The sequence below is a fragment of the Eptatretus burgeri genome, chromosome 5 (assembly GCF_056783735.1).
Source record: "Eptatretus burgeri isolate ZD-2024b chromosome 5, Ebu_testis_v1, whole genome shotgun sequence".
Lineage (NCBI taxonomy): Eukaryota > Metazoa > Chordata > Myxini > Myxiniformes > Myxinidae > Eptatretus > Eptatretus burgeri.
Window position 1 is genome coordinate 68,218,948 of NC_140965.1, and position 72,089 is coordinate 68,291,036.

At 43.3% G+C, this 72,089-nt stretch overlaps 2 protein-coding genes across 5 annotated transcripts in view; one reads left to right on the forward strand and one right to left on the reverse strand.

Annotated features, from left to right (window-relative positions):
- The first annotated feature begins 8,779 nt into the window (after positions 1-8,779).
- Positions 8,780-42,463, forward strand: LOC147026635 (protein myomaker-like). 3 transcript variants are annotated; one of them, XM_085882274.1, is made up of 8 exons: positions 8,780-8,904; positions 11,691-11,832; positions 16,483-16,659; positions 16,786-16,881; positions 28,174-28,288; positions 28,797-28,945; positions 31,833-31,949; positions 41,596-42,463. In XM_085882274.1, the coding sequence occupies exons 2-8, from the start codon at positions 11,797-11,799 to the stop codon at positions 42,193-42,195; spliced, it is 1,290 nt and encodes a 429-aa protein (XP_085738400.1). In that variant the 5' UTR covers positions 8,780-8,904; positions 11,691-11,796; the 3' UTR covers positions 42,196-42,463. The 3 variants fall into 3 exon arrangements, with proteins under 3 accessions (XP_085738400.1, XP_085738401.1, XP_085738402.1); XM_085882275.1 differs by lacking the exon at positions 8,780-8,904 and adding an exon at positions 12,108-12,248 and having other exon boundaries at positions 11,694-11,832; XM_085882276.1 differs by lacking the exons at positions 8,780-8,904; positions 11,691-11,832; positions 16,483-16,659; positions 16,786-16,881 and adding an exon at positions 24,319-24,613.
- Positions 42,464-66,593: 24,130 nt separating this feature from the next.
- The window catches only part of SERPINC1 (serpin family C member 1), a 46,547-nt gene continuing 41,051 nt past the window's right edge, over positions 66,594-72,089 (reverse strand). For both annotated transcript variants that reach the window (XM_085882280.1, XM_085882279.1), the window contains exons 2-6: positions 69,190-69,405; positions 68,890-69,027; positions 68,081-68,474; positions 67,912-67,982; positions 66,594-67,715 (exon numbers count right to left, since the gene is read on the reverse strand). In XM_085882280.1, coding sequence (XP_085738406.1) covers positions 67,542-67,715; positions 67,912-67,982; positions 68,081-68,474; positions 68,890-69,027; positions 69,190-69,405 — 993 coding nt within the window. In that variant the 3' untranslated portion in view covers positions 66,594-67,541. The remainder of the gene's footprint in view (positions 67,716-67,911; positions 67,983-68,080; positions 68,475-68,889; positions 69,028-69,189; positions 69,406-72,089) is intronic.

Below are 72,089 nucleotides of genomic sequence, written 5' to 3' on the forward strand. Positions count from 1 at the left end.
TCCTTGAGTTCCCACCGTAGCCGCGTTCATTAGCAGCATCGGTGTCCCAAATGACTCAGATTGCTGCTGAGCCGTATCCATCGCTCGAGCCTGATCGACTACCTTTTCAAGAGTGGGTTGCGCTTTCTCTAGTAAGCGTTGCCGTATGTGGGCTGATCTAAGTCCTTGGATTAATGCCTCCCGGGTCGCTTCCTTTCGGTGTACCTCGGCGCTTACGGCCCGGAAGCTGCAGTCTTTTGCCAGCTGATTCAGTTTGCAGGAACTGATCGATTGTCTCCCCGGCTGCTTGCCTGCGTGTGTTGAGAAGATGTCGTATGTATACCTCGTTCTTGCGCTTCATGTAGAGCGCCTGCAGCACGTCGATCGCTGCTTCGTAAGTGTCGCACTCCGAGAAGAGCCTGTATACGCTGAGCGAGACATGATTCACAAGGGCGGCCAATTTGTCGGCTCCCTCTTCGATGATGGTCAGATAGTGTGAGAAGGAACGGAACCAATGCGACCACTTCATTTCTGAGTCAGTCGCGTTTGGGTCTGCGTCGAACCTCTCTGGTTTGTAGATCTTGTCCATCGTTGGTTGAGAGAGCCGAGAAAACCAAATGGAATAAATTGAAATGAGGACGAGAGAAGAACCTTCAGAGTATAGGCTTTATTCCATTTGATTGAAGCCGCTTCTACGGGCACACCAGGAAATACAGACGCAGCATGGAGTACATAAGCAGTAAGGTACACACGCGCAACTAATCACCGCAAAATAAATCAGTATTATATATAAATCAGTATTCTCACCATTCAATGAGCACCAAGTGAGCCGCCGACATAAAACGACAATGCCCTAGGGACAATCCCCGCGGCCGAGCCGAACCTCAGCTTTATCTCTTCTGTGCTCGAGCCGGGCAACATGTGATCTCACGTCACGACCTTCAATTCACCACAGAAGCAGCAAGCAATTAAAAAAAAAGACTTCGGAGGTAAAAACTGTCGTGTGTAAATCGATAGGCTAAACAGATGCAGAACTGTACACCACTTCCACAGTGACGTCATTCGCCCAAAGATGAGCCGAGGGTGGTGCTGCACGTCGTGTTTATCAACAGGGCCGTGTTAAACTCCTGCGAGATGGCAGGATAGATAAAACAGCTCTCGATTACAGGTTCGATTCCCGAAAGGATCTTTCCAACTTTAATCTGTTGCTGTTAAATGTTGTACGTCAAAGTGCCAGCAGGAGGCGCAGCATCTCGGAGCAAGCTGCTATAAGAGGTGGTTCGTGTTAAGCCGGCCGTCTTACTCGCAGTCGTGGAAAAGGCAATTTCACGCTGATGCAGGTTCCTACCGAGGGGTCATTGATTTATTTTTGTATGCAAGTATGGCAGAATTTTTCTCCCCTTTCCCACATGTGCAACGTCTTTTCCTTTACATTTCCTCTCATTATACAAATAGTCGAGTCAAAATATGATCCGTATCACCTAACCCCCAAAAAATCGCAACAAAACGTTTTATTGTTTTACATGTTATAATACGTCATGCTGCGTGCCAGAAAAAAAGTCTCGGGTAATTTGACCCCGGTAAAGGGGTTAATTTGCATATTTTCAAGATGGCCGCCAACGAAAATTTCAATGTACTACAAACTTTTTTATAGTTGATTTTAGACCCTATAAACGTATTAGCAACATATAGGAACATGGGGTTTCTGAATCAAATGAACATAGTTTCTCCCGCCTATGACGGACTATGACGTAACTATGACGTTTATGACGTCATAGCAAAAACCGAAAGCCAACCCCCTTTCTTAGAATGAAAGAGCACAGACAAAAAGCCCCACCAAGAAGATCACAAGGTGATTATGAATAACTGCTGTTTAGGCTTCCCATATGCACTTGTGCTGCCATCTGTGACTTTCAACTAAAACAATAGAATTTCTGGAACTGCTGATATTCACCTTTTCAATGTCCTTCAAAAGCATTGTCATGATGATAATGAATTAGAACCTAGTAAGACCACAAACCAGGTAGGGATTAACACAGAACATGTATAATTTCAACATGTAGATCATGTGGAAGTAATTGGAAACCACATGTGGCCACGCCCTTGAGCAGAAGTATATATGGGCAGCCAATTGTAGAAAAATTCACCACATGTTTTTAAAATGAGTGCACCATGGGCGGGGGGGTGGGGGGGGGAGGTCATCCATTTGGAGACAAGCAATCCGGCAGTATATAGCAAGTACCAGGAAGGCTACCATGTGGTTCGCCGGAGTGATCAGTTCTGGGCTGGACTTGGGTCCGATCTTGTTATCGAACAGAAACTTATGCGATCACTCAAGTCGACTGGTGGATTGACCAGGGGCAGTGGCATGACGGAGGAGCAATGTGCCCTGTGGACACTGTCGCCCCCCGTATGTTCGGAATATAATGTAGCCACGCAAGAATTCAATGATTGCACTTACACGTCGAGTGAACAGCACAAGGAGGCCACCAAGTCCAGGATGGAAAGGGACCAGTCAGATCTAGCAAAAATCCAAGAAAAACTTCAGTCATGCAATCCGTTCTCTGATGATCCAGCCTTGAGAAATGTTGTCACTGGTGTTGTAGCCAAGGATGAAGTGAATGTCATCAACTTGCAGGTAGTGGGGAAAGAAGTTGCTGAAAAGCTGACTGGACAACCAGTTTTCACCTACACATGCAAAAGGAAGGACAAAGCGAAAACTCTGGGAGATTCATCTGCTGTCCAGGTTACTGGCGACCGAACTATAGACCCTGCTCTTCTGTTTCAGAGGCTACTTGTCATTTCTCGGGCAGGGAACCTCTCATTGGAGGACGTTCTTGAATATGAATTGTCTCCATTTCCTCAGCTCTCTTTGAGGCGAAGCACATATTCAGGAAAGCGGACAGGCCACAGCTTGCGAGAGCAATAGATGAATATGCAAAAGGTTTGTCTACCGAGGATGAGTCAGACGATGTACCCAAGACGGACCACTATGTGTTGGATGGTGGCTCACTGATGCATCGCGTTAAGATCTATAGCTAACAGCTATGCTGACTTCGTACTCCGCAATTACGGGAAAGCTACTGTTGTCTTCGACGGTTATTCGGATGAACCATCTATCAAGGACAGCACACACCAGCGTCGTCAAAAGAAACATCATCCCAAAGTCAACTTCACAGAAGACACTGTGTTCATGGGGAAAAAAGATGAGTTCTTATCGCATGGTTCCAACAAGCAGGAACTGATAAACATCATTAGCTAAAGGAAAAGGGGTGCACTGTGATAAATGCAACAGGCGATGCAGACTACGACGTCGTGCAAGCAGCAGTACGAGCTTCCCAGCTACAGTGAACAACACTGATAGGTGAAGATACGGACTTACTTATTCTTCTTCTTCACCGTTTTGCTGAAGGTGGCAACCGGGACTTGTACTTCTGATCTGACAAGATGCAGGACCAAAGCAGAGTGTATAACATAAACAGACTGAAGAGCCCCTTAGGATCCCAGGCATCTACCATGATGCTTTTCGTACATGCCTTTACTGGATGTGATACGACTTCGTGCATATTTGGGGTTGGCAAGAAATCTCTCTTCCAGAAAGTCATGAAAGGTTATGCTGGTTTGAGGTCATGTGCCCAAGCATTTGCTACACTCGGTCAAAGCACAGATGCAGTTGTAGATATTGGATACAAGGCAACGGTCCAGGTGTTTGGTGGAAAGGGAACAGATACTCTCACTTCATTTCACCACAGCATCTTGACAAAGAAAGTGGTATCGGCTGTGTCGTTTGTTACCCCAGAGCGTCTGCCGCCAACTGAAGCGGCTACTAAGCACCATTCACTCCACACGTATTTCCAGATCATGACATGGATGGGAGAAGAGGCAGATTTGGAAGCAACAGACTGGGGGTGGAAAACAGAGGAGAATCAGTTCATCCCAGCAATGAATGAAATGAATGCCACACCAGACTCTTTGCTTAAGGTAGTTCACTGCAACTGCACTACTGGGTGCAGTACTCAACGTTGCACATGCAGAACCTACGGTCTACCATGCACATCAGCTTGCGGACAGTGCCAAGTGCAGTCATGTAGCAACCCTTTCAATCAAATGTTGGGGGATGAGAATGATGACAATGACAATGCTGAGATGATCGAGGGCGCCAATGAGCGTGACTTATGGTAAGGCTGTGTGGCATACATACAGATTTCTTTTGAATTGATGATGTCCCATCTATGTAATTACAGGAAAGTGACAGCTTAACTAGTTCAAGGAGTTAAATGATAGCATCACATGTCATTACATATTATAAAACAACAGATTTTCTATGGCATACTCATTTATCTTTTAACAATGACGTCATATACGATTATACATCATAGTTACGTCATAGTACGTCATATGCGGATGGAACTATGTTTATTTCATTCAGAAACCCCATGTTCCTATCTATTGCCAATACATTTATAGTCTAAAATCAACCATAAAAAACTTTGTAGTACATTGAAATTTTCATTGGCGGCCATCTTGAAAATATGCAAATTAACACCTTTCCCAGGGTCAGATTACCCGAGACTTTTTTCTGGCATGTTGCATGACCTATTAAAACATTTAAAACAATAAAACGTTTTGTTGTAATTTTTTTGGGGTTCAACCTTATATTGACTCTACTAAAAAGGTATTTTGGTTTTTCCCTACTCTGTACTCTCACACTGCCACGACCTTCCTTCTCTTCTTTTTGGTGTCTCATTTTTTTTAGCAGCATCTTGCGTAGCTCGGCGTTGTTCTTCTTCTTCTTCTTCTTCTTCTTCTTCTTCTTCTTCTTCTTCTTCTTCTTCTTCTTCTTCAGACAAAACCTTTATATTAGGACTCGGCTCTTTTATAGACACGATCCGAATCTCCTTAAATACTAAACACTTGTACACATCCTCACATAGACGGTGCCTTTTGAGAGCGTCTATCATGAACTTTTAAATATATTCGGACATTTGCTTAAAAGTTTCGAAAAGTTCACGTTACTATTTAAAGATTATTCCATTTAATGTATTGTAATTTCGTAAATACATTATTTATTTCGTAAATACACTATATTTCATAAATACGTAAATACACTATGACGGGTCTCGCTATTGGCTTAATCAAGGCACGTGACGAAATATCAGAAGTTGTTTTTTTGTTGTTTGTTTTTAGCCAACAAAGCCTTTAGGACGGTGCTCTTGGACACATTTGTCCTTGTTTTTCTTCACTCTACCTCCTTCACTCTACCTCCCCCACCTGCTCTTCTGCATCAATGTGTGTGTGTGTGTGTGTGTGTGTGTGTGTGTGTGTGTGTGTGTGTGTGTGTGTGTGTGTGTGTGTGTGTGTGTGTGTGTGTGTGTGTGTGTGTGTGTGTCCGTCCTCCATAACTCCAAAACCATAAAACCTAGCAGCCTGAAACTTTGTATGCATACAAAGGGAACTCCAAGGAAGTGCATGAATGAGAATTGGATGTTTTGGATTAATTAATACACCCCTTTTGAAGATAATTAACGGCCTTATTTAAGTATATCCTTTATCAGATGCATCCTCGGCCACCTCGCTATCTGAGGTCTTAAGATGTATCCCAAATAACCTCGCTGGGGTCTGAAGCTGCCATGTGTTTTTTTTTGGCCTGCTCAATCATGCCTTGACTTCTTGGAACAGGCCGCAATGATTTCTTAACGATAAAGTTTTTTCTTCCAGACAACCCCACTCTAGCCATGGAGAACTGTAAAGGATTTCCATATCAGCTTACTGAATTCAACCACCAATTATTTTTGAGGTCAACCTCGGCCAAAAGGTCAACAACTTAGGTGAGATTTATAAAATCCTCAATTTTCATCCGATTGACTTGAAATTTGAAGATAATTTATATTTCAGGTCACTGAATTCAACTAACCAATGATTTTTGAGGTCAACATAGACCAAAGGGTCAACATAGGTCAAAGATCAACAACTTCATTAGCTGTACAACTTCTTAGCACACCTGAGCTTCTGACCATATACAAAGCCTTCATCCGCAGCCTAATGGAGTACTGCTCACCCTGCTGGGCTGGTGCTCCCGCCGCTCACCTTTCTCGGCTTCACACTGTGGAAACCAAGGAATTTAGGATCATTGGTGTCTCCCACGATGAGGCTGAGTCTTTGGGTCTCTCTCTCTCCTCTCTCTCTCTTCTCTCTCTCTTCTTTCTCTCTCTCTCTTCTCTCTCTCTCTCTCTTGTCTCTCTCTCTCTCTCTCTCTCTCTCTCTCTCTCTCTCTCTCTCTCTCTCTCTCTCTCTCTCTCTCTCTCTCTCTCTCTCTCTCTCGCCCTCTCTCTCTCTCTCTCTCTCTCTCTCTCTCTCTCTCTCCCTCTCTCTCTCTCTCTCGCTCTCTCTCTCTCTCTCGCTCTCTCTCTCTCTCGCTCTCTCTCTCTCTCTCTCCCTATCTCTCTATCTCTCTATCTCTCTATCTCTCTATCTCTCTATCTCTCTATCTCTCTCCCCAACCACAGGCAGCTCAATGGTCTTTCTGTCTTCTACCATCTCCTCTCCAGCCTTGACCCCCTGCTCTGTCTGCTATCTGTCTTGCCCATATTTCAGCAGGGCGCTCAAGGTCTCCTAGCAACCCTCTTCTGGTAAAACTAACAAAATCAAGAATCACTGCTCACCTTCACTCTTTTATTCCTCTTTATCCCCGCCTTTGGAACAAACTCCTGCACTCTCTTCAATCCCACTCTTCCTTCCAGGTCTTTAAAACAGCTATTCACCACCATCTCTTATCTTCCCCCATCCTAAACTATGATCTTTTCTACCCCCACTAATCCACGTTAAACCCACCTCCTTCAAATTCCCTGCTTTCCTTCCTGAAAGTCCCTGTAGTGTCCATCTTGTTTACCCTGTTTATCCCACCCCATCCCTCTCCCTTCCACAGATCTCATGTCTCTGTTCCACCCTTTTTTTCCTTCCCTCTCCCACCCCACTTGTCTCCTGCTCCCCTTCGTTGTACGTTCTGTGTGTTAGCTCTCATACGAGCCTCGACGGTGCATACAAAAAAAATCAAAATAATAAACAAGTGAGACTTCCAAAATTCTCAATTTTCATTCGATTGACTTGAAATTTGAAGAGGTTTTATACTTCAGGTCAATGAATTCAACCAGCCAATTATTTTTGAGGTCAACATGGACCAAAATGTCAACAGGCCAACGGTCAACAACTTAGCTGAAGTTTATAAAATCCTCAATTTTCAGCCCATTGACTTGAAATTTGAAGAGGAGTTGCATATTTGGTCATTGAATTCAACCACCAATTATTTTTGGGTCCAAATTTGTTTGATTGATTTTGCAAGTATTGTGCTATGCATAACATCTTTATTGTTTGTCTGTCTGTTTGTGTGCAGGATATCTCAAAAAGTTGTGGACAGATTCAGAAAAAACTTGGTGGACAGGATGGGTGTGTGACAAGGACAAATTGATTAGAATTTGGTGAAGATCCAAGTCTGGATTTGGATACTACGATTATTTAATTTCTAAAGTGATTCTTCACCATTGAGAGATTGGGCCAAAAACGATATATAGCAAGATATTTCAAAAATGTATTTGGCTTGATACGTTCTTGTGGATCAGGCCTTGTGGGGCGAATGTATGCGCTCTTTCGAGTGTCCTAGTTTCCCTCACCGAAGGAGAAGGTATTACATTTGGGGTCCGTTTGTTTGTCTGTTTGTCTACACAGAACTTTCGTGTTTTTCTCTGCAACTGCTTGTCGGATTGAGACGAAATTTTCACCATTGGTGCGACTCCTCATGTAGAATGTTTTAATGATAATTATGGCATCATAGGTCACGTGATGTGGCAGCCATAATGGAAAATTGGAAAAACAGAAAAACTTTGGATCTCTGAAACCGCACCAAGTTAAAAATTGAAACTTGGCACATAGCAAGTACTCCTCACGTAGAATGAGTGTGATTTTTTTTTTAATAACGTCATAGGTGCCTTCATTATATTATGACATCATAATTGCATATGTATAACGCCACATCTGGTCAGTATGAAAAATTTTGAGGGTCATCTCAGGATAAAGTGGTCCACAATTTTTTTTTTTATGTCATTGGTCACGTGATTTGGCAGCCATATTGTTTTGAAAAAATAACCTTCAAAAATCTTCTTTTCTGAAATGGCTGAACCAGTCATCACTGCTAGCATTTATAAAGTGGCAGTTCTAATTTTGTCTCATTAATTACATAACACACCATTGCACAAATGCCACACAAAACTACACAAACACCACACAATGCACCACACAAAACAAGTCCTGGTGAGGGTCTGCAATCTCTGATTGCTCTTTTTCTTGTTATCATTATTTTTTGCTCTAACAATGGTCACCTTCAGCAGCTGAGATTTAAGCAAGGAACCATTTATTGTTCATCTCAGAACCATATATTGAACACCCGCATGGCTGTTCCTAACTATATAGCATTCCCAAAGAGAGAAGATTTCTAACACAGAAGCAATCATATGCCCCTGATCGTACATAGATTGTGCCCCTTAGTTTCCCCAGTTAATTTCTACCACAATTGAGTGGTCAGAACAAGAGAGAATTGCTCATAAAGTTACGTTTGTGCACCGTGTTGTCTTATATATGGTGTGACCGAATGTTCGCTTATTTGAAGTAGTTTTCTGTATATGTTGGTTGTGTTTGTTATCATGTGCTCTTACACACTGAGAGCCTGTTGGGCTGTCGTTCTTGTTATAACAATCATTATTATTACTGATTTAATCGTGACAGTAAATATGATTATCATAGTTGCTACATGTAATGGATGGTGTGCACAGGAGGCCTCAGTATCGGCGTGAACTGGTCAGGCTGTGCCATCTGCTGGAGGATGGCCTCCTACGTTTGGCGCCTGGGCAAAGGGAGCTGAAAGGGCTAACACAAGTATGCTGTCACTGATTCAACATGTCTCAGTCGCTACCTTCATCTCATTCTCTCTTCCTGATTGGATTGATTACCTTTGGACAAAACTAAAGTTGTGGACCTGCTGTTTGAAGAGTGCTGTAATTGAAGGGGTTAAAACCTCAATGATGGATAGTACCCATTTGATATCCAGTTGGACATTCTATGAGGCACTCAACAAGCTGGAGGCTTTTCTGTAAGCAAAGTCAAGACTCATTTAACATAGACAAAAAAAGCACAACAAGCCGGTAGGCGACATGGCTGCTCGCTCTAGATGGAAAGCTGGCCGACGCGACTAGCCGATATTCATGTTCATGCTATCTATCAATTTAGCACAATAAATATGATTATCACAGCCCTCTTAATTTGCACCCAGAAATCCGCCTTGTGAAATTTCAGGCATGTTTCAAAGAGACTCTAACAAATGGCAGCCCTGGTAATTCCATTTATCTATTCGCTAAAGATTTTATTTTTTTATATGATGCTGTAAGACATTCTCCTTGGGCACAAAAAAAGAAACAGGTCCCTCGGAGGTCCAGTTTCGGAGATATTGATTTTTTTGTACGGTCCACAATAAGTGTACGATGTACGATAAAATATTTTAGCTGTTGCTAAGCAACAGAGGTGTGCATAGCAACCATTCATTTTTGTGTACATGCTCGCCACATTGTACACATTTCACCCAAGTTTCATCAAAATCAGACTCTTTCTCTTAGAGATATTCACAATTAACCGTTTCTGAAATGTTCGACATGTACTCGCCCAAAACCTATCTCCTCCTACAATTTTTTTTTTGTTAGGGCTGCAAATTGGCATGGAGGGAGCTAGATAGATAGCGCACAGAACTCTACGCTTTGATTTTTCAATTTTTGTTTTATTTTTTTCGATTTTTTGACCACTTTAAAGGGCTGTTGCTATGCCGTTGCTAGGGCCCGGGGTCCCATATTAGAAATCACACGATTCCCAGAAATATTGGTCCTACCCACCAAATTTCATTGGAATCGGTTGAGTGGTTTAGCCTCTAGGCTTGACCAAAGTTTCGCGGACAGACAGACAGATGGAAATGTCCAGAACAGAATAAGGGTGCTCTAAGAGCAGCCAAAAATGGATTACTCATGCTCGGTGGCAGATTACTAATCAGCTCAGAGTACAATTCCCATCAATATAACATGCTCTATGCCTGGTGTTGGCTTAATGGTTAAGGTAGTGGGCTTGGGATCCTAGGGTCCTGAGTTCAAATCCCGCTCAGCTGTTGAATTAACACCAGGTGGGGTTGACTCTGCCTGTCATCCTTCCGAGGTCGGCAAAATGAGTGCCAGCATGCTGGTATACTGTGTCGGAGTGGCGACCCGTCCAGGATTGTTCCCAATAGCCAAGGAGACTGCTTCGGCGGCACCAACGCTCTGCACAGAGTATGGTCCTAATGGATGGATGGATAACATGCTCTCAAACCTCCCTTCAGTCTACCTGGGATGTGTTCCATTAGCAAGCAGCATGCAATTGCTCGCCAAGCAAGCACTCCAACGGAACGGAGTGCTCGGCACTACTTTACGACATGGAAGTCTCAGTGCAAACAATGCTATCGTGGTACTCGAGCAAATGCTGTCCGGGACGTCGTTTTCAATTTTACTCGATTCTCTTGTGACATCAATTTCCCCAAACAAATTTATTGTGTTAGTAGCAGCTACAGAGTACGAGGAAGAGGGAAAGAAATTTAAAGAAATTGGGAGTCAGGAGGAGGAGCCCCCTGCCAAGCTTATCCATGGACCTACCACTGTGCATTTTGGGGAGGGGTTTTGCATGTTTGTAGATCTTGAAGAATTAGGATGAAAAGTAGAAGTAACAATAGAAGTATGAAATGCACGTTTCAATAATATTATAAGTATACATAACAGCAGTATGCTTCTGAACATATAATTGGCCATAAGCCTGTTGTTAGCTTAATGCTTAAGATGGCTGGCTTAAATATTAGGGTCTTGAGATTGAGTTCCTGTTATATGCTGTTGCAATAACAGCAGGTGGGTTGACTCAGCCTGTCATCCTCCCAAGGTTGGCAAAATGTGTACCAGCTTCCTAGCAGGGCAACTGCATCAGTGGCGTAGCTGTACCTCCAGAAAATGATGCAGCTCGAGGATGCATATGAAACAACAACAACATTGGTTGTAGTATTGTTTTCAATCTGATGACAGGGGTCATTTCTCCTAACACACTGAGAGCCTGTTGGGCACCACTTTTAATCGCTTGCTCCACTTGCCGAACGGCTTGAAAAACGGTTGATACAGAATGGCTGGCTTGGAAAGTGATAGCAAGTCGCTTGTTAACAGAACACACTCCTGGTCAATGTACCAGCTTCGTGTCTACCTTTCAATCCATTGATAAAAGCACTAGACCGTCCTCGAATGCCCTACCCAGGAAACCCCATGTATTATGACATCAATTTCTGATTTTACCCTACTTTTTGATCCATTGCAATTTGTACTGTGTAATATAAGCTTGTAAAAATTGCCTCAAATACACACTTTTTAACATAATTTATTGTACAAGTAATATTTCCTTTCAATGTGTGTCTTTTTATTTTATTTTTGTAAATGCCCATCTTGATCTTGCCTTTTGCCTGGTTACGGTTAACAACAGCCTGTTAATATTGTTGTTGGAAATAGGATTGTTTTGGCATTTTAACATTTCACCTTGACTCAGACTGTCTGTACTATCATTCTGCTGGTGAAAGGCATATGTAATGTTTCTACGCTCATGTGCTTGGGATGCAGTTGCACCGGTTACTCGAGCTGGTGTGGCAGGAACAGGCGGTGTACAATGGGGTGAGGCAGTCTACAATGGGGTGTTTCATGCGGTTGTGCGCCAGGCAAGTGTGGAATGTGTGCAGAAGGGACGACTCCTAGCAGCGCTCAGGTGAGTAGCTACTACATCATCTTGAGCTGCTCACTATGCTTTGTCTTCCTTACTTTGATATCATTTTGCTTTTCTCACATTGACCCTTTTGGGTAGTGGTCCATGTGGAAATCTCTTAGTTCATACCTTTTACTCCTCACCATTTTCTGTGCCTTTGTCTATCCTCTGCATGAACGACAAGAGTTGGAGAAGTTTTTACAGAGATTGTGCTGAAAGTCGAGTTTTACAGCACAGCACAACATGGTGTTAAAAGTAAAAATTCACTTTCATTTCAGACAAGGATATGCCAGGCTGTTAGACTGTGTGCCACGCCAGGTGCGCGGGCTACATAATGAGCTTCTGGCACAACGGGCACTCGACCGACGCCTGCATGCTGACCTGGAGGAGTTACATCAGGTCTTCTCCAGACTCAGCAGGTTAGCAGGGTGATAAAGAAACGAGATAACATAATAAAAGATAGAGGAAAGAAGAAATGTAAAATCAGATTTAGGGATGGATTTGCCTGTTTAGTGTCCCAATGTGAACTCATGGTCCATGATGCTGGGGGCACAGGTTCACATCTCATATCCGACATTTATTTGTCCATTGTCCACATTTTATTATGTGTGTCAAGGCACATAGAAGAGCTGAACAATAGGGGTTGAAGTGTCAACGGACAATGTGTGGTGAAGGGAAAACAGGAGGATAGGAACATATGCTATCGATGCATCACCGCATGACAGACTCACACAACAGACCGCATGAGCTAACAGACTCATAAATATAGTTCCACATGCAAGGTAAGAGGAAGATGAATGAATGGATGTGACCATTAAGCTTATACTTAGAGATGGTAACAAGATAAAGGTTTCTGGAAGAATATGTGTGATCTGGGTGGGCAGAGGTTGGGTAGAAAGGCAAAAGGGCAGGAGCAGCAAATACCTGAAGATCACTTTCCCATCGCAGACCGGTCGGTGGTCTCTCTGTCTTCTACCACCTCCTTTCTGATTTTGCACCCTTTGTTCTTTCCGTGCTTTATCCCTCCCCCCCTACAGGTTTCCGAAGGGCTCACACGATCCACCATCTTCTGGTCTTGCGCCCTCTGCTCTTTCCATGTTTTGTCCCCCTCAAAGTTTCTACAGGGTGCAGCATTTCAGCAGTAATCCCCTTCCATTGAAACTACCTAAATCCAGGATCTCTGCTCACCTCCACTCATTTTGTTTCTCTTTCTTCCCACCTGTGGAATCAACTTCCACATCGTCTTCAATCTCATTCTTCCTTCCAGGTCTTCAAGACAAGTGTTCACCGCCATCTCAGATCATCCCCAATCCTAAACCATGATATTTTCTCCCCTCGTTAACCACCCAGCCTAATCCCTCCTCCTTCCAAATTCACAGTTTTTCCCCCTCGGAGTTTGCTTCTGTATCCATCACAGGTACCAGCCCATGCATCCTACCCTGCCTCCCATTGTTTGCCTCCCTCTGTTTTAGCCTTCAGCTCTACTGTTGGTGTTTCCCCCCTTGTTTTCCCCCCAGCATCCAAGATCTTAGTCCTGTTGCATCCTTATCTGTTCATTTTATTTGCTCTTCCACGAAGCTCGACGGTGAATACAAAAAAAATAATCCCATACTGCTGAATACTGTCAGGGGAAGCAGTCTGCAATATGGAAAACAGCCGCATCAGCACACTGGAAGGGGGTGAGTGGAGTGTGTGTGTGTGTGTGTGTGTGTGTGTGTGTCTGTGTGTGTGTGTGTGTGTGTGTGTGTGTGTGTGTGTGTGTGTGTGTGTGTGTGTGTGTGTGTGTGTGTGTGTGTCGGGGGGGGGGGGTTGGGTGAAGTCATTCTTACATGGCATCTTGGTTGGAGGACTTGTGCACCATATTGTGTAAGGTGTTAGGATTAAGCGGGGTTTTTCTAAGTTTAACACAGAACAGTGAGAACAAGAATTGCAGACATTCTCTTGTGAATGTCCCCCCACACCCCCAATCTATCCACGTTGTTGACCACTGTTGAGTTGAAAGGAAGACACCTCTTTCCCTCCATCAGCCTCTTTCCAAGTTTCCAGTTTTGTCTTCCTGAGAGTTTGCTTCTGCATCCATCTTGTCTACCCATGTGTCCTTTCCTGTCTCCTCGTTCTTCCCCACATCCATTATTTCTCCGTCTACTTCTATTTTATCCCTCAACCCTGTTGTTGGTGTGTATTTTGTTCTGTTACATCCTGTTCCATTCTCTGTTCTAGCTCCTCCATGAGCCTCGACTTTGTGTACAGAAAGAAAGACACCAGCCAAAGTTTTGCTTTAGTCTCAAGAGATTGTGGGAAATTATTTTTCTGTCAAGTTTTGGTTGAAATATAAAGGTTTGACAGGCCAAAACCCTTAATTTTGTGACCAATGACCCCTGTAAAATCGAAAAGAAGACACCACACCAATTTCTACCTGCTTTAAACTGTATGGTGGAAAAGTCTCATTTTGCCCATTTTTGTCTTGTTTGATTGAAACACAGAGGTATGGCAAGTCCTCATCCCATTTTTGATGGCAAGCCCATTTTGTCCTCATTTGATGGCAAGGTATGGCAAGCCCTTTTTTGTCATCATCCCTGGTTAGAGACCAAGTCTCTCATCTGTAGAGCAAGACTGGAAGCACCAAGGACCTGAAGACTCGGACTTTCATCATCCTGCACAGGTACCGACAGCGCCTCACCCCATGATCCAGTGAATCCATGACTCCCTAGGCCTGACCCAGACATATACTGACCTGTGGCTCACAGCCAGCCAAGACATGAATGTTACTGCCAAGGTAAGTGAATCGCCCCGTGACCTCAACATCCTCGCCACAAGCAGGTACAGACAATAGAGCAGCATCCAAGATGTCATCGAAAGCTTGGATCTTAGTTTTGACCCAGGAAACACGTAATCCCAAGAGCTCTGACTCCTCATTCAGCACAGTGAGGGCCTCCAAAAGGATATCCAGAGTCTCCGCAAAGATGACTCCATCATCTGCGAAATCAAGGTCAGAGATATTGACATTTTCAAATGATGCACCACAGCTTGATTTCTCCAACATCCTCCCCAGAATTCAGTCCATACAAGTGCTGAAAAGTGTGGGGGCCAGTACACACCCTTGACGAACTCCAATAACAACTGAAAATAAGTCAGAGATGATATCACCACACCTCACAGCACTCTCAGTACCAGAGTATAGTTCAGACATCAGATTAATCAGTTTTGATGGCACCCCACGAAGACTAAGAATCTTCCAGAGGGCATCCCGATTCAAGAAATCAAACGCCTTGCAGAGATCAACATGGGCTGCAAGCAGCCCCTGCCAAAACTCTCGTCTACATTCGGTGATGACCCAAAGAACAAGGATACAGTCAATCATTAACATTAGTGGTGTAAAGCGTGACTGCTCTGGGTGCTGGTGCTCAAGCAGAAGGTAGCGAACCCTATCATGAATTATCTAAGCAAATGCCTGGCAATGAGTGCAGCATTACTCCTCAGTAGTTGTTGCAGTTCTGGTGATCACCCTTTCCTTTTCAGAGAGGGACAACAAGGCTCCTCTTCCAAACAGTTGGAATAATGCCTGTGTTCCAAGCCAGAGCACAGAACTGCATGCAATGACATGAGTACAGCATCTTCACCAGCCATGAGAAGTTGAGCATGGATGCCACACATACCAAGAGCTTGACCCCATTTCAACCGGTTCATCTCAGTCTGTGTTTCCACAAACAAAGGTGGGACATAGTTGATTGGATTGTCAGCAATAGGGATAGCAACACCCCTGACATCCAGCTCAACAGCTGGTGGGTCAGTGTGGTACAGCCGCTCAAAGTAACCAGCTCAGCGGGCCTTTACTTCAGACTCCTCTGTCAAGAGCCCACCACCCTCCACTGTCACTGCAGTATACTGAGGGACAGGCTTGGAGGAACACAATGCAAAAATTCCCCTGTACTGTAAACAGGATGAGAATCACTTTACCACAGGTGATGCTATACCCCCTCACAGATTCCACGCTGAGAGCCAGATGTACCAAGCATTCTTTCCTGACAGGAAGTGGTAGGAACTCTACCTCTTTCATCTATGGATATTTCTCATATTTCCTTTATTTTTGTGAGTCCGCTTTGCATCTAGGAACACTACAATTATGGTTAACCATTTTGAAATTGCCACTTTCGTTTAAATGCTGAAAATTGTGTTTAAACAGATTATTTGACTTAGATTTTGCCCGAGTGGCAAGTGTCCCGATTAGAGGAAGTGGGTCACTGAAAACTCACACACAGCACTTGTGCAGAAGGCCTCATTTGCATTCATTCATCATTTCAAAAGTCCTGTATTGTGTCTACATCACGACATAGCATGCCTTTAAAATAGCATGTCGAAAATGTTAATTATACATTCAGCCGATTTGTTGTATCTGCTTCTATTATTCATTGCAACGGATGTTTTCTTGGAGATGGAGCAACATCGTGTCATTCACCATTATGTAAGGTGCAGACTGACTTTGACTGACACACAAATCAAAAAGGCAAACGGATGATGAACAGTATAAGTTTTCCCTGTAGATTCCTTGTTGGTTAATGAGAATTCCATGGCATATGTTCGGCCACTTTGAAGGAGGATATAATTTAGTACCTTGAGGTGAGACCTTCTCAATAGCGATTTTGTTTTTTACAGCAAGAAATGCTGGATGCTGAGCAGCTGAAGAAGGAAGATGAGCAGGAGGATGGAAAGAAGGGTGAGGAACAAGAACCAGAGAGCACAAAGGACTATGAAAACAGACTCTATGAAAATGCAAAAATCGCTTACATTGCTTACAATTCCTTTGTAAGGCAGAAAGACCTCAATGACCAGGTGGGACCTTGAGCACTCACCAAAAGATCAGGATGTTCTCAAAAGTTTGTTTTTGTGAAAAAGTACAACCTTGATGAATCACAAACATTTTTTCTCGACGAGTCTGACGTTTCCGATGCTTAACAGGGTAAAGGCACGGTGATGGAGATTGACACGGTGGGAGCACAGATTCCATATGGCATCATGACCACAATGGAGAAATTGCAACAACAGCTTCTGTGGGTCAGTCCACTCCTGGGAATTGTGCAGCTTTTTGGCATGGCTTTTGAAAATTACCGTGTGTGTAGTCTCAACTGATGCCAATGCGCCATTGTGATAAACTTTATATGAAGGGAGTGAAAACATCGTGTAGAATGCACGAGCAAAACAAGAAAAAGAGCAATCAGAGATTGCAGACACTCGCCAGGACTTGTTTTGTGGAGTTATGGGTGGTGTTTGTGTACTGGTGTGTTACGTAATTAATAAGAGACATAACTATAACTGCCACTTTATAACCATATGCTAAGTTTTCATTTTTTCCTTGGTGCGGTTTCACAGATATAGAGGTCCAAATTTCCGGTTTTCCAACATGGCTGCCACACCACGTGACCTATGACATCATAATTATCAATAAAACATTCTACATGAGTAGTCGCTCCAATGGTAAAAGATTCGTCTCAATCTGACAAGCAGCTGCGGAGAAAAACACTAAAGTTCTGTGCGGCCAGACAGACAGACAAACAAATGAAAAATCACTCATAAAATGACAACTTGGCAAAACAGCACAAAGTCGAATGGCACTCGGTGTAGCGCATACCTCTGCTAGGTGCAACAGTTTACGTGTTGTATCCCACTGATGGGCTGGATCCGAAACAAAATCCAATCCGCTTGTTCTTGTCACCTATTCAACTCGTCCACAACTTTTTGAGATATAGGGATATATTTAGTTTTTGGCCATATCTATCAATTTTAGAAATCAGGCCTGTCTTGACCTCTTGACCTTAAAATTAATTGGTAGTTGAATTCAGTGACCTGACATCAAAATGCTCTTCAAATTTCAAGTCAATCGGATGAAAAATGAGAGTTTGAGAAAATTTGTCCCAAAATGGCCTTTTGGTCTATTTTGACCGTTTGGCCTATGCTTATCTCAAAATGAATAGGTCATTAAATTCAGTGACCTGACATGCAAATGTTCTTCAAATTTCAAGTTAATTGGATTAATATTGAGGATTTTAGAAATTTGGCCTATTTTGACCTTTTGGTCTATGTTGGCCTCAAAATTAGTAGGTGGTTGAGTTCAGCGACCTCATATGCAAATAGTCTTCAAATTTCAAGTCAATCGGATGAAAATTGACAATTTTAGAAAATTCAAATTGGCCTATTGCCCGATGTAGACCTTTTCGGTCCACCAAATTTTATGGAACTTCAATGCAGGACCGTCGCAGGGTCGGTGACATTAATCCCTGAAAATTCCAGAACGATCAGTTTAGCGGTTTGGGCTGGAGCTGAGCGGACACACACACACACACACACACACACACACACACACACACACACACACACACACACACACACACACACACACACACACGGAGGTGATCAACATACTTGTCCAAAAAAAATAATTTACCAAGTAACAAGAAAGATGTCGTGCATAATACGATACTTGCAAAATCCATTAAACAAATTTGAGCTCAAAAATAATTGGTGGTTGAATTTGGTGACCAAATATGCAACTCCTCCTCAAATTTCAAGTCGATGAGATGAAAATTGACAATTTTAGAAATTCGGCCTATGTTGACCTCAAAAAGAATTGGTGGTTGAATTCAGTGACCTGATATGCAAATGCTCTTCAAATTTCAAGTCAATGGTATGAAAATTGGGGATTTTAGAAATACCTCCTCAGTTGCTGACCTTTTGGTCTATGTTAACCTCAAATAATTGGCTCGTTGAACTCGGTGACCTGAAATATAAATCCTCTTCCACTTTCAAGTCAATCGGATGAAAATTGAGGATTTTAGAAATCTCACCTAAGTTGTTGACCTTGAGACTATGTTGACCTTTTGACCTCCAAAACAATAGGCTTCTTCCTTATAACAAACTCTACCATGTGGTGAAGGTTTGTGAAGATCGGTTTAAAATTGTGACCTGTATGCGACAGACACAGCCAGACAGACAGACAGAAACAGACAGACAAGATAGAACAACAAAATCGACTGACCAAATATACTTGAAAAAGATTCGATTTTGCAAGTAGCAAACGGATTTAAATGCAATATCCTCTCCTTCAGCGAGGGTAATAATGCGGGGGAAGGTAATGGGAGGATTTCAATGGAGTCGAGCCTAGACGTTGGCTCACTCAAATGGGAGCGAGGTGATGCGATACACGTGCTGCATGGTGCGTGACAGGCAGGCTGAAGAGCGAGCTTTGAAGGCGGAGGAGCATACCGACTCCCCGCTCGAAGAGCTTACCGAGGCAAAGGAAAGAGTTCTGCAACTGGAGAGAGCCCAGAAAACCGATGATACAAGCACGGCGCAGTCAAGCATCACCTGGTTCTGATAACACCACCACAAGTCCATCATCGGCACAAGGACAATGTAAAGTTGCGTTAGGCTGTGATCGAGGCATAAATTAAGGCTCCATGTTGTCCACCAGCAATGTCTATCTTTTACCCACTTCTTTATCCGACATTCCTTTTGATCCATTTTTGTGACAGGCATACAGGGCCAAAAGGAGTCTGCGCAGATTGTGACTACAGAGAGGATGCGGAGGGCATTGAAGAGTATGAAAATCAGGAAGGAACTCACTGCCATCAAGTGTAGAAGGCTTTTCACTTGGAACTTCATTCAGTGTGTTCACACTCGGACAATAAATCTTGTTATGTTGTACATTAAAACCTGCTTCTTGTGTTTCATGCAACGAGTGTACAATCCCTAAAACAGTGATGTCACTGGTGCTCTTACCAGCCTACTTCTCGAAACATATGATGGCACCATGTATTAGCCATTGGGAAACATTTGTGATTACATTCGACCACATGGAGAGGCATTTTACCCTCAAGCTCACCAGAGTGAATTCCTTAAGTAGGTATTTACCGCGGAAGGCGGTTTCGGTATGTTCCATCAACGAGGATAATATTGAGTTCTACTTGTATGGAACGTCTGAGATCAGCTGGAGTTGCCCCTCCACTGGGTCTACACATGTCAGCTGTTCAACGCCTGCTCTTTCTAGTCTAAACATAGCCCAAGCAGTCCTGGAGCATTCGCTGTCCACCAGCTGACACAAAGCAGCTGTTTGTGGCAGGAACCGATGTACGATCCATGACGTGTACCTTTCACATCGACAGCCTCTGCTAGCTTGTGCCAAACACCTCCAGGAGCTCTACATCCTAGAGCACATCATCTTCAGACATCAACCAAGGCTGAGGGGTCTTGATTTTAAATGAGGGGTCATCATAAAGTTTCCCCCACACCCCCCCAGCCATGAAGGAATGGTCCTCCACCAGCGAAACTCTGCACAGATGTTCAATGTTTTTGCATGTACTTTCCCACCGCTGCCACTCTTCCTTCTCGGCGGTGGGAGAGCGCAATACCTTTGGAAGAGGAGTCGTGTTTTTGGTTCTGAAACCTATTGAGAATGAATTCTCAAAAGGAAAAGGAACTGTGGATGACAAGGAATTCTCAAAAACAAGATGGTCAATCATTTATGAACCTAAGCCTGGTGTTGGCTTAATGGTTATGATGGTTGGCCTAAGATCTTAGGGTCTTGAGTTCAAGCCCCCGTCTAGCATTGAATTCACAACAGTGGGATGACTCATCCTGCCATCCTTCCAAGGTCGGCGAAATGAGTACAAGTGTGCTGGTAACATGAGGCATTGCATCAGCTGCACAGCTATGACCCCAGCAAATGAAACAGCCAAGCAGCCACAGGCTCCATGTGAATAAATAAATATATGAACCATTCAGGGAATGTGGCCAGGGTGCCATGCCAAGGATCTTGAATGCCCACAAGCAGGTGTAGAGCAGCCAATAAAGCAGGCTTAATATCCCGATCGAAAGAACGACGTGCTCCATCCACTATGCAGTGCTTTTGTATTTGCTAACGCTGGAGCACAACAGTTTACTCTCCAGATTCAATTCCACCAGCAATGAAACCTCAACTCCAGAAGTTGAGATGATCGTATAGTTACCGGTATTCATATATATTTCTTCTTCTTCTTTCGGCTGCTCCCGTTAGGGGTCGCCACAGCGGATCATCCGTTATGATCCGCATACTGATTTGGCAGAGGTTTTACGCCGGATGCCCTTCCTGACGCAACCCTGGTCGCCTCTTACGACACAGGGATATGGCATACCTATTTTAACCGGGGTATACACCGGCCCAGTACACTGGTACTCATTTCGCTGACCTCGGAAGGATGACAGGCTGAGTCAACCCCCTGGTGTATTAATTCAGTGGCTCAACGGGGATGAACTCAGGACCTTTTGGATCCCAAGCCGCTGCCCTAACCACTGCGCCAACACACCAGACTATATATATATATATATATATATATATATAGAAATTTTTTTTTTTTTCACGAGTCAGTAAGTGACGACGATATTCGTTATTGGTGTGTGTCTGTCTGTCTGTCTGTCCCGAGCATAGCTCCGTGGGTATTGATCCGATCCTGATAAAATTTTGGTGGGAGGTTTATATCATGATCTAGTTGTGTTTTCCTGAGAATGGGCATGGTGTGCCAATTATGGGTGGAGCCACACCCAAAAAACGTGTTTTTAGGGGGTAGCCAATTTCAATTTACATCTTCTCCAAGGGGTTTGTCCAATCTGGCAGGGGTTTCGGTATTTGGTTAGTCCAATGGCACCTGCATAGCTCCATGGAGCTCAATTTTTCATTTTCCTCACAAGGTCACGAACTTAGAAAATTGCGAATTTTGACATAAAAATCATACGACCACCCAAACTTTTAGAGCTCGGATGACAATATTTTTTATGCATAATCTTGAGGTCATTCCCCGCCTAAAGTCTTGAAACTTTTTGCTCTATCTCGAACACCTTGCCCGTGGCGCCCTCTTCAAGTTTGTTTTTACGCTGATTTCATCAAAGTATGGAAAATCCGAGGAGTGTGAAATGCCATCTCGCCTATATGACATTATATTGTTCCTGGAATGTTCCAGAGGAAGTTTTGCACCAAAGGTCATAATCCTTGACCTTTGACCTTTAAATTCACAAAGGTCAAATTTTCAAAGTTGTGGGGATCGAACCGGGATTTCGACCTTCTTCGACGAACTAACTCCAATAAGCTATAGCATGTATCCTGTTTCCTTATTTTAATGTCCACAATATTGTTTTGTGACCTTTAAAGGTTATGCAAAGGTCAAATTTTGAAAGTTGTTGAACGAAACCGGGTTTTCGACATTTTGCAGCTAATAACCTGTCACTTATACCACATCATGTTGATCGTTTTCTAACTTGGTCAAAAATTATCACATTGTCTCACCCTTGATTTCTGAAACAATCTACATCGTCAAATACCGCTCGTGAACCATTGCCGTCTCCAGACTTGTATTATACTGTCATCCTGCTCATCCCGGTGTTTCACAGTCAGGGTGATTCATCAATGTGTGTGCCGTCCCTCGGATGGACGGTATATTGGACTCCCTTCTACCAACCGACATTAGTCGGTGGATGTCAAAGATCCCAGGGTGTCCTTCTTGAAGACCATTGGGAAACATTTCGCGAGTTATCACCGGCACCCTGATCACCTCCAATGGAGTTTACAGATGCTTGCCCAAATCACCTCCAGTCGAGTATGTAGCGGAGAGTGACAACCCGTCCAGGTATATGGTTCGACCCTCGAAACGTTTCTCGACTGGTCATGATTGATAGACCCCGGAGCTCAGAAAAAGCATGGACCTCTAATTAATTTATGAAAGGCATCGCCATTCTCATTAACACAACCACTCGACTCTACCCACTTTGGAGTCCATTCTACAAGAAGCTTAGACACGCTCAGTGGTTGGTATACCTGTCAGTCTAACTCACCCCACCTGCTCGCTTCTGGACATGATATGAACCAGAACATTAAATGGACACAAACACGGTGAAACGACTACATTAACAAGCGGTGAAAAGGGATCGGTGGATAATGCCTCTCCGAGAAAGATTCAAATATGGATTTATAACAAATTACATTTACTCCAGTTTCGAGTCGTATCTAAAATCCATTCCGAAATAACTCCAAATTCAAACTGTTAGTAGGAAAGGCTTGTTTAGTGCATAGTGTGTTTAAAGACGAAGCCGCGTGCTTCTCTCGAGTCGTGTTTGTGGCCCTCTCCTGTATCGCTGTCAGGTATATCCATGGCAGACACGGCTTACCCTACGTAACCTCGGGAGGACGTCCGAACACGTGGCGTGGACAAAGCTCGTTGTGTTGGTGGAGCCGCTCGAGCACCTGTTCATGTTGACCATATACATCGAACGCTAACCTGGGTATTTACACAGAAATCTACCCAAGGAATTTACACCAGACTACAATCTGGGCATTTTAATACACCGAACTCGACCATGGCCATTTACACCAAACTACAATCTCAGTATTTACACCAAACTACACTCAATATTTACACCAAACTACACTCTGGCCATTTACACCAAACTACATTCTGGCCATTTACACCAAATTACACCCTGGCCATTGACACCGAACTACATTCTGGCCATTTACACCGAACTACATTCTGGCCATTTACACTGAACTACATTCTGGCCATTTACACCAAACTACACTCTGGCCATTTACACCAAATTGCACCCTGGCCATTGACACCGAACTACATTCTGGCCATTGACACCGAACTACATTTTGGCCATTTACACCGAACTACATTCTGGCCATTTACACCAAACTACACTCTGACCATTTACACCAAATTACACCCTGGCCATTGACACCGAACTACATTTTGGCCATTTACACCGAACTACATTCTGGCCATTTACACCAAACTACACCCTGACCATTTACATCAAACGACACACTAACCATTTACACCGAACTACACTCTAGCCATTTTCACCGAACTACATTCTGGCCATTTACACCAAACGACACGCTAACCATTTACACCGAACTATACTGGCCATTTACACCAAACGACACGCTAACCATTTACACCGAACTACACTGGCCATTTACACCAAACGACACGCTAACCATTTACACCGAACTATACTGGCCATTTACACCAAACGACACGCTAACCATTTACACCGAACTACACTGGCCATTTACACCAAACGACACGCTAACCATTTCACCAAACTGCACTCTAGCCATTTTCACTGAACTACACTCTGACCATTTACACCGAACCCTGCCCTCCGTGGTATTGAAACCTTCACTCAGCTTGGGACATTGACAAAGCACGTGACTCGCCATGCAGCTGCCATGCGAGCCACGTGCCGGTTTCAGGACATGTGGTCTTTCGAGTTGCACGTGTCCTAAGACGTTGGACTGCAGGAAACAGGGGGACACGGGACAGAGGGGAAACATGCCAATTCCCGCGTTTCATCACCCCCTCCCCCCGTGCCAATTCCCTTTTCTTAACCCCACCCCCCTCCTTCAGTGCCAATCCCCCTTTCTTCCCACTCTTCCCTTCCCTCTCCCCAGTTATTCTCATTGCTCCAGTTGCGCCAACCCCCCTCTTTTTACTTCCAAGGTGCTTGTATCCCGAAAAGTTTTCCACAAGCTCCCCTTCTTACCGTGCCTCCAGGTTTCGCCCACTATCCTCCAGTTTCCCCCGTCCCCCTTCCCTTATGCACCCCGTGCATCCATATGATGGAGCCAGTACTGCCCCGGATCGTACTCCCGTCCTTAAGTGCTCTTACCCTTCTGATCCCGGCACTACTCGCCTTGAGAAGATCGTGCTTTCCTGAGGCGGTTTCGTTCTTTTTCACTGCGCTGTTCGAGACGGTGGGGCGTATGCACCACTCGCTGTCAGCACGAGTCACTGCACTCGCTGAGACACTGAACGTGACACACACCACATTGCGCAAAGAACTCGTCGCTCTTACCAATCGCCACACGAACCTATCCACTTACCACTCGACACATACACCTCCACACTCACTGCACACACCACTCTCCCCACGCACCTCCACACTCACCACTCACTGCACACACCACTCCGCACGCATCTCCACACTTGATCACCACTCACTGCACATAACTCCGCACTCACCACTTTCCGCACACATCTCCACACTCACTGCATGCTCCTCCACACTCATAACTCACTGCACACACCACTCTGCACGCATCTCCACACTTGATCACCACTCACTGCACATAACTCCACACTCACCACTTTCCGCACACATCTCCCCACTCACTGCATGCTCCTCCACACTCATAACTCACTGCACACACCACTCTGCACGCATCTCCACACTTGATCACCACTCACTGCACATAACTCCGCACTGACCACTTTCCGCACACACCTCCACACTCACCGCATGCTCCTCCACACTCAAAACTCACTGCACACACCTATGCACACCCACTCTCCCCATTCACCTCCACACTCACCACTCACTGCACACACCACTCTCCCCATGCACCTCCACACTCACCACTCACTGCACACACCTATGCACCCACCACTCTCTGCACGCACCTCCACACTCACCACTCACTGCACACACCTATGCACCCACCACTTTCTGCACACACCTCCACACTAACCACATGCTCCTCCACACTCATAACTCACTGCACACACCTCCTCACTTACCACTTGCCAAAACAGCTAAACTCGTTGCACGTCATCACGATGTTTATTGATTTCTGAAGTCCAGGTATAGTTCTTCTGTGTTCAAACGTGATGTTGTTTTACCGTTTAACGAAATGAAAAATTAATTAATGGATGCTTTAATTCCCAATTAATGGTTCGTTAATTGATAATTGAGCTGCCAGAAAAGCCTCGAGGTATTTCACACTCCCTTCTGAGTTGTCAAGCCTGGGTTTGAATCCTGACCTCATTGTAAACTGTCCTCCTGGTGTTTCGCAGGCAGGGCGAGACATCAATGTGTGCGCTGTCCCTATGATGGACGTTAAGCCGGATGACCCATCTGCAGACACTGGTTGTTGGTGGTCTTTGAAGATCCCACGGTGTTCTTTGTGAACCCAAGGCTAGTTATTGCCGCCACCCTGAACAAATTACAAATTCCTGCCTGGACGACTGGAAACCCCGTGATACATTGTTGATAACGATGACCGAATTATTTTATTTTATTTTATTATCTACATGCAACTTGTCACTGGTGACTTCAATTTAATTAGGGACACCCACTCCATAAGGGAGCGCTCAGGGGGCTAGTGGGGGGGGGGGGATAGGGAGTGATCATGTGTCTGTACATAATTACATAGTTGAGTTACATTTGTATTAAAATCCTTTTCCCCTTAATTATACATTTTCACACACTTGGTCTACGATGGATGCGTTTGTCTTGGCCATGTTTTTAGTCCCCTACCAGTTTCACCGGAGGGGTCGATGGGTTTGGTCTCTGTCCGTCCATCCCACCTGTCGCCAGAGGAGAGGGTATTGCATCTGGGTCCGTTTGTCTGTTTGTTACCTTGGCGAAAATTTTTTGTTGCCAAGTATGTTAGTCTGTTGCATTTGTCTGTTTGTCACACGATTTTTGGCCACAGTTTTCAAGCAATCGTTCTGAAATTTTTTATGTATGTAGTTGACTGGCAAAGGACAACAGCTATCAATTTTAGTGAAGATCCGAATCTGGATCCGGATACAAGAATTATTTAATTTTAAAAGGGATTCTTCACGAATGAGGGATAGGGCCAAAAATAGATATATAGCATGATATTTCAAAAATGTATTGGGCCCGACATGTTCTCCTGGATCAGGCATTGCCTGGCGGAGGTATGCGCTCTCCTGAGTTCCCTTCTTGGTTAAGATAAGTTACAGAACAAGTTTGAGTTTCAGGGAGTTTTATCAATTCTTCACAGAGTTATGCCCTTTTTGGAGTTAGAAAATATCACATGGGCAGGGGACATGTATTGCAACGCAATTCTCGCTCTTGTTACTACTTGTAATATAGGTCAGGTCAGTTATGTGAGAATGCGCTGGAGCAGCACGTCGCTGCGTCCACTTTCCGCTGTGTCCACTCCTGGGGCCTCCCTCTGCCCCTCTCCCAGGAAGATGCCTGGCCCATCCCCATCTCCTTGAGATACTGATCAACCTGCTGCAACCAAAGGGCACGTGATCAACCCATTGACCTCCTCCACTCACGAGGCTCCCTCACTGAGAGAATCTGGTGAGCAGGATCAGCATCAGGAAAACGAAACATGTCCATATAGTTGCAGCTGATGCTCACGGACTATGCAGGTAACAAATCTCTTTTGAGTCTCTCTCAGCAACCGCTCGTTGGACACAAAGTCCGACCGGCGATAGCCAAGGATTTTCCGAAGAGACCTGGTACCAAAGGAATTGTCTCCTTCTCAGATCCCTGGTCAGAGTCCAAGTCTCACATCCATAGAGAAAGACTTGGAAGCACAAAGGACCTGAAGACTCAGAATTTTGTCCTCCCGCACAGGTACCGGCAGCTCCACACCCCATGATCCAGTGAATCCCTGACTCTGCAGGCCCGACCCAGATGTCTATTGACCTCTGGTTCACAGCCAGCACAGACGTGAATATCACTGCCAAGCTAAGTGAATCTCTCCGTGACCAAAACATCCTCACCACAAACAGGTACAGACAAGATAGCAGCATCCAAGATGTCATTGAAAGCCTGGATCTTAGTTTTGATCCAGGAAACCCGTAATCCCAAACTTAGTTGTTGTTTCATATATGCTTCTTGCGGCTGCAGGTTGTATCATTGCTGGGAGCATGGCTGTGCCACTGATGCAGTGCCCCCTGTTTCCAGTAAGCTAGTACTCAATTTGCCAACCTCTGAAGGATGACAGGCTGAATCAACCAACCTGGTGTTAGTTAACAGTACAATGGGGGCTCAAACTCAAGACCCTAAGCTCTTAAGCCAGCCACCTCAACTGTTTAACCAACACCAGGCATAGTTTGTGGTTATGACATTTTTGTACTTCTGGTTAACATGGAGTTCGTCCAAGGTGGAAAACCACCTTGGGGAGGGGAGCAAATTAAGTTGCTGCAACCTCCATCATGTGACCCTTAGCCCCCCTTGGCAAGTTTGGTTCAGGTTGGATAAATAACAATGGAATGTATTGTAGATAGACAGACACACAGACACCAAATTATGTATTTTATATGGTCATTTCATTGTTTATGACGTTTCAATGATGATGGAACCACGTGGCTGAGCAATCTACAATGAGAGTCTAAATGATTTCTCCATGGTGGTTTTTAGTATGATTGTGATGTTCTATTTCACTGATTGTTTGTAAGAAGTTCCTTTAAGTTTTTCTTACAAATGTTTGTTTGTGTTTTGTAATATGTGTAAGTTCTGATAAATATTCTTTTTGTTCTTGTGGTTCAGTTCTTCCATGCCTGCGATGGTCCCACCGCACTCACCTTCTGCCTCCTGCGCTTTGAGCTCCTCGAGTACTTCAGCATCTACGGTCTGGCCTTGTCCATGTGGTTGTCTGTCCTAGGTAATGTACACACACCTCTTCCAAACTCACGTGCATCCGTCTCTCATAAGATTCCAAGCCCTAAAGAGCCTCGTCCTTTAATTCTGATCAACCTTGTAAATTATTGACATTTGTTTTAAGATTACAGTATTTTTGTTACTCTCTTTACACCACTATGTTGTCCTGAAGATGCCATGTCCATTATGTAACACCACTATGGCGTAATCATGAAGATGTCGGGACCCTTTAGTGGTGTAAACATGGTCCACAGATCATTTGCCTTCTCCCTGTGGCATGAAATACCCTATCCATGTCAATGTAGGAGGGACCTGGTAGTGATGCAGTGAAAGGGGAGGAATTGAAGATTATATGACACGAATAACAATGGGACATTTTACATTAATACAGATAATTGTTAAAAACAACAAAAAATGTACTATATGGACTTAGAGGTACATCGTTTAAGTTTTGAGTGAATATGTATCACATCCATGGATGTGTCATGCTTTATATGTTTGACTGCCATCAGGTGTGGCACAACTGGTGGAGCCTCGGCGTGGCGTGGCCGTCATGCTTGGGGCACTCACCTGTGGTCTAAGGGTCGCACAGCAACGCCACGGCTATGGAGTGTATTCGGGTCCACTTGGCAGTGCCATCTGCTTGGTTGCAGTAACATTTGTAAGTCCATTATCGATATTATCTAGTGTCTTGTACATGTGTATGTGACTCTCCCTTTCAGGGCTCTTCAAAGCAACAACCCTTAAGGCAAGAACACCACATTTGTTACATGTTTTTGAAGTTTAACCACTTTATTACCCTAAGATTGAACCAACAATTGATGGTTCTTTCACCGGTGGTACTGTCGAAGAATTCAATTCCTCTTGAACAGTTTGAACTATTTATTTAATACATACATATCATGATGGAGGAAGAGAGGAAATTTAATAACACAAGCAATATGCTTTATCCTCTAATCCTAATAATACATGGATCTTGAGTTCCTTTTATAACAAGAAAAAGTGGGGAGGGTGAGACTCTGCAAAGATATCTGGTTAAACTCAAGAAAAGGTAACTGCTGAGACTTGAATTTTTGGGATTGTGAAAGAGATCACTTAAAACCTTTTGACAGTGGTTATTCAGAGGTAAGATTGAATTAAAAGGCTGGAAAACAACTTGATGATCAGAAGCTAATAAGAATTGAAGCAGACATATGGACATTATCTAAGCACACATTCCATTAACGCTTGACTTCAGCTTCAAAGGGCCCAGCCAAACTTTCAGACACCAGCATATAATTATTTAATATATGAGGAGCCCTTAATATTTTAATAAGCGAAAGAGAATAATAGATAATTCTATTCTACTGAATAAAGATTGAAGATTATTTGGAAGGCCAGTCTGTTTGGGGAAGAGGATGTTTTACTCGGCAGGCTGCGATCCTTCCAATACAGTAAAGAAATATATGGCCATTTAAAATGCAAATGGATATATATATATATATATATATATATATATATATATATATATATATATATATATATATATATATATATATATATATATATATATATCTTCTTCTTCTTTCGGCTGCTCCCGTTAGGGGTCGCCACAGCGGATCATCCGTATGATCCGCATAGTGATTTGGCACATGTTTTACGCCGGATGCCCTTCCTGACGCAACCCTGGTCGCCTCTTACGACACAGGGATATGGTACACCTATTTTAACCGAGGTATACACCGGCCCAGTATACTGGTACTCATTTGGCCGACCTTGGAAGGATGACAGGCTGAGTCAACCCCCTGGTGTATTAATTCAGTGGCCCAACGGGGCTTGAACTCAGGACCTTTTGGATCCCAAGCCGCTGCCCTAACCACTGCGTCAACACCTATCCACTGCAACAACACCAGTGTATATATATATATATATATATATATATATATATATATATATATATATATATATATATATATATATATATATATATATATATATATATATATATATATATATATATATATATATACATACATATTCAAAATAGATAAATGTTTGAACACATAAGTGTAATAATCATGTTGTATTAGAATCAGACATTTCCCATTAAAGGATTATAACAGTACATTGTGCTATATGCTAAAAACTTTACTTCTCAAGTTAATCATCAATCAAGCTTAATTGACTGCATTTTTCCTTTTATCATAACACTTAATACCATTAGGCTAGTTTTGTAGAAATAGATTTCTACAGTACCAATCATTGAATCCTAAACTGAACCATCGAGCTGGTAAAACCTGTAGACCCCAAGTGCATAACCACAACGATTAATCCAATATTGGCAACAACACAAATTGGTATTCTTACTGTAAATTAATCTCAATCATTACACCTATGTGGGGGTTTACATTGTTTAATATTCATAGAAGATTTGGACAGATTAGGCCTGGACAAAGAAGGCTCATGGCAATGCCTAAGAAGAGGTCAGCTCAACTGGGATGGAGACCAAATCATTATAAATGCCCAAGACCAGGGACACTATAACAATGGCTTAAAGAAGATGGCAGGACTTAGTCAATCGGACAGGTGTAGGTTCTGCAATGTAGAAACAGAAAGTATGAGCCACATCCTATCATGATGTAAAAACTCATGCCAGAACAGCTGTACACACAAAAGCACAACATGGTACTTAAAGTAATCCACTGGTACATCTGCAAAAAAATTAACATCCCAGTCCCAGAGAACTCTTGGAGAAATGAACCAAAAGCGATAATTGAGAACAAGAAAGTGATGCTCATGTACGACCTGATTATCTTTGAGCGAGAACAGAGAAAACAAAGCATTGTGACCAGATATAGTACTTAGGTATTAAAAAAAATGGCATTACTAATTGAGATGTCAGTTCCAAGCGATTTCGGCCTAAAGAATGCAGGAATAGAGAAAATAACCAAAAACGAAAATTTCAAAAATGAAGTAAAAAGATCCTGGAAGCTGAAGAAAGCCAAAACAATTCCAGTGATAATTGGAGCAGTGAGTATGATAAAGAAGAACATTACGGAGAACTTAAAAACCATCCCTGGGAATATTAATACAAACGAACTACAGTTGGAAGTTGTTTGGGGCTCACTGACGATCTTGAAAAGAGCCCTTGGAACAAAACTTTGAGAAAAAGAAAACTTCACAGCTTGGTCTATGATTCGTGACCCCTTATCAAAATGGAGGTGGATACTTCGAGCCCAGGAAGGACTCTGTTCCACCTTATGTAACCCACTTATGGAGATTACAAGCAATGACACACACACACACACACACACACACACACACACACACACACACACACACACACACACACACACACACACACACACACACACACACACCTATATTTTTTCCATTCCACTTTCTCCCTTTTCCCACTCCCCTACTCCTCTTCTGCATAATGTCTTATCCCTAAATTGATTTTGCCCAGTGTCAATGACTAATTAAATATTGTCATGGCTGAGAGTGTAAAGAAGGTGATAATGATTTTAAAATATGTATTCAAGACAAACCCATGTGTGAAACCGCAGTTAAGAGAAATGCGAAGACGACGGAGGTTGTACCCGGATCGGCGCATTTACCTGTTCCACGTTGCTCCAGGTTGTTGTGTTGGTTCATTTGCTTTGCTGCTTCGATTCTTCATGCAGGTAGGTGGGCAAGAACAAGGGAGTGTTTTAATTGCACCATCACGTGTCATCTTTCACACCTGGTCTGTACGAAGGGAATTAAAAACTCCCCCCCCCCCCACTTACGCATCATGAAATATAGGAATGAATGGTAGCACAGTTGTTGCTCTATCTGCGTGTAGTTTCAGGCCAGTGTGACCCAGCACAGTTCTCAGTTATTTTGTGTATAGTTTCAGGCCAGTGTGACCCAGCACAGTTCTCAGTTATTTTGTGTGTAGTTTCAGGCCAGTGTGACCTAGCACAGTTCTCAGTTATTTTGTGTGTAGTTTCAGACCAGTGTGACCTAGCACAGTTCTCAGCTATTTTGTGTGTAGTTTCAGGCCAGTGTGACCCAGCACAGTTCTAAGTTATTTTGTGTGTAGTTTCAGGCCAGTGTGACCTAGCACAGTTCTAAGTTATTTTGTGTGTAGTTTCAGGCCAGTGTGACCTAGCACAGTTCTCAGTTATTTTGTGTGTAGTTTCAGGCCAGTGTGACCCAGCACAGTTCTAAGTTATTTTGTGTGTAGTTTCAGGCCAGTGTGACCTAGCACAGTTCTCAGTTATTTTGTGTGTAGTTTCAGGCCAGTGTGACCTAGCACAGTTCTCAGTTATTTTGTGTGTAGTTTCAGGCCAGTGTGACCTAGCACAGTTCTCAGTTATTTTGTGTGTAGTTTCAGGCCAGTGTGACCCAGCACAGTTCTCAGTTATTTTGTGTATAGTTTCAGGCCAGTGTGACCTAGCACAGTTCTCAGTTATTTTGTGTGTAGTTTCAGGCCAGTGTGACCTAGCACAGTTCTAAGTTATTTTGTGTGTAGTTTCAGGCCAGTGTGACCTAGCACAGTTCTCAGTTATTTTGTGTGTAGTTTCAGGCCAGTGTGACCTAGCACAGTTCTCAGTTATTTTGTGTGTAGTTTCAGGCCAGTGTGACCCAGCACAGTTCTCAGTTATTTTGTGTATAGTTTCAGGCCAGTGTGACCCAGCACAGTTCTCAGTTATTTTGTGTGTAGTTTCAGGCCAGTGTGACCTAGCACAGTTCTCAGTTATTTTGTGTGTAGTTTCAGGCCAGTGTGACCTAGCACAGTTCTCAGCTATTTTGTGTGTAGTTTCAGGCCAGTGTGACCCAGCACAGTTCTAAGTTATTTTGTGTGTAGTTTCAGGCCAGTGTGACCTAGCACAGTTCTAAGTTATTTTGTGTGTAGTTTCAGGCCAGTGTGACCTAGCACAGTTCTCAGTTATTTTGTGTGTAGTTTCAGGCCAGTGTGACCCAGCACAGTTCTAAGTTATTTTGTGTGTAGTTTCAGGCCAGTGTGACCTAGCACAGTTCTCAGTTATTTTGTGTGTAGTTTCAGGCCAGTGTGACCTAGCACAGTTCTCAGTTATTTTGTGTGTAGTTTCAGGCCAGTGTGACCTAGCACAGTTCTCAGTTATTTTGTGTGTAGTTTCAGGCCAGTGTGACCCAGCACAGTTCTCAGTTATTTTGTGTATAGTTTCAGGCCAGTGTGACCTAGCACAGTTCTCAGTTATTTTGTGTGTAGTTTCAGGCCAGTGTGACCTAGCACAGTTCTCAGTTATTTTGTGTGTAGTTTCAGGCCAGTGTGACCTAGCACAGTTCTCAGTTATTTTGTGTGTAGTTTCAGGCCAGTGTGACCCAGCACAGTTCTAAGTTATTTTGTGTGTAGTTTCAGGCCAGTGTGACCTAGCACAGTTCTCAGTTATTTTGTGTGTAGTTTCAGGCCAGTGTGACCTAGCACAGTTCTCAGTTATTTTGTGTGTAGTTTCAGGCCAGTGTGACCTAGCACAGTTCTCAGTTATTTTGTGTGTAGTTTCAGGCCAGTGTGACCCAGCACAGTTCTCAGTTATTTTGTGTATAGTTTCAGGCCAGTGTGACCTAGCACAGTTCTCAGTTATTTTGTGTGTAGTTTCAGGCCAGTGTGACCCAGCACAGTTCTAAGTTATTTTGTGTGTAGTTTCAGGCCAGTGTGACCCAGCACAGTTCTCAGTTATTTTGTGTGTAGTTTCAGGCCAGTGTGACCCAGCACAGTTCTAAGTTATTTTGTGTGTAGTTTCAGGCCAGTGTGACCTAGCACAGTTCTCAGTTATTTTGTGTGTAGTTTCAGGCCAGTGTGACCTAGCACAGTTCTCAGTTATTTTGTGTATAGTTTCAGGCCAGTGTGACCTAGCACAGTTCTCAGTTATTTTGTGTGTAGTTTCAGGCCAGTGTGACCCAGCACAGTTCTAAGTTATTTTGTGTGTAGTTTCAGGCCAGTGTGACCTAGCACAGTTCTCAGTTATTTTGTGTGTAGTTTCAGGCCAGTGTGACCTAGCACAGTTCTCAGTTATTTTGTGTGTAGTTTCAGGCCAGTGTGACCCAGCACAGTTCTAAGTTATTTTGTGTGTAGTTTCAGGCCAGTGTGACCCAGCACAGTTCTAAGTTATTTTGTGTGTAGTTTCAGGCCAGTGTGACCTAGCACAGTTCTCAGTTATTTTGTGTATAGTTTCAGGCCAGTGTGACCTAGCACAGTTCTCAGTTATTTTGTGTGTAGTTTCAGGCCAGTGTGACCTAGCACAGTTCTCAGTTATTTTGTGTGTAGTTTCAGGCCAGTGTGACCCAGCACAGTTCTCAGTTATTTTGTGTGTAGTTTCAGGCCAGTGTGACCCAGCACAGTTCTAAGTTATTTTGTGTGTAGTTTCAGGCCAGTGTGACCCAGCACAGTTCTCAGTTATTTTGTGTGTAGTTTCAGGCCAGTGTGACCCAGCACAGTTCTCAGTTATTTTGTGTGTAGTTTCAGGCCAGTGTGACCTAGCACAGTTCTCAGTTATTTTGTGTGTAGTTTCAGGCCAGTGTGACCCAGCACAGTTCTAAGTTATTTTGTGTGTAGTTTCAGGCCAGTGTGACCCAGCACAGTTCTCAGTTATTTTGTGTGTAGTTTCAGGCCAGTGTGACCCAGCACAGTTCTAAGTTATTTTGTGTGTAGTTTCAGGCCAGTGTGACTTAGCACAGTTCTCAGTTATTTTGTGTGTAGTTTCAGGCCAGTGTGACCTAGCACAGTTCTCAGTTATTTTGTGTGTAGTTTCAGGCCAGTGTGACCTAGCACAGTTCTCAGTTATTTTGTGTATAGTTTCAGGCCAGTGTGACCTAGCACAGTTCTCAGTTATTTTGTGTGTAGTTTCAGGCCAGTGTGACCCAGCACAGTTCTAAGTTATTTTGTGTGTAGTTTCAGGCCAGTGTGACCTAGCACAGTTCTCAGTTATTTTGTGTGTAGTTTCAGGCCAGTGTGACCTAGCACAGTTCTCAGTTATTTTGTGTGTAGTTTCAGGCCAGTGTGACCCAGCACAGTTCTAAGTTATTTTGTGTGTAGTTTCAGGCCAGTGTGACCCAGCACAGTTCTAAGTTATTTTGTGTGTAGTTTCAGGCCAGTGTGACCCAGCACAGTTCTAAGTTATTTTGTGTGTAGTTTCAGGCCAGTGTGACCTAGCACAGTTCTCAGTTATTTTGTGTATAGTTTCAGGCCAGTGTGACCTAGCACAGTTCTCAGTTATTTTGTGTGTAGTTTCAGGCCAGTGTGACCTAGCACAGTTCTCAGTTATTTTGTGTGTAGTTTCAGGCCAGTGTGACCCAGCACAGTTCTCAGTTATTTTGTGTGTAGTTTCAGGCCAGTGTGACCCAGCACAGTTCTAAGTTATTTTGTGTGTAGTTTCAGGCCAGTGTGACCCAGCACAGTTCTCAGTTATTTTGTGTGTAGTTTCAGGCCAGTGTGACCCAGCACAGTTCTCAGTTATTTTGTGTGTAGTTTCAGGCCAGTGTGACCTAGCACAGTTCTCAGTTATTTTGTGTGTAGTTTCAGGCCAGTGTGACCCAGCACAGTTCTAAGTTATTTTGTGTGTAGTTTCAGGCCAGTGTGACCCAGCACAGTTCTCAGTTATTTTGTGTGTAGTTTCAGGCCAGTGTGACCCAGCACAGTTCTAAGTTATTTTGTGTGTAGTTTCAGGCCAGTGTGACCTAGCACAGTTCTCAGTTATTTTGTGTGTAGTTTCAGGCCAGTGTGACCTAGCACAGTTCTCAGTTATTTTGTGTGTAGTTTCAGGCCAGTGTGACCTAGCACAGTTCTCAGTTATTTTGTGTGTAGTTTCAGGCCAGTGTGACCCAGCACAGTTCTCAGTTATTTTGTGTGTGACCCATTTCCTCTGAGTGGTTGGGTCAGGTTCCTGATGCCATTTGAACATAAGTTGCTTTTATTAAAGGGAAATACATTTGACACCATCACACGACGAGTTTGTTCTGTTCCTTTGTGGAAATTTCAGCCTCAATTTGAAGTTCATTTTTTACATTTTAATGAACTCTAACATTATTATTTTTCATACATTACAGGAATGGATCCAGGATTTTTTGAAGAGGGGGAAAGGAGGGGGGGGTTGGGTCAATTTTGACATGATCGAGTTGGAACCTGCAGCCTGGTCTACTTAAAGTGATACCAGTTACTCAACAATCCTCTTCAATAATTATGTTTTTGATGCCAAGTGTGCCTACTAGTAAGCGGTATGGCATAAGATCAAATGCGATATGCAAATATGGGCCTCGCCCAATCAGTGAACTTTCCAACCATGATTTATCCCAAAGGCACATCCTCCCTTCTGGACTTGGTAGTGACGAATTTTCCTACAAATGTGATCCATGAGTCTCCTTCTGCCCAATTGGCCAATAGCTTCATCTGATCATGTGCTTGTGAGAGTCAACATCTCTCTGGCCATTGTCAAAGAGCTATCTCAGTGCCATATACAAGCTGACTGGCAGGGACTGTAAGCTACCCTCTCATGTTGGTCCTTAATTTCCACCTCTCCTGATATTAATACTGTCTGGGAATCCTTCCATACAAGCTTGTTTTCCCTTATGTACATACTTATGCCATCTCGTCTGCAGTTTTCATACATATCCTCTCACCCCTGGTGCACAGAATTGTGTAGTGAGACAGCTTCCAACCATTCCAATCGAAGGCAATTCCAACCAAAGGCAACCTCAGATCATTCCACAAGGCCTGGAACAAGTAAAGTGTGTGTCCACTCTCAGGAAAACCAGAAAACAACATCTGGCCAACCTCAAGGCTGAACTCTCAAACTTGTCTCCCTTTTCTAAAACCTGCTGGTGCCTTGTTAAGTCTATTTCTAGTGTATGCTCCCCTTCATCCCTTCCCTCATTTCAAATGGCATCACAGCTGACTGCTCATGAGAAGGCCGAATGCCTCAATTCTGTGTTTGCTTCCAAATCTTGAGTACACAACCCTTCACTCACTGCATCTACCCTCTCATAACCAACTTCTCCTGGATACTGTCTTTCCCATTTAAGAAGGTGGAGATGTTTCTGGCAAACCTCGACTCTGATTCTGAAACAGACCCAGATGACATCAGTGCATGTTTCCTAAAAACCTGCTTTGCTGCTCTTGCCCATCCTCTTTTGCTCTGTTTACTCGATCATTCTCTGTGGGTCAGTTTCCATCTGCCTGGAAGTTAGCCAACATCACTGCAATGCACAAACATGGTGCTAAAATGAATCATCTTAACAGGCCTTTAGCTTGCTTCCAGTTGATTATATGGAAGATCATGGAATCTATCATTGCAGTTGACATTTCTGATCATATGTTTGTGAGCGTCAACATCTCTGTGGCTATTCTCAGAGAGCTGCCAAAGCACTTGCGAGTCTGGCAATTCACTGTTGAGCAGGTTGGCAGGGACTGCAAGCAGCCATCTCTCTTCAGGACTGGTCTCCCAGATCAACTTCCCCTGAGGTTAGGCCTAAGTCACATTTGGCACGGCGGCTGTAGAGTCGACAAAATCTACGGCCACTAGCAATTATAGGGTGGCCGCAGTATTTCCACGGTCACACAATGTAGCAGTCACATTTTTTTTCGGGTAGCCGCACGGCGTATTTATAAATTGTGGAGACCGATAACGTGGGGGTGCCGTACGGTCTTTGATTTGATGTCGCACGGTGACCTTAGGGCGTTCCTGCGGCGGCCATAAAATTTTCAAGGCAGGCGCAAGGTGACCGCAGGGATGTTTCTGGCAGCTTAGTGTGGCACTAAGCCGAACGTGCGGCCAGATGGACGGTAACGCCTGGGTTCTTTTTTATTTTATTTTTTTACCAGTTCTTTTGTTTCGGCTTGTCGCATTGCTATGGCGAACATATAAATGAAAAAAAGTTATAACTCCGCGTTATAATTCCACGTCGACCCTACGGCCTGTAAAATATTGCCAAACGGCGTAGGGCCACCCTGAGGCCACCGCAGAAACTCTGCGGCCACCGCACGTTTCTGTCAATTCAGAGGGCGTACGGCCGCCGTATCCTCGCCAGAGAGCAAATGTGACTTAGGCCTTAATGCAGCCTGGGAATTCTTCCACAGAAACCTGCTCTCTCTCTCTGTGTGTGTCTCTCTCTCTCTCTCTCTCTCTCTCTCTCTCTCTCTCTCTCTCTCTCTCTCTCTCTCTCTCTCTCTCTCTCTCTCTCTCTCTCTCTCTCTCTCTCTCTCTCATGCACAGATTCATCCCATTTCATCTTCAATTATCCCACTATTCTTTCCACCCATGGTACGCTGAATCCTGTGATGAGGCAGTTGCTCTGAAACAACTTGCCTTCTCTTTCTGGAAGGCAAATCCAACTGAAGGCAATCTCAGTGCATTACAAAAAGTCCACAACCAGTGTGTGTGTCCACTCTTAGGAGAGCCAGAAAACAACATCTGTCCAGCCTCAATAATGAACTTTCAAACTTGTCTCCCTCTAAAACATGGTGATGCCTTGTTAAGTCTGTCTCTGGTGTATGCTCCCATTACATTCATTCCCTCTCTTCAAATGGCACCACATCAGACTCTACTCGTGAGAAGGCTGAATGCCTCAATTCTGGGTTTGCTTCCAAATCTTGTGTCCCTAACCGCTCGCTCTCTGTACCAACTCCACCCAGTCGCACCCAACTGCTCCTAGACTCTGTCTTTTGCACCTGAGAAGGTGAAGAAGTTTCCTGCAATCCTCGACTCTGATTTTGCAACTAGATGGGCCAGCATCAGCTCATGTATTTTTCTAAAAACCTGCTATTTTGCTGTTCTTGCACATCCTCTTTCTGCTCTCTTCACCCTATCATTTGCCCTCAGTCATCTTCCATCTGCTTGGAAATCAGCAAACATCACTGCATTCCATTAAAAAGTGCAAAAAACAATCCCCTTAACTACAGACCTATCAGCTTGCTTCCAATCATCAGTATGGTCATGGAATCCATCATCACAGTTGATATGAAATCCTTCCTTTTCTCCAACAGCCTCACTTTAAGTCACCAGTTTGGTTTCAGACCAGGTCATTCTACCTTGGACATGCTGCTTCCACTCACACAACAATGGATGGTGGCCCTCAATGTCAGACAAGATATCAGGGCCATCTCTCCAGACATATCTCGAGCTGCCCATACAGTCTGGCATCCTGCCTTAATCCCAAACTGTCTACTTGTGGCATCGGAGGCCAACTCCACACATGTCTTCCTGACTTCCTCTATACTCGTAGCCAACGTGTGGCACTGAATGGAATCCTTTAATCTCCTCTTTCAGTGTTGCCTGAATGCACCAATGCAGTGTTCTGGGTCCAGTCCTATTCATACTCTTCATAAACTATCTTCCTGATTCTCTGAAAATCAATTTATGGATTTGCTGACCACTGTACCCTCTACGGTGACATCCCTCATCCTTCAGCTAGGCAGGCTGCAACCTCTTCCCTTTCTTCAGTCTACTTTCTCAACAACCCCCTCAAAGAGATCGTCACTCAAACTCCTGGGTCTCACTCTCAACCATGATCTTTCTCTGGGAAACCATATCTCAAAGTTGGCCTCCAAAGGCAGCCGCCGACTGGGCATCCTCCGTCATACAAGATCTTTCCTTGGCCAATCTGAACTTTTGACAACAAACAAGGCCTTTGTTTGCAGCTTGATGGAGTACTGCTCTCCCCTCTGGGTCCTGCCTCACATCTTGCCCTTCTTGGTGCCATAGGATGCAAGGCCCTTAAAATCATTGGGATCTCCTGTGCTGAAGCTGAGTTTCTAGGCCTGTTACTTTTGCATCGCAGACAGGTCAGTGGCCTAGATGTATTCTACTGCCTCATTTTTGGTCTTGAACCCTCTGCCCTGTCTTGGCTCTATCCCTCCCAGGTTTCTACAGGGTGCACATTGTCTGCCAGTAACCCTCTTCTTATTAAACTCCCAAAATCAAGGATCACTGCTTACCTCCACTCATTTCTTCCTCTTTTCTCTTACCTGTGGAACCAACTTCCTCAGTCTGTTCAATCTCATTCTTCCCTCCAGGGCTTCAAGCCAACTGTTCATCCCCCCATCCATACTTGTGACCTCCTCTACCACGAACAACCCCATTCCCAAGCACTCCCTCTTTCGGGTTGTGATTTTCTCCCCTCTCCCTCTCTTTTCATTCGCTAGTTGTCGGTTTGTTCGTTCCTTTTCTGTTTCATCCCCACTTTCCCTTCCTCTTCTTGCTGCATTTTTCATTCATTCAGCTTGTGTGCAGCTTGTTCACCCCCTTGTGGCCTTCTCCCCCTCCCCTTGATCTCACCCTCACCTCTACTCTGCTGTTGGTGATTCCACTTTACCATTTTGTTCCCTTCCATTCTGCTCTAGCTCTTCCACTTGATCATGTACGTACTACATTTTTTTATTTTTTTTTTAAACATTTTTGGGGATTTGGTCATGATTTTTCTTATCCCCCCCCTCCTCATCATGCCCCCTTCCCGAAATTCGCCTATTCATTAAGCATTGTGAAGACTGCATTATTTTGTTCTCACTGTCAAGCCCCCTAAACTTTTTTATTTTGAAAGCTCATCAACAACATTGCTTTTGATATGTGCACAAAGCACGTGATTGGAATGTAAGAGGTAATGAAACACTCTTTATCACTTTATCCTGTTAATTATCATCTGTAAAGCTGGAGTGGTGACAGGACCAGAGGACCACAACTTTAGAAAAAGAAAAGGAGAGTTGATACGGAAGTAAGGTAGGGATCTTTCACTCAGAGAGGGTTCCCGTGAATGCATGGAGTCATCTCCCCGAAAGGTAGTGGCAGCATAAACAGTAGATAAGTTCAAACTGGAGTTATATACGTTCGTACCGAGAAACATTGGGGATAGAGGCATGGATAATGGCAGGAATGGTATGGATGAGTGATTGGATATCTGTGTCGTGATTGAGAAGTTTATGCTGCAATTGATGACTTGCCAACAAGTGATGAAACCAGCCTGGTGGCTGAGCAGGGCATGTAAGATTGGGATTCTCATGTATGTGCGACTTGTGAATGCCTGCAGCTGTCGAGGAATCTGGGTAGGGTTTGAAACAGCAAAGGGCTTACCATGTGTAGCTTTTCTTGGTTGTTTTATGCAGCTTTCTTTGGCTGTAAGAGAATGTGGGTTAATTTATGGAAATCCTAGCCACCTGGGCTAATTAATTAGGTGAGAGCTGATTGGTTATCCCTTCCAATTATGGGCAAGAGAGGAGTTTGAATCTTGTTGTATATGTATCAAAAGACATTTCTTGAGGGATAGCCCTTGTATGATGAATTATTAAACTGACAGGTAGTTGTACCGGTGTCTTTACAGGACTACGGCTATGCCTACATCCACAGTGCCCACCATATCTGCCTTGCCATCACCTTTGCCTTATTATTGCCAAGCAGTGGTAAGACTGCACTGGAAAGACCTCCCTTACCACCACGCCCTGGGCATCTCCAACCACCTCCAAGGCCTCCTCCACCCTGCTTGATGCGTGTGTTACCACCTTTCCCCATTGCGCTCCCGGCAAAGGGGACTGGAAGGGACGCACAAGGTGAGAGGATTGGAGAGAATATTGCACACAGGTGGTTGGAGAAAATAAATGATGAAAAAGAGGTTGGAGATAGAAATGCAAAGTTGAACAGGCTGAGGTGGTGTGAGAGTCGAGAGATCGGTAGTGAGGTGATGACAGAGATAGACAGAAAGGCACAAGTTGGGAATAAGGTGTGCAAGCAGAAGCACAGGTGTGTGCAGACTTGGTGGGACAAAGGTAAAGGTAAAGAAGGTATTGGTGCTGAGAGACAGGAAGAAAAGTTGAGTGATATAGTTAGTGGAGTTCTTGGGAGAGAGGGGCAAAGAGAGCGAGTTTTACTTCAAACAACCATATCACGGGCCATTGTTTCACTCCGGACAAAGGATTGTTTGTAATGGTTTTGTTTTCCTCTTCATTTTGAGATATTCACAAACAACTACTTGTCTATTAACTCTGTCCTGTAAATTCAATGCAGAAAAAGAATCTGAACAGAGTTTTTGTAATTCAGACATTTGATGCCACCATGGTGACCACCCATGTGATTGCTGCATGTGGTCCAGATAGCTTGCAGCTTTGGCCTGTGGAGAGAGATACAGACAGACACAGAGAGACACAGGGAGACACACAGAGAGAGGAAGAGGAGAGAGATATATATATATATATATATATACATATATATATATACATATATATATATATATATATATATATATATATATATATATATATATATATATACATATATATATATATATATATATATATATATATATATACATATATATATATATATATATATATATATATATATATATATATATATATATATATATATTGAAAACAGCACGTGACCTGTATAATCCACTTTACAGTTATATGGCAGATTTTGATAGTTAAGCTGTTGATGTTAACCAAAAATTGAAAACCTCACCTTTCTGCTTGACTGATCTTGTAATAAGTCAACAAACCAAATTTAAAAGTTTTATTCACATGCAAAGGATGAAAGCGTCCGCTGTCCACCCAGGGGGTCATTCAGGGATATGGAGTGTTTGCAAACATGCGATGAGTCACAAAACGTCAAAGTATTCACCCACTACTTTTTCATGCCCTTATTGTTTCTGTGATTTATATTTGTATTTATCATTCTTCTTTATTGTTTTTTTAAATTTTTTTTATTTGATTTGCAAATGTATGATGTTTTATAAATGGAGCACCGGGAACCTCTTGGATGTTAATTTAATTGTAAATAATTTGGTGCAAAATATGTACAAATACTTTCACTTGTTTATAACAATATATCGCTGCACACTTGTTGTATAGTTCTCTTAATACACGGTTGGGGTAATCTGAGGAGATGTAGTTTATATTTGTTTTTTACAATAAACAGAAAAAGCAACCACTCAACTCAAGTCTCATTGAACATTGGTAAATCTGAATCAAGTCCCTCAACACCCACCCTATCCCTTCATCAAAAATGAATGGCACACCAGATCCACAATCTATGCAACATTCAATAACAAACTTATCAAAAAATGTGGACAGTAAATAAATATATAAATATATATATATATATATATATATATATATATATATATATATATATATATGTAGCCTGGTGTTGGCGCAGTGGTTAGGGCAGCGGCTTGGGATCGAAAAGGTCCTGAGTTCAAGCCCCGTTGGGCCACTGAATTAATACACCAGGGGGTTGACTCAGCCTGTCATCCTTCCGAGGTCGGCCAAATGAGTACCAGTTTACTGGGCCGGTGTATACCCCGGTTAAAATAGGTGTACCATATCCCTGTGTCGTAAGAGGCGACCAGGGTTGCGTCAGGAAGGGCATCCGGCGTAAAACATATGCCAAATCACTATGCGGATCATATGGATGATCCGCTGTGGCGACCCCGAACGGGAGCAGCCAAAAGAAGAAGAAGATATATATGTATATATATATATATATATATATATATATATATATATATATATATATATATATATATATATATATATATATATATATATATCTCTATTATAATACCAAGCTTGCACACTAAAAACTCGGCTCGCCGTCACACGATCCCGATGAAATTGCTGTGGCACTTAGCGGACATGCCGACAACGTTTGGGAAGTCTTGGCGTTCCATAGTATCACTTGCATTTTGCACAATGCATATTTTTGTCATTCCCCGTGTACGGTCTGTCATCTGCTACCAGCTATGTTGTACTGCTATCCCTTGCATGTGCACGGGTATCGCGAGTGTATATATATATATATATATATATATATATATATATATATATATATATATATATATATATATATATATATATATATATATATATATATATATATATATACATATATATATATATATATATATATATATATATATATTTGTTGTGGTTGAGGAAATTCGCAAACCACCATTCAGGTCCTGTAGGTGAGATATCTCTGTAAGTACATGTGTAGTTAGCCCCAAACCCGTTGTTTAGAGGGAATAAATGTGATTCATTCGGGCTGCGACCCTTTAAGATAGCCGTTTTTCTGTTCTATCTTTATTTTGAACCAACCACGTCTCAACCGCCATCACACAACAACCACTAACCGCAACGCCGCTTAACAACAACAACAACAACAACAACAACAACGCCAACAGCCACGACCTTTACCTTCACAACTCGCTCCCGCAAACATCGCATCACCGCCATTCCAAACGTCGCCATGGCCATGGACCAGCACTTTAAACCCTCCACCACCTTCGCCTCTCCTTCTGCGGCCATTCCCGCACCGCTTGTGGGCACCGAGCGTCAGGCTGTCCTGGCCTCGTGCGGGACGCGCGCCGAGCCGCGGGTGCAAATAGCGGCCTTCCGAGGAGAATTCGGATCAGGAATGATACACGCCCACTTCTGATTCGTCCAATGAGCAAGCGCGGGGCGGTTTGGCCCCGCCTCCAGGCGCGTCGGAGTAGAATCGATATATGCAAATTCGAGGATCAGGGGAGACTCACGCCCCTGTTTCTCCGTCCAATGGGCGAGAGTGGCTCCACCCCCGAGCTCGTTCTGATCCAGAAATTTGCATATGGGTTCTCCTGCCGGACTATAAAGCGCCGAGCGCGGGGCGAATTTAGTCAGTTTTGGGTCGGAGGGAGTTGGAGGCAGTCGGAGTTGGAGAAAAGGTCGAGGCAGTCAAGTCGGGTCTGGAGAGTGGCAGTCTGTCGGGGTTCGGAGTCTGTCGGGGAGCTGCGGAGAGGGGGGGCCTGGGGCCTGGAGCGCGGTCGAGGTGGTTTGCTGCAGTCGGCTGAGGAGAATTGGGGAGGAGGTCGAATAGCTCGGGTCCAAGGCAAGGAAGACGGCGGTCAGTGGAGTCGCTCGTCGCGGGACCCAAGTAAGCCAGCTATCCTCTTTCACCAGAGCATCAACAATTCCCCTTTTTTTCCCCCCGCGCTGAGATAGTGCGAAAAGGGGGCCCCGTTCCCACCCCACTCCGAGCAGTGCCAAGAAAAACCCGCGAAGGAGCGCGGAGTCGGGGCGCCGCAACATTTGCGGCTCATCACAAGACGCGGGTAGGATCCACCCGGTCTCGTGGCCCACAGGCCCCGTCTGCCCCCTTGTCTTTGAGGGTGGCCCTTTTATTTTGCTTTTGAGTAAATGTGTTGTCGGCGCCGTCTGTAAAGTAAAACTGTGTAAGTGTTGCCGTGTGCTCGCGTAGTCGGTAGTAGATCTGCATTGTTGTGTTTCTTTTGTAGCATCTGCTTTTGGTGCATAATAGTTGTAATTGTATATGTGTGCTCTCAGTGTGCTGCGGAATAAATGTGAATTATGTTGAACGGTTTTTCCCGTTTCGCTTCGTCTTTTCTTTAATTGAATCTCCATCTTGCTTCATGTAAAGGGTTGGTAGTGGGCTTAATACGCCCGATAATTAATCGGAACCGTCGAGACCGACGATAACACCGCTCGGTTATCCCGATAGTACGGAACGGGTCGCTTAAGTGGCCCGTGTCCAGAGTCGACCTGCGGCGAGGTGCGATCGCCCGGTCTACCCTCCGTGTGGGTACTTAGGTAGGTCGAATTTGGCGAACAACCCTATCCCACGCGGGGTGGCCGATTGGCATGATCGTGGTGAGGCCGAAAGGCCCACCCGTGACTAGTTCCCGGCGTTAGTCCGAGAGGGTCACGACAGAATTGTCCGTCCGGTGGGCGACGTGCCGCGATTCGAGTTACGTGGCCGTTCGCACGCCGGCGGGTGCGAATTCGCAACAATATATGTATATATATATATATATATATATATATATATATATATATATATATATATATATATATATATATATATATATATATATATATATATTGTTGTGGTTTCGCCGGCGCGTCGCCACGAGCACGACCCTTGATGGAGCAGCGGGGCCGTCTCGGCTCGATCGCCTGGAATTACAAATCGTCGGCCCGGAAAAGTCCGAGGTTGGCGGGTCCTGGTTATCTTGGACCGAAATACGCCAATGGGTAGATCACATGGGGTAAGGTTGATTGCCAACTTCAACTTAGCTAAGTACCCATGTGATCCAGCTACCGGGTACTTCACCCTCGGCAGAACTCGTATGGAAGCGAGCCGCTTAAGCGAGCCCGTTCCGTGTGCGATGCCGAGTGGTTTTATAATCACCGAATTCCGCCAGCTCGATTATCCTGTTACTCCGTTATAGCGGCAATGACTGCTCACTTTCCCACACGCATGACACACCCAGCCAATTGAAGAAATACAAAACGAGCTGAGTACATTCAAACAATGGGGGTATTTATTAATAATAATGGGGAACAAGGGGAGCACGCAAGAACAGAACTAAACCGAATATCAGGCAATGCACGTATGTACAGGCAAAACACTTATGCAATTCACTACTTACGGACTGGCGCCACAAACGGACACACGCACACGCAGGCAAAAATGGACCCTCTGGGTCTTTAATGGGACCTCCAGCCCGGAGGACAGTCGGGCTGAGGGTCAGGGTAGCTGGCTACCTTGCCGCGAACGCGCGGCTGGGCGTTCCCTTGGTCTGGGACTCCGTCGTTCGTCGATCCGGCACGGCTAACCCAAGCGCGAGGGATGAGGAGCCATGATCACCACCAGCGACGTGCTGAAGAGCGACCGGCTGAGGGAGAGACAGCCGTCGCGGACTCCGTGCCTCGTATCGAGATGTGACGTCCCGAGAGATGTGTTCTCCCAAACTCTATGGCCGCGCATCTATTCGCCCTCGTCGGGCGGGGGACAAAGGGGTGGGGGGGTGGAGGAAAACGTCTCCGCCCACCTCGTTCACAATCTGAGGTGGCGAAGCCCCTGACTGGGTGAGGAGCCCACTCCTCCCACTCTGGGTGGAGTCCCGCTCTGAGGTGGTGAAACCCCAATTGCAAAGTCCTTTTTTTCTAGGAAGATCTGCTTCCTTTCTCATCCTCCTCTGCTCGTTCCACCCCTCCCCCACTTGGGCGCTCCATCAAGCGAACCGGTGGGTGGGGGCTTAACCCTTCACCCAATAAGCTCGCGGGGAATGCTGGGAGCTGAGGGGTTGCAGCTGTCATTTGTTGCAGGAGATGGGGTATTCTAATTACAAATCGCAGCACATTCACACATAATTACCCGCTAGACTAGGGAAAGGGCTATCTATAAACACATACTTACCGTGATCACTAATCTATAGGAAGCTGAATGGTTGAGTGTGATAGCCTTCCAAATCCGCAACACTGCCCCCTCCCCTTTTTACAGACTTGTCCCGAGTCGTCAAATTTCCGTGTGCCTTCATGTGTAAGTTCTCCCCTAGTACGATTTATCTTCGGATCCCTGAGTGCGACATTTTGTGTATCCGTGTCCCAAAAATGCCCCCTTCCCGAACTTTTCAACTTCATTTTTTCCAACTTCATTTGCTTTTAATTTTATAATGGACTCCTCGAGAAAGCTAAAATTTCAAATATTTACTAATTGGCATCCGAATTTTTCAATTATGGCATCAGATAGCTTCTGGGATGCATATTTCTCACTCTATAGGAAGCTAAAAATGGCTTTTTGGCCAAAACAAGCTAAAATAAGGTGAAACATAGGAGCCCTCCTGAAAATATGGAACAACTTCGAATTTTTTCCTTATAACACAGTGATTATAGGGTTATTATCTATCCATAGATACATTTTTGCTGGGATAATACAGTTAGGTGATGAATTATAAAAGTTTTACCATAAGCCCTTGCCTCCGAGGGCCCTAAAATGGACCAATTTTGTCCCCTGGTTTGACCATGTGGGTAGGGGTTTAGGATCTTCATTTTTTTTTCTAAAGATTGCCTCATATAAGATGTGTTTACTGACCGAATAATTTTATCTAACGCCCATGGCTTCATAGTAAAATAAATTTTTATTTACATGCACGTTTTTTATAATTATTCATTTTTTTCATATTCAGAAGTTTATAAATCTTAAATGGAACTATCCAGGAAAGAGTTACTGCAGAATTTTATAAACTGGTATAAAAAATTTCAGATTGTGGCATCAGAATGTCTCTAGAAAGCACATACTCCTAGTTTTAGGAAACCAAATATGGCAATTTGGCCCACTTGGTACAAAACAAGATGAACTTGCTGGAGTGCGCATGAGGCTAAATTATGCTTCTTATTTGACATTAGTGATAAGGATGCACATTGTAGAAACAATTTAAGACTTTATTTCTCAATTTATTCAATGTGGAAACAAAATCAAGATCAAAAATAAATTTTGAAATTAAGCAAATTTCTCCAAATCCTGAAAAAAGATCCCAGTACTTTGCAATAAATTTACTCATAAGGGAGGATCTTACGAAACAAGATTTTATTTGACTTACTGTACGCATTTTTCGTGTGAAACTGGAAAGGATCACAACAGGAGGTCTGTCGACACTCATACCGGGAAAGGTATACAGTCTCATGATGTAGGCAAATACTGTCTTCTGAACTGAAAGTAATTCCTGATCTCCATGAAATCAATTATTGTGACTTCTCCAAAGCAGCAACTTGTTTTCGCCCAACCTTCCTTGTATGATAGGTCTTGTGACACTCCTGGTCTAATTTGGTTCCAACAGTGCATCTACTTGTCAAACTTGTGCCACTGGGCCCAGGTTTTTCTGCATCCATTTCCTTTGTTTCCTCCTCTCCTTTGTTCTCGAAACAGACAAATATACAGACAGGTTGACTGTGCTGCCCCTAGTGTTGTGACAGACCATTACTCCATCTAGTGGTGTATGTCATAACTGATGACTTCAAATAGAGAACTGTAGGACATGTTTTTTTTCAAATAAAACCCAAGCATATGTTTGGATTGTCATTACAAGAATTTATTTTTGAATAAAAATGTACTTATAATTATTAATTTATGAGAAGAATAATCGAAGTTGTTACATAACCTCAGTTAATGCCCCCTGCATATTCACTATTTTTGGTCAAAGTGGCATTTTCAACTTCATACAGATAGATAGAAACATATGCATTTATCAGGCATTCTGATAACAGATCCTTAAATTTCATATGCCAGTTTATAAATATCTGCAGTATCACTTTGCTAGAGTGTTCAATTTCAGATTTATAAGCTCATGAATATGAAATAAGTGAATAATTATAAAAAACGTGCATGTAAATAAAAATTTATTTTAATATGAAGCCATGGGCGTTAGATAAAATTATTCGGTCAGTTGACACATCTTATATGAGTCAATCTTTAGAAAAAAAATTAAGATCCCAAACCCCGAGCCACATGGTCAAACCAGGGGACAAAATTGGTTCATTTTAGAGCCCTCGGAGGCAAGGGCTTATGGTAAAACTTTTATAATTCATCACCTAACTGTATTATCCCAACAAAAATGTATCTCTGGATAGATAATGACTATAATCACTGTGTTATGAGGAAAAAATTCTAAGTTGTTCCATATTTTCAGGAGGGCTCCTATAGTTTCACCTTATTTTATCTCGTTTTGGCCCAAAAGCCATTTTTAGCTTCCTATAGAGTGAGAAATATGCATCCCAGAAGCTATCTGATGCCATAATTGAAAAATTTGGATGCCAATTAGTAAATATTTGCAATATTAACTTTCTAGAGGAGTCCATTATAAAATTATAAGCCCCTGAAGTTGAAAAAAAATGCGTTTTTCACATTTGGCATTTTTAGGGCCAAATTTCAAAGGTCTCCAGAGATAGATTTTTTTTATACTATGAGGAATTGAAAGCTAATATTTTGCATGGTGGGTAGAGCAATATAGATCTACATTTAAGAATTTTTCCAGCAAAATCCGAGGAGGTGACCTGGGGAGGTTTTTGAAATTTAGGTGAGTTGGCACGGAATGACCCCCTGTTACTCCGTTACAGCGGCAATGACTGCTCACTTTCCCACACGCACGTCACATCCAGCCAATGGAAGAAATACAAAACGAGCTGAGTACATTCAAACAATGGGGGTATTTATTAATAATAATGGGGAACAAGGGGAGCACGCAAGAACAGAACTAAACCGAATATCAGGCAATGCACGTATGTACAGGCAAAACACTTATGCAATTCACCACTTACGGACTGGCGCCACAAACGGACACACGCACACGCAGACAGAAATAGACCCCCTGGGTCTTTAATGGGACCTCCAGCCTGGAGGACAGTCGGGCTGGGGGTCAGGGTAGCTGGCTACCTTGCCGCGAGCGCGCGACTGGGCGTTCCCTTGGTCTGGTACTCCGTGGTTCGTCGATCCGGCACGGCTAACCCAAGCGTGAGGAATGAGGAGCTAGGATCACCACCAGCGACGCGCTGAAGAGCGACCGGCCAAGGGAGAGACAGCCGTCGCGGACTCCCTGCCTCGTATCGAGATGTGACGTCCCGAGATATGTCCTCTTCGATGTGATCTCCCGAGAGATGTGTTCTCCCAAGCTCTGCGGCCGCGCATCCATTCGCCCTCGTCAGGTGGGGGACAAAGGGGGGGGGAGGAGGAAGACGTCTCCGCCCACCTTGTTCACAATCTGAGGTGGCGAAGCCCCTGACTGGGCGAGGAGCCCACTCCTCCCACTCTGGGCGGAGTCCTGCTCTGAGGTGGTGAAACCCCAATTGCAAAGTCCTTTTTTCCTCGGAATATCTGCTTTCTTTCTTATCCTCCTCTGCGCGTTCCGCCCCTCCCCCACTTGGGCGCTCCGTCAAACGAACCGGTGGGTGGGGGCTTAACCCTTCACCCAATAAGCTCACGGGGAATGCTGGGAACTGAGGGGTTGCAGCTGCCGTTTGTTGCAGGAGATGGGGTATTCTAATTACAAATCGCAGCGCATTCACACATAATTACCCGCTAGACTAGGGAAAGGACTTTCTATAAACACGTACTTACCGAGATAACTAATCTATAGGAACCTGAATTGAGTGTGATAGCCTTCCAAATCCACAACAATATATATGTGTATATATACTGAACAAAAATATAAACGCACCAACCTAAATATCTAAGTCAAGATTGCCATTATGGGAAAATGGTCAAACCGATGATATGTTTGAGCAATGGTTCCTTTGTTTTGCTCAAGACAGATGTTCCCATTGAAATTGACCACTCTGAGTGTGTGGACTCACACGTTGAGTAATCCTTCCCATGAGCACCATGGGGCTTGACAGAGTGATGGTCAGTGAGCGTGACCAGGACACAAACACTCCCTATAGCTTGCCCTATAAAAGGCCTCCCCAAAATGTGGACTGGTGCCAAATGTCAACATGCCACAGATGTCACAAATCTTGAGGGAGCGCGCCATTGGCATGCTGAATGCTGGGACGTCAGTACGGGCCGTTGCAGCACACTTCAATGTCCACCACTCCACCATTAGCCGCCTGAGAACGCGCCTCAGAGAGACTGGAAGCACCGTGAACCGCCCACATGCCCGGCGACCACGTGTGACCACCGCTGGTCAGGATCGTCACATGAGGCTGCAACATCTCCGGGATCGACTCCGACCGGCCACGAGGACTGCCGATGAGACTGTCGAGCTGCATAACAGGCGCATTTCAGCCCAGACGGTGCGTAACCGCTTGAGGGAGGCCAACCTCCGAGCCCGCCGACCACACCGGGGACTCGACCTCACTGCAGTCCGGCGTCAGACCCGACTGAACTGGGCCAATGTTCACTTGCGCTGGACCCTCGCACGATGGAGGAGAGTGCTGTTCACTGATGAGTCGCGGTTCCAGCTGTATCGGGCTGATGGCGGACTCCACGTCTGGCATCGGGCTGGGGAGCGCTACACTGACGCCAATGTCCTTCGTCGGGTGTCACACGGTGGTGCCAGTGTTATGGTGTGGGCAGGCATATGCCATGGAGAGCGCACTCGGCTTCATTTCATTGAAGGCAACTTGAACGGGCAGCGGTACAGGGACGAGATACTCAGACCCATCGTCGTGACGTTTCAGCACGACAATGCTCGCCCCCATGTTGCCAGGATCTGCATGGACTTCCTCGGTGAGGAGGACATTGATGTCCTCGACTGGCCTCCATATTCTCCCGACATGTCGCCCTTCGATCACCTTTGGGACATTCTTGATCGACGCGTACGACAACGTTACGCAGTCCCAGAGAACGTCCGCCAGCTCCGTGTGGCTCTCCAGGAGGAATGGGAAAACATCCCTCAGGCCACCATCGATAATCTGGTGATGTCCATGCGCCGGAGATGCACCGCTCTGCGCGACGCCAACGGTGGACACACCCGCTACTGACTGTGTGAACTCTGACAGTGACACCTCGGTTGTGTCGGCTGTTGTAGCGCAAAGACTGTCGCCAGAATTCTCAAGGAACTCTTTGAAATTTAATGCTCAATTGTCATGGATTCTATAACCAAATTGTTGTGAAGATTTAGTATTAATGAGTTCGAGGTAAAATAGTAACAATCGCTTGGTGCGTTTATATTTTTGTTCAGTATATATATATATATATATATATATATACAGTATATATTTATATATATACTGTATATATATATATATATATATATATATATATATATATATATATATATATATGTATATATATATATATATATATATATATATATATATATATATATATATATATATATATATATATATATATATATATATGTATATATATATATATATATATATATATATATATATATATATATATATATATATATATATATATATATATATATATATATATATATATATATATATATATATATATATATATATATATATATATAGTCTACCGGTCAAAAGTTTTAGAACACCCCCATTTTTCAAGTTTTTACTGAAATTTAAGCAGTTTCATGTTTCAATGTACTCTGAAATTAAAGCATAGAACAAATAAACAATTGCAGATAAAAATGAAATCATGGAATCGTTTTGTTGAACAAAATTAATCTAAATTTTTGACTCATCAAAGTAGCCACCTTTTGCAGATATAACAGCCGAGCATACTCGTGGCATTCTTTCTACAATGGAAATCAAATATTGTTCGGAAAGTTCTTCCCAACACTGTTGCAGAAGTTCTCACAAATGTGTTGCACTTTTGAGGGAGTCCACGGGGGTTATGTATATGGTGTGAGAAATGGAGAAGGTGAAAGGATCTTGGAGTTTGCTGATGGAGCTGATTTGTTGATCTGTAATACTCAATTCCAGAAAGCGGATAATAAGCTTATTACATACACGTCAGGTGGGTTGACGACAACCATTGACTACCTGATGGTGCATCGGCGAGATAGGGGAAACCTCCGGGACACAAAGGTGATCCCAGGGGAGGAGACTGTTTTACAGCACCACCTGGTTGTCTGCGATATAAGGGTGAAAGGTGCGCGGAGAATTCGGCGGGTGAAGTACCAACCGAGGATGAAGGTCTGGAGGTTGAAAGAGGCGACAGTGAAGGAAGCATTAAGAGAGAGGCTGAGTATGGTTGAAGATGATGTGGTTGAGCTTGAAAGTGGTTGGATGTCAATGAAAGATAGTCTATTGGGAGCCGTTGGTGAGGTATGTGGATGGACAAAAGGACCACCGAGGCACTCGGAAACATGGTGGTGGGGTGATGATGTTGGAACGACGATTGAAGAGAAGAGGAAGAAGTTCAAGGAATGGCAAAAGGCAAAGGATACGGTGGAAGAAGAGGCAGCACATGAAAGTTATAAGGAAGCCAAGAAGGCTGCAAAGAAAGAGGTTGCAAAAGCGCAGGAGGCCCATAGGAAAATGTTCAGAGAACGCTTGGATTCAGAGAAGGGTAAGAGAGCGGTATTCAGGATTGCAAAGCAGATAGCGAGAGAGAGATTTGATGTGACGGGGGTGAGTTGCTTGAAGGATGAAGTGGGACAAATCGTTGTGGACTCAGATGGAATTAAAGGAAGATGGAAGAGATATATGGAAAGGCTGTTGAATGTAGAAAATGAATGGGATAGCAACATCGAGAGTAACCCAGTTTTAGGACCAGCAGAGAAGATAACTGAGGAGGAAGTTGAGGAAGCTATAAGAGCAATGAAGAGTAGAAAAGCAGGAGGGCCGACGGGAGTTGTGGGAGATATGTTGAAGGCAGCGGGAAGTTGGGGTGTGAAGAGAATGACAGAGATCTGTAATCTGGTGTTGAAAGAAGGCGCATTCCAGTGGATCGGGAACTGAGTACCCTCGTCCCTCTGTACAAGGGGAAAGGTGACCCTCTGGACTGTGGCTCCGATAGAGCAATAAAGTTATTGGAGCATGGAATGAAGGTATTGGGAAGGGTGTTGGAGAAGAGGATAAGGAAGAAGGTAAAGATTGACGAAATGCAGTTTGGATTTATGCCAGGAAGAGGAACGACAGATGCGATTTTTATTGTGAGGCAGTTGCAGGAGAAGTACATGGAGAAGAGGAAGAAGTTGTTTTTTGGGTTTGTTGATCTGGAGAAAGCATTTGATAGGGTTCCACGTGAAGTTATGACATGGGCATTGAGGAAGTTAGGAGTGGAGGAATTGTTGATCAGAGTAGTGATGGCCATGTACGAGAGAGCACGTACAGCTGTAAGGACGAAGGATGGGAACAGTGGTGAGTTTGAGGTGAGGGTAGGAGTGCACCAGGGGTCGTTACTAAGTCCACTTATATTTGTAGTTGTGATGGAGGTGCTGGCTCGGAGGGTAAAGGAGGGTTTCCCATGGGAGCTGCTGTATGCAGATGATCTGGTGTTGATTGCAGAGAGTATGGATGGACTGAAGGAGAAGATGAACAAGTGGAAGGAATGTATGGAGGCAAAAGGTTTGAAGGTGAATATCGGAAAGACGAAGGTGATGGCAAGTGGTAAAGCATGTGGTGAGGTGGAAAGGACTGGGAAGTGGCCGTGTGCTGTGTGCAGGAAGGGTATCGGAGTGAACTCCATTCAGTGTACAATGTGTGCTGAATGGGTTCATCGAAAATGTAGTGGGGTGAGAGGGTCATTAACTAGTATGGCAGCTACATTCAAGTGTAAGGTGTGCATCGAGGGAGCAGCAGATGAAGGAATTGTTGAGTTGGATCTTGGAGATGGTGTGAAGCTGGAAGGGGTGAAAACATTTTGCTATCTCGGAGACATGCTGAATGGAGAAGGTGGATCAGACTCTTCAACGGTTGCTAGAGTGAGATGTGCATGGAAGAAGTTTCGGGAACTGAGTGGCGTGCTGACGAAGAGGGGAGTGTCGTTGAAGCTGAAGGGAAAGGTGTATGCTACATGTGTGAGAAGTACGATGATTTATGGGAGTGAGACATGGGTACTGAACATGGAGCAGCAACAAAGGCTGGAAAGGGTGGAAATGCGAATGGTTCGGTGGATGTGTGGAGTATCGTTGAGAGAGAGGAAGACAAATGATGACTTGCGGAAGATGATGGGAATAGAGTCTGTGATGGATGTTGTGAAGAGAAACAGGTTGAGATGGTTGGGTCATGTGTTGAGGAAGGATGAAAGTGACTGGGTGAGGGGAGTGTTGGAAATGAGTGTAGTCGGAAGTAGAGGACGAGGAAGACCGAGAAAAACTTGGCTAAATGTGGTGGAAGAGGAAATGTGGGCAAGGGGATTAAGAAGGGGAGATGCAGAAAACAGGGTAAAGTGGAGAAGATTGTCATGGGGCCCGCAAGGCTAACCCCTGCTTTAGCGGGGAAAATGGCCTTTAAATGCTTGTGTGTGTGTGTGTGCTGTTGGATGAACCCCTGACCAACGTGGCGTAGACCAGAGGGTAATGCATGGTGCTGCAAAATGCTGTGGTAACCCTTTTGGTTCAGGGTGCCAGTCACTCTGTGCAAGTCGCCGACTCTGGATCCAGCAAAAGACTCCCAGATCATCACGCTTCCTCCTCCATGTTTGACAGTTGGTGTCACACACTGAGGAACCTTCCTTTGACCTACTCGACGGTGTACAAAAACCCTGCGTGATGAACCGAAGATTTCAAATTTTGATTAATCAGTCCATAAGACCTTCTTCCAGTTTTCAGTAGTCCACTGGCAGCCCAGGCAAGCCTCTTTTTATTATTTTGCCATCTGAGCAATGGCTTTCTGACTGCCACTCGACCCTAACAAACCTGCAGCTCGAAGTCTTCTCTTCACAGTTGAAACTGAGTCTTCCTTACTTCGACCAGTGTTAAGCTGTGATTGAAGCTGCTGTCCTGTAAGCTGCCTCTCACGCAAGCTGTTGACTCTCAGAAACTTGTCTTCTGATTGTGTTGTGACTTTGGGTCTGCCAGACCTCTTCCTGTCAGAGTTTCCATCAGTTTCCAAGTGCCCTTTGATGGTGTAGGAAAGTGTACTCACTGACACCTTGGCTTCTTTGCAATTTCTCCAAAGGAAAGACCTACACTTTTAAGGGTTATAATGGTCTGTCTGTCTTCCTTTGTTAATTGTCTTTTTCTCGCCATTATGACAGCAATAATAATATCCTACTTCCTGCAGTGCAATATTGTCCAAATAATGCTTCAGAGGGTGTAGCAACAGTCTGTTCCAACACTGCTTTTATACTGATAGAGGATTTGTAACTAATCAACAAAAGTTGGGACACCTGTAGGAATTGTTTGCATCAACTTTCAAGGCTTAATTTACTTCTATTGCTGCAGAACAGCTGCAGTTACTAACCCATTACTTGTTCCCTGAAAAGGGTCTTTTTAACAACTCTGAAATTTACATTATTTTTGAGTTTTTGGTTACCTAAACTTTTTTTTTAATCTCTGGCAGTTTACCACTTAACTTTGTACCATTTCAGGTTATTCACTGGACTTGAACTGCTTAAATTTCAGTAAAAACTGAAAAATGGGTATATATATATATATATATATATATATATATATATATATATATATATATATATATATATATATATATATATATATATATATATATATATATATATATATATATATATATATATATATATATATATATATATATATATATATATATATATATATATATATATATATATATATATATATTGATATATATATATATATATATATATATATATTGATATATATATATATATATATATATATATATATATATATATATATATATATATATATATATATATATATATATATATATATATATATATATATATATATATATATATATATATATATATATATATATATATATATATATATATATATATATATATATATATATATATATATATATATATATATATATATATATATATATATATATATATATATATATATATATATATATATATCAATATATATATATATATATATATATATATATATATATATATATATATATATATATATATATATATATATATATATATATATATATCAATATATATATATATATATATATATATATATATATATATATATATATATATATATATATATATATATATATATATATATATATATATTGATATATATATATATATATATATATATATATATATATATATATATATATATATATATATATATATATATATATTGATATATATATATATATATATATATATATTGATATATATATATATATATATATATATATATATATATATATATATATATATATATATATATATATATATATATATATATATATATATATATATATATATATATATATATATATATATATATATATATATATATATATATATATATATATATATATATATATATATATATATATATATATATATATATATATATATATATATATATATATATATATATATATATATATATATATATATATATATATATATATATATATATATATATATATATATATATATATATATATATATATATATATATATATATATTGATATATATATATATATATATATATATATATATATATATATATATATATTGATATATATATATATATATATATATATATTGATATATATATATATATATTGATTTATATATATATATATATATATATATATATATATATATATATATATATATATATATATATATATATATATATTGATATATATATATATATTGATATATACATATATATATATATATATATATATATATATATATATTGATATATATATATATTGATATATACATATATATATATATATATATATATATATATTGATATATATATTGATATATATATATATATATATATATATTGATATATATATATATATTGATATATACATATATATTGATATATATATATTGATATATACATATATATTGATATATATATATTGATATATATATATATATATATATATATATATATATATATATTGATATATATATATATATTGATATATATATATATATATATATTGATATATATATATATATGTATATATATATATATATAGATATAAATATATATATATATATGTATAAATATATATATATAGATATATATATATACACATATATATATACATTTATATATATATATATATATATATATATATTGATATATATATATATATAAATATATATTGATATATATTGATATTGATATATATATATTGATATATATTGTTGCGAATTCGCGCCCGCCGGCGTGCGAGCGGCCACGTAACTCGAATCGCGGCACGTCGCCCACCGGACGGACAATTCCGTCGTGACCCTCTCGGACTAACGCCGGGAACTAGTCACGGGTGGGCCTTTCGGCCTCACCACGATCGTGCCAATTGGCCCCCCGCGTAGGATAGGGTTGTTCGCCAAATTCGACCTACCTAAGTACCCACACGGAGGGTAGACCGGGCGATCGCACCTGGCCGCAAGTCGACTTCGGACACGGGCCACTTTAAGCGACCCGTTCCGTACTATCAGGATAACCGAGCGGTGTTATCGTCAACCTCGACGGTTCCGATTAATCATTGGGCGTATTTAGCCCACGACCAACCCTTTACGTGAAGTAAGATGGAGATTCAATGAAAGAAAAGACGAAGCGAAACGGGAAAAACAGTTCAACATAATTCACATTTATTCCGCGGCAAACGGAAAGCACACATATACAATTACAACTATTATGCACCAAAAGCAAATGTAACAAAAACACAACAATTATGCACCAAAAGCAATTGCAACAAAAGAAACACAATGCAGATCTACTACCGACTACGCAAGCACACGGCAACACTTACACAGTTTTACTTTACAGACGGCGCTGACAACACATATACTCAAAAGAAAAAGAAAAAGGGGCAACCCTCAAATACAAGGGGACAGACGGGGCTGTGGGCCGAGACCCCGTGGAGCCTACCCGTCTTGTGATGAGCCGCAAAAAGGCGGCGGTGCCCCGACTCTGCGCTCCTCCGCGGGTTTCGTTGGCACTGCTTGGAATGGGGTGGGAACGGGGCCCCCTTTTCGCACTATCTCAGCACGGGGGGAAACGGGGGGGGGGGTTGTTGATGCTCTGGGGAGAGAGGATAGCTGGCTTGCTTGGGTCCCGCGACGAGCGACTCCACTGCGCCCTCGACCGCGTTCCCGGCTTCTCCTCTCTGCAGCTCCCCGACAGACTCCGAACCCCGACAGACCGACTCTCCTCCAGACCCGTCTCGACTGCTGCTGCCACACTTCGCCGCCGCCACAACTCGCCCGAGCCCGAAACAGAAAACCTCCACTGACTCAATTCGCCCCGCGCTCGGCGCTTTATAGTGTGACCGGAGAACCCATATGCAGATTTTCGGATCAGGATGGGCTCGGGGGCCGAGCCACGCTCGCCCATTGGACGGAGGAAAAGTGGGCGTGAATCATTCCTGATCCGCGAATTTGCATATATCGATTCTACTCCGACACGCCTGGAGGCGGGGCCAAATCGCCCCGCGCTTAATGATTGGAGGGATCGGAAGTGGGCGTGAATCATTCCTGATCTGACTTCCCCTCGGAAAGGCCGCTTTTTGCACCCGCTGCTCGGCGCGCGCCCCGCATGAGGCCAGGACAGCCTGACGCTCGGCGTTCACAAGCGGCGCGGGAATGGTGGCAGAAGGAGGAGAGGTGAAGGTGGTGGAGGGTTTATTGTGGCGATGATGGCCATGGCGACGCTTGGAATGGCGGTGATGCGATGTTTGCGAGAGCGAGCCGTGACGGTAAAGGTCGTGGTTGTTGGCGTTGTTGTTGTTGTGAAGCGGCGTTGCGGTCGGTGGTTGTTGTGTGATGGCGGTTGAGACGTGGTTGGTTCAAAATAAAGATAGAACAGAAAAACGGCTATCTTAAAGGGTCGCAGCCCGAATGAATGACATTTATTCCCTCTAAACAACGGGTTTGGGGCTAACTACACATGTACTTACAGAGATATCTCACCTACGGGACCTGAATGGTGGTTTGCGAATTTCCTCAACCACAACAATATATATATATATATATATATATATATATATATATATATATATATATATATATATATATTGATATATATATATATTGATATATATATATTGATATATATATATATATATATATATATATATATATATATATATTGATATATATATATATATATATATATATATTGATATTGATATATATATATGATATTGATAGTATTGATATACTGTGATGCCACTAGCCCCTCCCTGCTCACCTGCCATTGGATCAGGACCCACGTGGGCAGTCCACCTGACCTTTCACTCAGATTGTGCTGGTGGTGCGGGACCAATCGGAATCATTGCAGTCGATGTTTCCTGCTTAAACTGGCACCAAATGGCCTGTCAGACCCTTTTAATAACATAAAAGACAGATTACGAATGGATAATACATCAAAAAGGTTTCAGGGGAAAGTGATTTTTGGCACGCACATGTGGGGAGCGAAGACAGCAGCTTTCTACACAAATAACAACATATATCATAAATAAAAATAAAATTTCCTTATGCTCAAACTAATACATGCACTATGGGAAATAACGCTAATAACTACCACATTATTTTCACACAAGGAAGAGGGGCAGAGTTTAGCTTGTGCCTCGGTGTTTAAAGGTTGATTCTGTGTCGGGAATCAAACCAATTGCATTTAAATACTGCATTTATAATTCCATATATAGAATGGAAATTAATATAAAAAGGGTCCATAGTCTCTGCAGGACTATACTGAGTGCAACAAGTGTTGCCACAATCCCATACAACCTTAAACAAGGAAATGAGGAGCCTATTTGACCAATCACTTTCATTTTGGCCCACCATCACTTTCACATTTCACATTTCTCTTCCTATGGTATCCAAGGCAATCTCCACTCATGGCTCGCAGACTTCCTGTCCTGTTGCAGTCAACGTGTGGCCCTTCATGGAGTTCTCTCATCCTCTCTTCCTGTCCAGGCTGGAGCTCCTCAAGGCAGTGTTCAGGGCCCTGTTCTTTTCCTGGTTTTCATCAATGATCGCTCTGACTCTGGAAAATCTTTATCTCTTTGCTGATAACTCCACCCTCTGCTGTACCATCTGTCATCCCTCAGATCATCAAGCAGTAGCCTCTTCACTCTCTGCAGATCTGGATAAAATCACAAGCTGGTCCAACACTTGGAACATGTCTTTCAACCATGACAAATCTCACACTCTCACTTTGTCTCTCTGAAAGGACCATCTGGAAACTCCCCCCCCCCCCCATCTACTTTCTCAACCATCCGCTGGCTATTCTCTCTTTCCTTACTTTTCTATCAATGCAGTTTTTTATTTAAGGCTTGGCCTCGATGAGGAATATTTAGTCCGTGACTGAAGCCTTCAACACAAAAAAAAAATCCTCTTGAAGAAGTCTTTTCATTCAAGGTTCTGGGTCTCACTGTCTGCCATGATCTTTCCTGGGAAAGCCACATTTCCAAGCTGGCCTCCAAAGCAAGTTGCAGACTGGGGATCCTCCCATCATGCAAAGTCCTTCCTTGGCACACCTGAGCTCCTGACCATGGACAAAGCTTTCATCTGCAGCCTGATGGAGTACTGCTCTCCCCTCTGACCTGGTGCTCCCGCCTCTCACCTTTCTCGGCTTCATGCTGTGGAAACCAAGGCTTTATGGATCATTGGTATCTGCTGCGATGAGGCTGAGTCTTTGGGTCTCTGTCTCTCTCACCACAGGCAGGTCGGTGGTCTTTCTGTCATCTCCTGTCTCCTCTTTGGCTTCACCCCCCCACCCCCATTGCTCTGTCTGAGATATTCCCCCCCCCCCACCAAATTGCCACAGGGCGCTCAAGGTACTCTACCTCAAGGTACAGCGATGTGCACAACATCGCTGTACTGGACAAACTACCAAAATCAAGAATCACTGCTCACCTTCACTCTTTCATTCCTCTTTTTTTCCACACCTTTGGAACAAACTCCCACACTCTCTTCAATCGCACTTTTCCTTCCAGGTCTTCAAAACAGCTATTCACCACCATCTCTTATCTTCCCCCATCCAAAAACATGATCTTTTCTACCCCCTGTTAATCCACCCCAAACCCAACTCCTTCAAATTCCTTGCTTTCCTTCCTGAAAGTCCCTGTCGTGTAAGGACCTGAAAGTCCCTGTAGTGTCCATCTTGTTTACCCATGTACCCCACCCCATCCCTCTCCCTTCCACAGATCTCCTCATGTCTCTATTCTCCACTGTTTTGTGCTTCCCTCTCCCATCCCTCTTGTCCCCTGCTCCCTTTGTTGTATGTTATGTGTGTTAGCTCTTGTACGAGCCTCCACATTGTATATTAAATAAAAAAAGAAAATCACAGACAGGTCGATGGTCTCTATGTCTTCCACTGCCTCCTTTCTGGTCTTGCATCCTCTGCTCTTACTGTACTCTATTCTGTGCAAGTTTCTGCACGGTGCACACAGTCCACCATCAACCTCCTTCTGGTGAAACTACCGAAATCCAGGATCACTGCTTACCTCTACTCATTCGTTCCTTTTTTTTCCTCACCTGTGGAACTGACTTCCACATTTTCTTCAATCTTATTCTTCCTTCCAAGGTCTTCAAGGCACCTGCTCACCACCATCTCAGATCATCCCCATTCCAAAACCATTATCTTTTCTACCTCCATTAACCCACCTGAAGCCCACCTCTCTCCAAGTTTCTTGCTTTCCTTCCTGAGAGTTTGCTTCTCTACCTATATTGTCCACCCCATACATCCTCCCCTTCCCTTAATTCCTCTCCACATCCCTTATTTGTCCGAGTCTCCCTTTAGTTTGTCCCTCAACACCGAGCTGTTGGTGCCCCCCCTCACAACCTCCCCCACCCTCTCTTTCTACTATTCCTTTTGTTTTATTATGTCCTGATCCATTGTATATATTCTAGCTCCTCCACGAGCCTCGACTATGTCTACAAAAATATTACCATGTTGCACTCCCGAGTTAACGTTTGCTGCAGCTTTAAGCATCAATCTCCTTGACGTGTTAATCATGTTGAAATGTACGTGGATCCGATCTTGATCACGTGACTCAACTTTATCACATATGTACATCAATAAACACACCGATCTGCTCAGTGCACAAGGGGGGGAAAGTCGGTCTTGGTGACCATGAGGCCAATGAATGCACGTAATTATACATTCCAATGATTATTAAGGTACTTCTATATAATGATTAGTATGACATTGAACACGAGGCATTGCTCACAATACTCCCCATGTTATTTGGTGTCTCACTGCAGACATATTGGGAATGTACTCTGTACTTTAATCACTTTTGTCTTGCTCATGAAAGATTGAAGATGGAATAATTGTCCAAGACTGATGATGGTATGACGTAGGCTTGCACTTCACATGGGTAATCTGATGTGAGATTCCCCCCAACCAACTCACGGAACAATCAATTTAATGTGCCTCTTCCCTCCCCACCTATCACCCATTCACAATTAAATGTGCAACCTTCACTCACGCTGGACAATGGATCTGACGTCACAATTTGATACACCGGTTATTGCATCACTGACAGTCCTTATTGGGAGTAAACTTGCGCTAACCTTGTCCAAAGTTGACTCTCCGAGCACCGATAAGGCTTTGGGTAAATGTTTGTCATTCCCAAGGTCTCTCATCATTCTTTGAAACTTTTCACCCACAAGGCAACTATTTTCTCTGCCAGTTGCAAATGAAGATGTTGGTTTATTGTCATCCAATTAATTTATCACTCATTGTTCATTTGATTCTCCAATTAATCTCCACCATATTCAACAGATATGAATCACGAAAATACACCAAACCAAAACCGCATCCAAAATTCCGTTTAACCACGCAGGAATTGCGAGGAATGGATAACCGCATTTGTCCTTCCACATCGTGGCCAAAGCAACTACAAGGGAACCGAATGACTCAAACTTTTTATCCAACCAAATGCAACTTAAATGGGTGGATTTGGGAATTAAACAAACAGTCACATTATTGGGAGAATTTGCAGTGCCCACCGTTCCTGTTTGGACATTAACCCGAAACTCGATGCGAGCAAACAACCCCAAACATTATCATGGGGCGAAAAGTACACCCAAAGCATGGAACAGTGGAACAACACCATGGTCCAGAGGAACCAAACCATGATCCATAAGAAAAACACCTTGGTCCAGAGTAACCAAACCATGATCAAGAGGAACAACACCATGGTCCAGAGGAACCAAACCGTGATCCAACGGAACAACACCATGGTCCAGAGGAACCAAACCGTGATCCAGAGGAACAACACCATGGTCCAGAGGAATCAAACCGTGATCCAGAGGAAAACTATGGTCCAGAGGAACCAAACCGTGATCCAGAGGAACAACACCATGGTCTAGAGGAATCAAACTGTGATCCAGAGGAACCACACCATGGTCCAGACGAACCAAACCATGATCCAGTGGAACAACACCATGGTCCAGAGGAACCACACCGTGATCCATAGGAACACTATGGTCCAGAGGAGCCAAACTGTGATCCATAGGAACAACACCATGGTCCAGAGGAACCACATCATGGTCCAGAGGAACCAAACCGTGATCCAGAGGAACAACACCATGGTCCAGAGGAACCAAACCGTGATCCAGAGGAACAACACCATGGTCCAGAAGAACCAAATTGTGATCCAGAGGAACAACACCATGGTCCAGAAGAACCAAATTGTGATCCAGAGGAACAACACCATGGTCCAGAAGAACCAAATTGTGATCCAGAGGAACAACACCATGGTCCAGATGAACCACACCATGGCCCAGAGAAACCAAACCATGATCCAGAGGAACAACACCATGGTCCAGAGGAACCAAACCGTGATCCAGAGGAACAACACCATGGTCCAGAGGAACCAAACCGTGATCCAGAGGAACAACACCTTGGTCCAGAGTAACCAAACCATGATCAAGAGGAACAACACCATGGTCCAGAGGAACCAAACCGTGATCCAGAGGAACAACACCATGGTCCAGAGGAATCAAACCGTGATCCAGAGGAAAACTATGGTCCAGAGGAACCAAACCGTGATCCAGAGGAACAACACCATGGTCTAGAGGAATCAAACTGTGATCCAGAGGAACCACACCATGGTCCAGACGAACCAAACCATGATCCAGTGGAACAACACCATGGTCCAGAGGAACCACACCGTGATCCATAGGAACACTATGGTCCAGAGGAGCCAAACTGTGATCCATAGGAACAACACCATGGTCCAGAGGAACCACACCATGGTCCAGAGGAACCAAGCCGTGATCCAGAGGAACAACACCATGGTCCAGAGGAACCAAACCGTGATCCAGAGGAACAACACCAGGGTCCAGAAGAACCAAATTGTGATCCAGAGGAACAACACCATGGTCCAGATGAACCACACCATGGCCCAGAGAAACCAAACCATGATCCAGAGGAACAACACCATGGTCCAGAGGAACCTGGACTTGGATAAAAATAAGCCATTCTGACCCCACGTGCTCCCTGACCCGGTTCTGACACACAAACCCCCTGACTCACTTCCACCCTTTATCAACCTTCACCCCTTCCCTTGTTTTGCTCCGATGAAGGTTTACGCCTGAAACGTCAGCTTCTCACTCCAACAGTGGTTCACATACCCCAATCAACATCTTGTTGATTTTACCCATTTTTGTACCTTTTGACCACGTTGTTGTACAAAAGGTCCAGTTTGGCTTTTCCGAAAGTTCAATAGATTGGACATTAAATCTGGAAATGTTTTTTTTAATGCTTTCACACAGAGAAACAAGAATGTGCACAACATCGCTGTAGGCTGGTTAATGATGGAGCTGGGAAGGCAGGAACACGCATTCCTCGGTTTATCTGCGTTGTTCTCGCAGCCAAAGGTCATAAACACACATGTATGTTGGCTTTACATATTCCCCGTTTGTCTCTGTGGCTTCAGACTATTCCACATGATCCTGACAAACAAGGATCTCACTCACGGTTGGTTTCACTCTTTATTTTAATTTCAAAACTAATTTGTGATTACAAGCAAATTGGTACAACACATCACCGATATGTATCGGACAGAGCATCCGAGATGGGAACACAGCACAAATCCCTTTGGAAATTCCATTTCCAAGAAAAAGCAAAACATTTCAGTGAAATGGAGATGGAGGCGAGTAAATGTTTATTACAAAGGATTAACAATAGAAGGAATAAACAGTAAACGCGATAATACAATGAGAAATAAAACATTGGCACAGTTTCTACCTTTTATTTTTTGCTAATTTACAATTACATTGTCTTAAACTGGATTTTAATTTTTATTCTTTACAATTTCTTACTCCGTAACCCCACCCCTCATTTATTCTCTCTCTCTCTCTCTCTCTCTCTCTCTCTCTCTCTCTCTCTCTCTCTCTCTCTCTCTCTCTCTCTCTCTCTCTCTCTCTCTCTCCCTCTCTCTCTGTCTCTCTCTCTCTCTGTCTCTCTCTCTCTCTCTCTCTCTGTCTCTCTGTCTCTCTGTCTCTCTGTCTCTCTGTCTCTCTGTCTCTCTGTCTCTCTGTCTCTCTCTCTCTCTCTCTCTCTCTCTCTCTCTCTCTCTCTCTCTCTCTCTCTCTCTCTCTCTCTCTCTCTCTCTCTCTCTCTGTCTCTCTGTCTCTCTGTCTCTCTGTCTCTCTGTCTCTCTGTCTCTCTGTCTCTCTGTCTCTCTGTCTCTTTTTCCACACTTACCTTCTATTGTTTCACCATGTTAGACTCCCTTGCCCTCCTTTCCTTCCCATAATTCCCCACTCACAGTCTCAACACCTGTCTTACAAACCATTTGCTTTAAGCCCTAAACTTACGATCCTCTTCACAATATTTTCCAGTTCAGAAAAACCACCTTTGAGCAGAAAGCAGGACATCCTTATAGAACAAGACTATAGACCCCCCCCCACATAATATTCAGGCACTAGTTGCAAGGCTGAGTCACACGGCCCAGAAACAGCACGGAGTTCAGCGCAACCTCACGGATGAGCATCACAAACGGCTGGTCAGCATGGAACTCCTCCATGTTAGGTTGAGAAGAACGGGCCAAGAACACAATTGCTGAAGCGGCCCCAGCTTCGCTCCCAGCCTCGTTCACCTGGCAACGTCAGAGGAGGTTGTGGTTACGTTTTTCACAACAAGCTAAATGCAGAGCTTGGGGAACCATTGGTAAATGTAACTAAATGTACAAGGAACGCAACCGAACAGCCAATGAACACACAGGATACGTCACACGAAGGTGCTATGACAGTAGCTAGAGGTTCGTATCAATGCCAACATGGCAAACACCTCACCTCGATGAATGCCTTATGGTAAGCATCGGAGGCGTAAAGTCCCCTGTGGTTACTGTCCGGGACTATCATCCCTGTAGGAAAGACACCAGAAAGTCCTTAAATTTGTTATGGAAATAGCCAAGGACAGTAAAACACACACAATGTTTTAACTGCACTTTTCTGCACCCACCAGACAAATCAGCATGTTGTGCGGAGAAGATGTCGATGAGGCCAAGATCGTGTAAGTGTTCCTTCAGGCTGAAACTATCCTCGAGCTTGAAGCGAGGAAGACTCACAAACACCTGCTGTTCTCTCATCGCCTTGAGCCAGCGATTCATCGAGTCGGGGGACATCCGGGCCTCGATCTCCGCCAGTTGGTAGCGCCTGGTGGGCAGCAAAAGGATGATGCTGAAAGCATCCCCGTGGTAGGGAAGCTCCAGGATCTGAAGGCCCTCGCTTTCCAAGCGCGCGTGTCGGAAGCGTCCTTTTTTCTCCATCATACTGACATTGCAGGACCGGCCCAATGCTGGGTGGAAATCTGTGAGATAAGTGTAGTACTCGTCGAACTTCTGCTTCCACAAGCCCTGGGAGAGTAACAATAAAAACAAGTCGCTTTATCTGACGGATACAAACATTACCACTCGGAGTACTCCAGAATCGGCCAAACAGAATCTCACCGACACAGCAAAAAATGAACTACAAACTCATGACCAAAAATGTATTTTTTAAGTGCAAATTGTAACAAAAACTTTGAATGCAGGAGTGACGATCCCAACGAAATGGGGTACGAGTAATGTAGCTCAGCATGTAGAGATAAAGCACAAGTCCTCACAAGTGAAGCAGAGGTGCACGAATCGTGCTTTATGGCGAGCAAACTGAAAGGTTTCCACTCTTCACAACACGGTATCGACTTTAATGAAAATATTTTGCAGAAAAATGACAAAGAGGTGAGAAAGGATGTGAGAGTGAAGAGACAAAAGGCTAGAGTATGCTGCTTGCCTTGAAGAAAATGGCGTTTACAATGACCAGCTGAGTTTCCGGAGTGATACCATCTGGTGGAATGACGTTCTTGACTTTTCCCTCGGTCTTTTCGGCCACCCAGTTGTTGATGGTGAACAGGGACTCGTTGGTCTTGTCCTGCGGAGCACAAGTCATGTTCACGGATCTGATGTGGACTGTGATGGACGAGAATTAGGTCCTCTGTCTTGATTTAGGTTTACAAATATTACACCATGGAATAATGGCGAGGAAGGTTGGAATCGTAAATGAGGGAATGGGATGAATATTTGAAACACACACCGCAAAGTTGAGAGGGAGAAGCTTTGCCCCATAATAACGCTCGCTGAATTCTTGGTAGGACGGGTTAAAGGCAACTGACTTGTCCCCGAACAGGCGGTTTGCAGCGACCAGTTGTGCTGACTTGTTTGCCTTGCGGTAGAGTCGGTCGTTGAGTTTCGAAAAAAACATGTGGATCTGGCTCGAGGTTTTCTCTTTGATACTTTCAAATTCAAACACCTGCAGGAAGACCATAAGATAAGTACAGTGAATGGCGTGTCTAACATGCTCTCCCACAGTATCCTCAAATAACTCGTACCATTTAACCCCCAACTGCCCCCCCCTTCCCCACCTCAAGAATAACCGCCTAACCTTCACCTCCAAAACCTAACCCTCCTCTTCCAAAACATAACCCATTCTGCACAAAACCTAACCGCTCCTCCCCACAACCACCCCCCGAAAACCAAACTAGTATGTTCCATGGGCTTCAGTTCAAAAGATATAACAGGCAGATCCATATTTTGCTAAACCATTCTCACTGTTTAATTAATTTCCATCAGAGCGATTTATCCATCCATAAAAATAAATGTCAGTGCATGTGTCTCCTCCATTACTCCAAAACCATGAAACCTAATGGCTTGAAACTTTGCATGCAACTTCAAGGGAGTGCATGAATGAAAACTTCATATTTGGGTTAATTTAAACACCCCTTTTGAAGATAATTAACACCCTCATTTAATTATCCTTCATAAAGACGTCATCCTTGATCAGCCCTCTATCTGCCCTCTGTCAGCTCGCTGGGGTCTTAATACACTATTTTGTTTGGCCTGCTCAATAATGCTTTGACTTGGAACAGGCCGCAATGGTTTCTTAGCGATAAAGCACTCAAAATGTTTTTTTCACTTTCTTCACTCATATCATCAAATGCCTCATTTTCATACCGACGAATATCTGGATACATTACTTTTGTAAGTGCAATCAAGTGAGGAGCTTGGAGCGATTCTACGCATTATATGATGCGATTTTCCACAATTTACTCTCACAAACTAATTAAAGCATATAATCGAAATATGATTTCAGATTTAAGGATTGGATCATGTGGACTAAATAAGTGTCGAAATCTGGAGCGAAACCTGAAAACGTTAACAAATAAGCGATGTTTTGATTTTTGCGGGTGTTATCGCAATCAGCTTGATATCGCTTGCCAAGCCAACCATTCCTTATGTCCGTTTCTTTGAAGTGCTTGTTTGAGTGCTCAAGTCACTTGGTGAGCGCTCTTCAAGCTGCGACCTCTACAAGCTTTCATGGCGATACCGCGGCTTGGTTCTCCCTGGGGACATCTCCGGAGTTCGGAAGGCAAAATATATTAGAGGATTAGATTGATATGAGTAAAAAAATGTTTTCAGTGATTACAAAGCAAAGATTCCCCACGCCATGGCAGGAGAGCCTAGAAGTACACACGCTCGCTTTAAGTTGTCTAGCCTGGGTTTGAATCCCGACCCAGCAATAAACTGTCATCCTGGTGTTTCACAGGCAGGGTGATTCATCAATGTGTGTGCCATCTCTCGGATGGATGATAAACTTGGCGTCACATCTGCCGAAATTTCTCTCCCCCTCCCCCGCCCCCTCCTCACTCTCCCCTCCCCTCTCTCCCACCCCTTTTCCTCTCTCTCCCTATCTCGCCCACCCTCCCTCACCTCTCCTTCCTTTCTCTCCCCCCCTCCTCCTCTCTCTCCCTCTCCCCTCACTTAATATTCCCGTCAGCAAAGCGACGAGTTGTATTTGCGAGCACAACAATAATAAAGCCATTAACAACCAGACATACTCATTATACTCTCATTGCTGTATCTCGCTGGTGAACTCAAACATTAGTGCAAAAAGAGATAAAAGAACTAAAAGTAAAGGGGTTAATGGTGAGTTGATGAAAAACAGGGGTTCTTGAGTTTATGTGTGAGGGTGTGGGTTGGAGGGAGGAGCACACACATACATTGATGGAAACTCTATATCACTGATCGATACTTGTGGGATGGATAAGGTAGAAAAGGTCGAAGAATGGGAAAACGTTATACTGCTCGTCCAGGTCCAGATCTGCTTGAAATATTATTTTTCTATATTAAAGATCACATTCCCTCATCAAAGCCCTCCTTGGCCCCACCTGGTATGAATGAAAACTCTCCCATGCAGATAGAGTATTACATGGTGGAACGTCTTGGAAGCAGAAGATACAACAAAATACCTCCGCCATGGAAGGACGCCAATTGGCCCATCATGCCTGTGCCATATCCAGCTAAACCATGAGTATACTCACCCTTCACCCCACCAACAACACACACCTAATCCAATCCATTCCAACCCGACAATTACATAATGGGACGGGAGAAGGTGCAGAGATGGTTGAAATCGAACCCAGGCCACGGCAGTGAAAGCGCCGAATCCTAACCAAAGAATAGTAGGGAAGCTTAGATTATAACAAAAACAAAATCCAAAAGATTATGATAATAGTCGATCCTACAATCGATCGTCGCCCGAAGACCAAAGTACAGGGTAAAGGTTGTCAAAAGATTGTACGTAATGCACTTTGACCCGCAATGCAAAGTACAGTACATGGTTATGCAGAACACATGCATCCATAGCCCAAAGGACAAAATGCATGACCCTTTCAAGTTAGACTATTTCTGCCTTCACGCATCACCAGCAACACTAAAGTAATGAAACAGCCAATAACGCTATACAAGAAGCTCAGGCACAGGAGGAGGTCATTCCCCCATGCCTGTGCCCTTGGGAGGGGGAAAAAGAATATTGGGGCAGGAATGGGACATCTCATCAGGGAATGTACATATATATTGTTACGGACCCGGGGTTGGGGGCGAAGACCATGGGGGGTGAACTACCTCGGGTTCCCACCAGACTCTCCAAATCGCAAG

Coding starts and splice junctions, on each gene's coding strand:
- LOC147026635 (XM_085882274.1), top strand. CDS start 11,797: ATGTGTGCAGAAGGGACGACTCCTAGCAGCGCTCAG. Junction 28,289..28,796: donor CATGTGGTTGTCTGTCCTAG/GTAATGTACACA, acceptor GACTGCCATCAG/GTGTGGCACAACTGGTGGAG. Junction 28,946..31,832: donor GCTTGGTTGCAGTAACATTT/GTAAGTCCATTA, acceptor GTGAAACCGCAG/TTAAGAGAAATGCGAAGACG.